The 72,089-nt window shown below is 41.0% G+C and overlaps 2 protein-coding genes and 1 pseudogene across 2 annotated transcripts; 2 read left to right on the forward strand and 1 right to left on the reverse strand.

Annotated features, from left to right (window-relative positions):
* The first annotated feature begins 9,281 nt into the window (after positions 1-9,281).
* LOC102275665 (olfactory receptor 1165) lies at positions 9,282-10,226 on the forward strand. The gene has a single exon (XM_005888144.2). It carries the CDS (start codon positions 9,282-9,284, stop codon positions 10,224-10,226), a length of 945 nt encoding a protein of 314 aa, XP_005888206.1.
* Positions 10,227-27,122: 16,896 nt separating this feature from the next.
* Positions 27,123-34,066, forward strand: LOC102284865 (olfactory receptor 5D13-like; the record flags this gene model as incomplete). Its single annotated transcript, XM_070377098.1, has 2 exons — positions 27,123-28,042; positions 34,051-34,066. Coding segments are annotated over exons 1-2 (936 nt in total), but the record flags the coding sequence as incomplete, so codon positions are not given.
* Positions 34,067-40,141: 6,075 nt separating this feature from the next.
* On the reverse strand, positions 40,142-41,075 carry LOC102276227 (olfactory receptor 10AG1-like; annotated as a pseudogene).
* Positions 41,076-72,089: the final 31,014 nt, after the last annotated feature.

Below are 72,089 nucleotides of genomic sequence, written 5' to 3' on the forward strand. Positions count from 1 at the left end.
TGTACCCCAGGGAAATCCCACCATTGTTTTTACTAATCTGGCTTTGCCATTTTATTTATTTCTCATTATCATTACTATGATTGATTTGGTTTCTGAGGGAAGAGAGAGACAACAAAGGCATGTTATGTATTGAGTTTGACATATTCTGTTAAAAATAATCCAAATTTTATCTCTTTCTTTACTGATTAGTGGAAAAAATTGGCATTGATAAAATTTTACAGGCATGGCAAATAATAAGATATTGTGAAGAATCTATACTAAGAAATTACAAATCTTAATGAAATAAACACATTCCTTGAAAAAGCAGCATTCAATCTTATACAATAAAAATAGAAAATATAAGTAAAATCTGATCTATTAGTGTAATGGATGTCTGTGTGTGCTCAGCCATGTCTGACTCTTTGTGACCCCATGGACCTTAGCCTGCCAGGCTTCTCTGTCCATGGGATTTTCCTGACAAGAATACTAGAGTGGGTGGTCATGCCCTTCTCCAGAAAATTTCCCTGACCTGGGATTAAACTCCCATCTCCTACATCTTCTGTATTGCAGGTGGATTCTTTACCACTGAGTCACTGGGGAAGCCCAAAGTAATGGAATTTGTTTTAAAAAATTTCCGCACAAAGAAATCCTATGCCCTGTTTATTATGTTGGTGAATTTCTCCAAACACTTAAGAAATATTGTCAATCATGCACAAATCTTTCTAGTGAATAGACTGAGAGAATATTAATAGGGCATTGTATTCACTTAGTCAGATTTTAACAATCAGTTCAAAGAAAGCTATTATGAGAAATAAATTTATAGATCAATTTGTCTCATGAGGTTAGTTAATGAATATTCAAGACAAAATATTAACACATTGGATTTTATTCCAGAAACTGAAAAGTGGTTTAATAGTTATGAATTAATAATCATAAACCAACATATTAAAATAAAAGGGAAGATACATAGTTCATGCAAATTACAGTTCTAGAAAAATAATTTGGTTAAATACAAAACTTATTCCACTCTGAATGGTTGATTTTTCTCAACTCACATTTAATAAAATTGTTTTAGCTACAAGAAACTTTAAGTAATCCTAATATTAACTATTGAAATTACTGTGATTAATTTTAAAATTTTTTGGCTGTAATACTATGCATATATCTAAATTAACATCTCTCAAGAATGTACAAATCCAAAGGAAGTTCCCTAGAGTTTTAATCGAAAAGTTCATACTTCTTAGATGGCTGTGACAAATGTTTCTAGCATCCATGTCTTTAATAGAAATCAACCTCTTCCTGATAAGAGTATGAGTTTCTCTGGGGACTCAGATGGTAAAGAATCCACCTGCAATGCAGGAGACCAGGGTTCTATCCATAGGTTGGGAAGGTTCCCCGGAGAAGGAATGGTCAGCTATTCCAGTAATCTTGCATGGAGAATTCCATGGACAGAGGAGCTTGGCAGAATACAGTCCATGGTGTCTCAAAAAGTCAGATGACTGACTGACTAACATTATCACTTTCTTGTTAGAGTATAGAATGTCAAAAATAGGTTATCATTGTGAAAAATATGACCTGTTGACCAGTATGATGAATACCAGAAATGACTTTCTTTTGGAGTAATGAAGGTATTCAGGGGTTACAACTTAACTATCAATAATTTCGTGATAATCCTTATGCTTGCAGGAGACCTGTATTCAATCCCTGGGTCAGGAAGATCCCCTGGAGAAGGAAATGGTAGCCCACTTCAGTATTTTTGCCTGGAGAACTGCTTGGACAGAGGACCCTGGCAGGCTACAGCCCATGGGGTTGCAAAGAGCGGACACCACTGAGAGAAAACACACACACACATATGTGTTTGCATGAATAAGTCTTGCAAATTACACTTTTAAACAGTCATTTCTATTTGCTCACCATTAGAACACAATGATGCAATTGATATTTTTATATATACTTATTTATGCAACACTACTGTGTTCTGTTATTATTTTCTCATATTTTCATCGTAGATTCCTTAGGACTGTCTATATACAGAATCTAGCTGGCAAATAAAGACAGTTTTACTTTCTACTTTTCAGTAATTATAATTTTCTTTCCTTATTCAACAAAAATTTAAAATAAGATGTTAATTAAAAGTGGTTAAGGACATTATTTTCTTGGCTGTTATACACAGAGTTAGGAGAAAATCGAGTTATTTTACTTTATGTAGGATTTTTTTCCTGTTTTCTGTTTCTATACTAGACATAATATTAGCTAGAGGTATTTTTGTAGATGATCTTTATCAGGTTGAAGGAATTTTCTTATATATCTTCTTTACTGTTATACAGGTAATCATTTTATTTTCTTTCCATCTGAGTCATTGTTTATTTTCCTATTATATACTGTGATATTTTATTTTCTAATATTTCATTCAGTATTTCTGAGATGAAGTACATTAGTTATCTTGATCTATGTTTTTTGTTTGTTTACAACATCTTTGTCTGGTGTTGGTGTTGATGGTTGTTGATTAGTTATTAAGTCATATCTGACTCTTTTGCAACCCCATGGACAGTAGCCTGCCAAGCTCCTCTATCCATAGGATTCTCCAGGCAAGAATACTGGAGTGGATTGCCATTTCCTTCTCCAGGGATCTTCCTGATACAGAGATAGAACACATGTCCTCTGCCTGCAGATAGATTCTTTACCTCCGAAACACCAGGGAAACCCATGAAACACCAGAGATGTCCAAAAACTCAGAAAGTGATCCGAAATATTGGTGGTGGCTCCTCCTCACTGTAGGGGACACCCACACGCTTTCTTTTCTGGCATGCCTTTCTGCCTTGCTTCGATCTTAACAGTTTCTCTGTGTGCTCTCCCACTTGTTTTGCTATGTCTCTAAAAATAAACTTCATACCTTCATTTACAATTTTTGCCTCCTTGATAAATTCATTTTTTACTGGGGGACAAATATATATATATATATACACATATACATACTTATGGCTGCCAGTAACCCGCATCTCAGCTATCAGTTTTTAAACTATGAAGTTATGATTCACACATTCTGAACTAATTAATCATTTTCAAGTTTTGCACATTGCTGATTGAGTTGTCTTTGCCTCTTCAACCAAATCCTGAGCTCCTGAAAGTCAGGAAGCAGGCCAAGGAATTCTATCATTGTACTTGCACAACACTGGATTCTAGATATGTGTAGCTGAAAATCAAATCCAGAAATCTTTGGTTTCTATCATAGAGGTATTTTAGAACCTCTGTCAGAAGCACCTGGGAAATTAGTTGAACTCACGGATATTTGGGAGAGAAACCCAGGAATGGTCATTTTAAACAAGCCTCTTGGAATATTCTTATGTACATGGATGTTTGGGAATTAGAGAGCTGTCACATACAAATAAACACAATCCTAAGTACATGTTTCACACAAGGTATAGGCAAGATAGTAACAACATCAAGTTTAAATAACATTTCCAGTTTTATTTCTTCCTCTAGCCTCTCCTCCCCTTCCTGTCTGAATCATCCTTCTGGAGCAAAATTCTAATCAAGTCCTTCCTTTAACTGACACCTTCCCAGTTGTGAGACTATAAAACCCATGATCATAAACTTATCCTTTAAGAATATTTATGGCCCAGTTGCAATCAAATGACATAACTTTTTAACTAAGAGCATAAACTCTGGGGCCAGACTGACTGAATTCAAATCCCAATGCCTCCAGTTTGAGTATGAGCCATATTAATGGGATGAAGAAAAAGTCTTGCATATATCTCTTATCGCTCTGTTTATTCAAATATCCATGCATTTTTTGTGCTATTTATTATTTAAATGCTTGACAGAGTTTACCATTTAATAGTATGGGCCTGCGGAGAAGGCAATGGCACCCCACTCCAGTACTCTTGCCTGGAAAATCCCATGGATGGAGGAACCTGGAAGGCTGTAGTCCATGGTGTCACTGAGGGTTGGAGAGGACTGAGCGACTTCACTTTCACTTTTCACTTTCATGCATTGGAGAAGGAAATGGCAACACACTCCAGTGTTCTTGCCTGGAGAATCCCAGGGACAGGGGAGCCTGGTGGGCTGCCATCTATGGGGTCACACAGAGTCCGACCGAAGTGACTTAGCAGCAGCAGCAGTATGGGACTGAGGTTCTCCTTGTAGGAAGATTTTTAACTGAAAATGCAATTTCATAAGAAGATAGAGGCTATTCATATTTTGCATTTCATCTATGGTAAGTTTATTTGTATGGTTCAAATGATTTTTCTACATCAACTAGGTAGTCAAATTTTTTTGAAGAAAATTATACATAATACTCCCTAATTCTTTTTTCTACATTGACAGTATCTGTAATGAAGTCCCGTTTTTTTTTCTTGAGTAGCAATTGTGTTATGATCTGTTATTTGTAATCAATTTATCTAACAGATGATTGATTTTATGTATCATTTTAAACATCAGAATTTTAGTTTTGCCCAATCCCTTATTTCTATTTCACTGTCCATTTTCTATTTTGTTGATCACCATTCTCATTTTTCCTCCTATTTATTGTGAGATTAAAAATGATGTTTGCTTTTTTATCTTCTTAAGATGGAATCACAGATCATTAAATTTCTTCACCTAAGTAAAACATTTATGCAAGTAGGTGGTATTTTAAATAGAATGAGGTATTAATAGAGAGAGTACAAAAATGTTGACCTCATGAGTGACAAGTAAAACTGTAAACTAGTCCTTAAGATTCCCTACCATTTGGTGTACACATATCTTCAACTAGCCATTCAATTACACATTAATCTGGGAGCTGCTGGCAAATAATTTTAAATTATAACTAGTTTTAAATCAGTTGATCATAAGAAAAGAAGACTATCCTGATTGGTGGGTCTCATATAATCTGATGATTTGTTAAAAATGCTTGAATCCCTCTTTAAAGAGATGCATGAATTATAAGAGGGTGTTGAAAGAGAGATTTGAAGTGTGAGAGTGACTTGTGTGGAGAAAACAAAGTGGATACCTAGGAGTGGATTCTAGGAACTGTGAATAACCCCAAACAGATGTCAAGGAAACAATACCCTATTTCTACAACTTTAAGGAACTGAATTATTCCAACAACATGAATGAGCTTGCAAGAGAACCAATTTCTAGGTGAGAAACTTAATGACACTTCGATCTCAGCCTTGCGATAACTTGAATAGAGGGACCAGGTGTATTGTGCCTAACTTTGGGCGTACAAAATTGTGAATTCATAAATGAGTGTTTTTCAAGCCACTGATTCTGCAGCAGTTTATTATGATGAAATAGACCATTCATATACCACACAATTGATAGGTTTTATCAATTTAATTATCAAAAAATGTATATTCAACAAGTTTTAATAAAACAGGGAAATATTGGGATATAATAATAACTGCAAATGCCATAATATCATATTTCTATTCAGCGTGATAATGAATGTGATTTTTACAAAATGTAGATGTCTAAATAAGAAAACTTAGAGGAAAGACTGAAATAAACATAACACAGAAACAACACTATGCTTGTTCTATTGAACAGTAATTGTGATTTTCTTTCTGAATTTTGAAATTCACGTCTTCCATGATAAATATAAATATAAACAGGCTGATTGCTAGTGTTATTTTTTCTAAGATGAGAAGATAAACATGCTCAGGCTTCCTATATGGGTTAATGATTTAAAATAAATTATACTCTAAATGTATAATGAGGAGTACGGGATTTTCTTTAAATTGCCTTGTTTGTAGCTCATGGAAAACACCCCAATCACAATTGTCTGGGGTGTGAATCCCCAAAGTCACTCAGGTAGACACAAATATACAGGATGGTCCCTGAGTTGAGTTCACAATATGGCTCACCCTTGGGAGTGTCTCTATTTTTTAATGAGAAAAAAACATAATTTTCTTAATTACTTTACTGAAATATACTTTGGAAGAGGTTACAATACTCTTAGTACAAGCTACAACAATTTTCATTAAATGTAAGTATTTTTGTTAAATACTTTTCAAGATTCTTATTTAAATTAAAGAAGTCTTCAGTAAATCAACCTATAAAGACTACATGGCTTCTAGTAAGTTGTTTAAATTAAGTGATTTACTTTAATTCTGATGTGGGAAACTGAAATTAACAATATTTTTGGCAGAGTAACAACTATGCAACCCTAGTAGCAGTGAAATGGTATTCATTTCATTCATTTCAGGGGAAGAACACAAGATATTGAACTTATTTTTTATATCTTTAAGATTCATGGGACGCATTTGGTTTTGAACTTTGCTTATATAGCTGAATGATGTCCTTGGTGGACATTCAAGTAGTAGTATTTGTTTTCAATAAAAAATAAAAAAATTAGGGAAATATTAAAAAGAAATCTATAAAACTGTAGAGAGATATGCCAGACTTTGCATTAATTTTTTTGAGTTTAAAATCATGCAGGTGAAAGCAATTTGGAGCAGTACAGCAAACTTGAGTTCTGAATTAAACCCCAAAGTAGTCTGAAATATGTTGCCTGATATTTGATATTAAAAAGTAATAATGCTTTTATATACCAAACAGTGTGTATTTTGTGCACAAAAATCAAAATTGCTGCAGTCAGTAAAACAAAAGAAGTAGCTATCAAGCAGTCTAGATAATGCAGTGATACTGTGCCTGCTAAGATGCTTCAGTCCTTTCTGACTCTTTATGAACAACCCTATGGACTGTAGCCCGCCAGGCTCCTCTGTCCATGGGATTCTCCAAGCAAGAATACGAGAGTGGGTTGCCATACACTCCTCCAGGGGATTTTCCCAACCCAGGGATAGAACCCGTGTCTCTTATGTCTGCTGCATTGGTAATTTAGCTCTTTTAGAGATCACAGAAATCCGGACAGAAGAATCCACATTGCAGATGAATTGTATGCAGATGATTTTGAATATGGGCAAGCATTTGAGCATGATTTTAAATTAAGATTGAATGAAAATTAGCCCTGAAGGATGGCTGTAGGTAGGCTAAATAAAGACAGCTGCTAAATAGATGTGTGGTGAAAAGTGAAAGTGAAATCGCTCAGTCGTGTCCGACTCTTTGCGATCCCATGCACTGTAGTCTACCAGGCTCCTCCCTCCATGGGCTTCTCCAGGCAAGAGTACTGGAGTTGGTTGCCATTTCCTTCTCCAGGGGATCTTCCCGAACCGGGGATCGAACCCGGGTCTCCCGAATTCCAGGCAGACGCTTTAATCTCTGAGCCACCAGATGTGTTCAGTTCAGTTCGCTTCAGTTCAGTCACTCAGTCACTCAGTCACTCTTTGGGACCCCATGAATCTCAGCACGCCAGGCCTCCCTGTCCATCACCGACTTCCGGAGTTCACTCAGACTCACATCCATCGAGTCAGTGATGCCATCCAGCCATCTCATCCTCTGTCGTCCCCTTCTCCTCCTGCACCCAATCCCTCCCAGCATCAGAGTCTTATTCAATGAGTCAACTCTTTGCATGAGGTGGCCAAAGTACTGGAGTTTCAGCTTTAGCATCATTCCTTCCAAAGAATTCCCAGGGCTAATCTCCTTCAGAATGGACTGGTTGGATCTCCTTGCAGTCCAAGGGACTCTCAAGAGTCTTCTCCAACACCACAGTTCAAAAGCATAGCAATAAAGATGGGAGTGTATTTTGAAGAATATGTTCATTTTGCCCTGGTTACATTTTTTCACAACCTTAACCTTGGATGGAAAGGAAACCATAGAGATACAGAAAAGGATAGGGGAAAATGGACAAAACAAAGCTTATGCCTTGATGACTTGAGACATTAATGGAAATGCGCAGCTAAGAAGGAAACATTAGAAAAGAATTAAGTAAGAAAAAGATTTCCTCTGTGTACGCATTTTTTCTACTTCTTAGTCACTATTTGCACCATTTCAGACTTCATAAAATTATAGGTGGTGCTACATTGTAGAATATTTTGAGGTTATATATTTCAAATTCAAAGTAAACATGAAAAACAGCATTAGAAAACAAGAGAAGAAACTAAATTTGGTGGGAGCCATTTATTACACATGAAATTTAAGTCTTAAATGTTTTAGAAAATAATTAGTTGGACTTCCCTGATAGCTCAGTTGGTAAAGAATCTGCCTGCAATGCATGGAGACCCCAGTTCATTTCTGGGACGGGAAGATCTGCTGGAGAAGTGATAGGCTATGAACTCCAGTATTTCTGGTCTTCCCTTGTGAGTCAGCTGGTAAAGAATCTACCTGTAATGTGGGAGACCTGGGTTCAATCCCTGGGTTGAGAAGATCCCTTAGAGAAGGGAATGGCTACCCACTCCAGTATTCTAAACTAAATTTACTGGGGGGCAATTATTACATGTGAAATTAAAGTCTTAAACATTTTAGAAAATAATTCACTAATTTAAGTTATATTTTATACATAATTGTGCAGTAAAAACAAATTCTTAGAATTATATTCTAAAGGTAAGATTTCAGAGAGCTTAAGTTGTCAGAGACATATTAATAATGACTGAGGTTAAATTTGAAGGCAAGTTGACCTGACTAAAGAGTATAGATTGTTAACAAGACATCATTCATATTCTCTAGGAGATACAATATGGGACCTTTTACCAAGGGTTGGCTAGTTGGTGAAATCATTAAGGGAAAGTAAACCTGAGGCTTCTCTGATGAGGTGGGTGCTGAAACTCTCAGCTGTGTGACTTGCGACTCCATGGACTGTAGCCCGCCAGGCTCCTCCGTCCATCAGATTTCACCAGCAAGGATACTGGAGTGGGTTGCCAGTTCTTTACCCTGGGGATATTCCTGACCCAGGGATTGAACTCATGTCCCTTGCATCTCCTGCTCGATCAGGAGTATTCTTTACCACCGCACTACCTGGGAAGCCTCTCTCTGATCGGAGAGCACTAAGGAAAAGTGAGAGAAAAACAGAGGACATCCTGAGCAGTTAGAATGGCCTGAACAAACATAAGAATTTGCAAGTGCAATCAACAAGTTCAATTAAATGAAGCTAAAGAAAGGAATTATCCATGTGGAGAAAAAGGAGACAAAGCTGAGAAGGTTGAGAAAATTCAAACAAGAACATTTTCTGAGTCACAGTGACACTCAGTTCTTCCCAGTCCATCCTCTCCTTACCCCTCCATCAGAAGCTGACTTGCATGCTCCACACCTGTAGACACACGGTATACTGTTTGAGCTTCAACCGTGTCTTATTCGCATTCCTGGGAAATCCCAGACTTCACCACTGCAGACCAGTCCCCTGTCCAGGATGGGAAAAAATACCCTCTATTTCTGTCATGTCTGGTTGCTTAGGGTGAACTCTCTGGTTTTCCCTGGCAGGAACCATAATGATGGATGAGAGAAATCTGAGTGCTGGAATCACCTTCGTCCTCTTGGGCTTCTCAGAATACCCGCAGCTCCAGGTGCCCCTCTTCTTGGTTTTCTTGGCTGTCTATACTGTCTCTGTGGTGGGGAACCTGGGTATGATTGTGATCATCAGAATCAATCCCAAACTTCACACCCCCATGTACTTCTTTCTCAGACATCTCTCCTTTCTTGATTTTTGTTACTCTTCTGTAACCACACCCAAACTCTTAGAGATCTTGGTTGTGGACACAAGGACTATCTCCTACGTGGGTTGCATGATGCAATTCTTCTTTGGTTGCACACTTGTGATTACGGAGATGTTCATGTTAGCAGTGATGGCCTATGACCAATTTGCGGCTGTTTGTAACCCCCTTCTCTACAAGGTTGCTATGTCTCCTAAGCTCTGCAGCCTCCTGTTCGCTGGAACCTACACATGGGGTGGAATGTGTTCCTTGACAATCACACGTTCTCTTTTAGAGCTGTCCTTCTGCAATTCTAACATCATACACCACTTTGGCTGTGAGTATTCTGCCATTGTCTCTGCCTCTTGCTCTGACTCTTACAGTCAGATGATATGTTTTATCATTTCTACTCTCAATGAGATGTGTAGTTTCATGATTATCCTCGCCTCCTATATTTTCTTAATTGTCACAATCATCAAGCTGCCTTCAGCTGGTGGACTCCGAAAAGCCTTCTCCACCTGTGCCTCCCACCTGACTGCCATCACCATTTTCCATGGGGTCATCCTTCTTCTCTACTGTGTACCCAACTCCAGAAGCTCATGGCTGTTCATCAAATTCGCCACTGTGCTTTACACAGTAGTGATCCCCATGCTAAACCCCTTTATCTACAGCCTTAGAAATGATGATGTGAAGGAGACCATCAGAAGATTAGTCAACACCAAAATGTTTTCTCACCCAATGTAATTTTGAGTGAGAAGAGAGATAGAGGAAAGCACTTTCTTTTTTTTATTTTTATTTTTTAATATAAATTTGTTTATTTTAATTGGAGGTTAATTACTTTACAATATTGTATTGGTTTTGCCATACATCAACATAAATCCACCACAGGTATACACATGTTCCCCATCCTGAATCCCCCTCCCTCCTACCTCCCCGTAACATTCCTCTGGGTCATTTCAGTGCACCAGCCCCAAGCATCCAGAGTCATGCATGGAACCTAGACTGGAGATTCATTTCATATATGACATTATATATGTTTCCATGCCATTCCCCCCAAGCATCCCACCCTGTCCCTCTCGCAGAATTCAAAAGACTGTTCTATGTGCTTTATACAGTGTGTTGATGGTTATTATCAGATCAGATCAGTCGCTCAGTCATGTCCAACTCTTTGCGACCCCATGAATCGCAGCACGCCAGGCCTCCCTGTCCATCACCAACTCCCAGAGTTCACTGAGACTCATGTCCATTGAGTCAGTGATGCCATCCAGCCATCTCATCCTCTGTCGTCCACTTCTCCTCCTGCCCTCAGTCCCTCTCAGCATCAGAGTCTTTTCCAATGAGTCAACTCTTCACATGAGGTGGCCAAAGTACTGGAGTTTCAGCTTTAGCATCATTCCTTCCAAAGAAATCCCAAGGTTGATCTCCTTCAGAATGGACTGGTTGGATCTCCTTGCAGTCCAAGGGACTCTCAAGAGTCTTCTCCAATGCCACAGTTCAAAAGCATCAATTCTTCGGTGCCCAGCCTTCTTCACAGTCCAACTCTCACATCCATACATGACCACAGGAAAAATCATAGCCTTGACTAGACAAACCTTTGTTGGCAAAGTAATGTCTCTGCTTTTAAATATGCTATCTAGGTTGGTCTTAATTTTCCTTCCAAGGAGTAAGCGTCTTTTAATTTCATGGCTGCAGTCACCATCTGTAGTGATTTTGGAGCCCAGAAAAATAAAGTTTGACACTGTTTCCACTGTTTCTCCATCCATTTCCCATGAAGTGATGGGACCAGATGCCATGATCTTCATTTTCTGAATGTTGAGCTTTAAGCCAACTTTTTCACTCTCCACTTTCACTTTCATCAAGAGGCTTTTTGTTCCTCTTCACTTTCTGCCATAAGGGTGGTGTCATCTGCATATCTGAGTTTATTGATATTTGTCCCAGCAATCTTGATTCCAGTCTGTGTTTCTTCCAGTCCAGCGTTTCTCATGATGTACTCTGCATAGAAGTTAAAAAAGCAGGGTGACAATATACAGCCTTGTCATACTCCTTTTCCTATTTGGAACCAGTCTGTTGTTCCATGTCCAGTTCTAACTGTTTCTTCCTGACCTGCATACAAATTTCTCAAGAGGCAGATCAGGTGGTCTGATATTCCCATCTCTTTCAGAATTTTCCACAGTTTATTGTGATCCACACAGTCAAAGCCTTTGGCATAGTCAATAAAGCAGAAATAGATGGTTTTCTGGAACTCTCTTTCTTTTTCCATGATCCAGCGGATGTTGGTAATTTGATCTCTGGTTCGTCTGCCTTTTCTAAACCAGCTTGAACATCAGGAAGTTCACGGTTCACATATTGCTGAAGCCTAGCTTGGAGAATTTTGAGCATTACTTTACTAGCGTGTGAGATGAGTGCAATTGTGCGGTAGTTTGAGCACTCTTTGGCATTGCCTTTCTTTGGGATTGGAATGAAAACTGACCTTTTCCAGTCCTGTGGCCACTGCTGTCTTTTCCAAATTTGCTGGCATATTGAGTGCAGCACTTTCACAGCATCATCTTTCAGGATTTGGAATAGCTCAACTGGAATTGTATCACCTCCACTAGCTTTGTTCGTACTGATGCTTTCTAAGGCCCACTTGACTTCACATTCCAGGATGTCTGGCTCTAGGTCAGTGATCACACCATCGTGATTATCTGGGTCGTGAAGATCTTTTTTGTATAGTCCTTCTGTGTATTCTTGTCATCTCTTCTTAATCTCTTCTGCTTCTGTTAGGTCCATACCATTTCTGTCCTTTATCGAGCTCATCTTTGCATGACATGTTCCTTTGATATCTCTGATTTTCTTTAAGAGATCCCTAGTCTTTCCCATTCTGTTGTTTTCCTCTATTTGTTTGCATTGATTGCTGAAGAAGGCTTTCTTATCTCTTCTTGCTATTCTTTGGAACTCTGCATTCACATCCTTATATCTTTCCTTTTCTCCTTTGCTTTTCACTTCTCTTCTTTTCACAGCTATTTGTAAGGCATCCCCAGACAGCCATTTTGCTTTTTTGCATTTCTTTTCTATGGGAATGGTCTTGATCCCTGTCTCCTGTACAATGTCACGAACCTCATTCCATAGTTCATCAGGCACTCTATCTATGAGATTTAGGCCCTTTAATCTATTTTTCACTTCCACTGTATAATCATAAGGGATTTGATTTAGGTCATACCTGAATGGTCTAGTGGTTTTCCCTACTTTCTTCAATTTAAGTCTGAATTTGGCAATAATTCTTTCCTTCAAATGTGTGCTTATCTGCTGATTAGTGTCCTACTCTTTGTGACCCCTTCTCTGTCCATGGGGAATCTCCAGGCAAGAATACTGGACTGGGTTGCCTTGCCCTACTCCAGGGGATCATCCCAAGCCAGGAATGGAATTCACATATCCCGAAGAGCAATTTGGTACTTTACTGACTGAGACACAATGGGATACAATCTCTTATTTAAACTGCACTGTGATTTTAAAATATCACCTTCAGCTTAAAAGAAAAAATAAATAAAATTATGGTTATGTCTCACTTTCAGAGTGTTTTAGGCAAATAAATAGTGATTGTCTAATGCTGTCCATGGGCTTCCCTGTGGCTTAGATGGTAAAGAATCTGCCTGCAATGTGGGAGACCTGGGTTCTTTCCTTGGGTAGGGAAGATCCCCTAGAAGAGGGCATGACAACCCACTCCAGTATTCTTGCCTGGAAAATCCCCACGGGCAGAGGAGCCTGGTAGACTACAGTCTATGAGGTCATAAAGAGTCAGATAAGACTGAGCGGCTAAGCACAGCACAGCCAAAGGCTGTCCACATCCTAAAATCCTCAGAATTTGCAAATGATTTGTTCCATGTCTTCTTTCTTTCTTTATTTTCTCTTCCTTTCCTTTCTCTTTTTCTCACTCTCAAATTATGAAATGTGATAAATGGGTAGACAAGTAATTTTGTATAATCACCCTGTATGTTACTTTCTCCAAGAAATTAAAGACATTATCAGCTCTTTACAGCATTTCTGTAAGCACTTTTCTAGTAACTGTGCCTCTCTGATGCCTCCAGGAGCAAACTCCATTGCAGTGTTCAAAGATTTTTCTTCTAAACAGAGAATAGGTTATGAGAGTTAAAACTTAACTTTATCACTTTTGAAATTTGTATTATTAAAATTTTGGCATATATTCCCTTATGTCTGGCTTATTTGGCTCAGCATTTTGTTTCAAAAGAATTTTTAAGTGATTGTAACAGTAGTTACATTTTTGGTGTTGAAGAATGTTCCACAAAGTAAATACATTGATATGATAATATGTTTATTCATACTACTACTACAAATGGAATTTGGCTATTTCCTCTTCTTTATTGAAGTATTATCTATTTACAGTGTTATAATAATTTTAGATACACAACATAGTGATTCATTATGCTTTTAGATTATACACTATTAAAACTTAGTGGCTCAGTGGGTAAAGAACCTGCCTGCAATGCAGGTGATGCCAGAAATATGGGTTTGATTCCTGGGTGGGGAAGATCCCCTGGAGGAGGGCATGGCAACCCAATTCCATGGGCAGAGGAGCCTGCTGGGCTAGAGTCCATGGGGTCGCAAAGAGTTGGACACAACTGAAGTGACTGAGCACAGCACAGCACACAAAGAATAATAGCTAGAACTTATGGCACTAGGCAGCAGTATCCTTGTAGCTTATCTATTTTATACAGAGTATTTTGTAGACTTTATACTCCTAAATTGCCCCTCCTCCTTTCCTCTATAAAGTCTGCAAATAACAATTGTTGGAGAGAATTACAGTAAAGAAAAACCTTGTGTATTGTGGGTGAGAATGTAAATTGGTAGAGCCAATTGCATACTGTATGGAAAACAGTATGGAGTTTTGCACACACACGCACACACACATACACACACACACACAAAAGCTAAAAATACAACTACTATATGAGCCACCAATTTCACTCCTGGTTATTTCACAATTTTTGTCTTTAATGGAAATGCTGCATGAACATTCTTACACAAGTATGTGCTGCATTGCACATGAGCACTCACTGTGTGAGGTATGCCCTATCTCTGAATGTTCTGGATCAAAGGGTGCTTGTTTCTGATCTTTTGCTAAGTGCCATCAAACAATTTTCCAAAATAGATGGATTTGTTTAAATTCCAACTATATTGTATGTGGGTTCTAATTATTGTCCATTCTTGCCAACATTTAATACTGTCATAGAAGACATTTTAATATTTTCAGGTTGGTGGGTGAGTAGGGGTACTTCGTTTTGGTGATGAATTTAATTCCACTTTATTAATGTGGTTGAATTCCTATAATTTAGTTATTAGTCATTTGACTTGTCTTCTTTGTGAAGGGCCTATTCTGGTTTTTTTTAACCTATTTTTCTATTAGGTTATTCATATTTTATTATGAAATATGTATTTCATTATGGATTGTAAATAAAAGTCCTTTGATGTGTGTATCATGAATATTTTCTCCTAGATTGTGGCTTGTCTATTCATTCTGTTGGTGATGTATTTAGAGACACACATTTCCTTATGTTAAATGAATTAATGAATCAATATTTAACAAATGGTTTCTTTACACAGTGAAGTGCTTCTAATGTCTTATTTAAGATCCACTTCTTACCTCCAAAACAATAAAGATATTTGTGTTTTATGTGCTAAATTATCACAAATTTCATACAGTATTGTATTTTATATTCTACTCCCTCTATTTTCAATTCTGGGTTTTATTTTGTCTTTTTACATTGATTTTTTATTTTTTTTTTTTTTCGATAACTTTGTATTTTATTTATTTTTTTAATTTTATTTTATTTTTAAACTTTACAATATTGTATTAGTTTTGCCAAATATCGAAATGAATCCGCCACAGGTATACCTGTGTTCCCCATCCTGAATCCTCCTTCCTCCTCCCTCCCCATACCCTCCCTCTGGGTTGTCCTAGTGCACGAGCCCCAAGCATCCAGTATCGTGCATCGAACCTGGACTGGCGACTCGTTTCATACATGATATTCTACATGTTTCAATGCCATTCTCCCAAATCTTCCCACCCTCTCCCTCTCCCACAGAGACCATAAAACTGATCTATACCTCAGTGTCTCTTTTGCTGTCACGTACACAGGGTTATTGTTACCATCTTTCTAAATTTCATATATATGTGTTAGTATACTGTATTGGTGTTTTTCTTTCTGGCTTACTTCACTCTGAATAATAGGTTCCAGTTTCACCCATCTCATTAGAATTGATTCAAATGTATTATTTTTAATGGCTGAGTAGTACTCCATTGTGTATATGTACCACTGCTTTCTTATCCATTCATCTGCTGATCGGCATCTAGGTTGCTTCCATGTCCTGGCTATTATAAACAGTGCTGTGATGAACATTGGGGTACACGTGTCTCTTTCCCTTCTGGTTTCTTCAGTGTGTATGCCCAGCAGTGGGATTGCTGGATCATAAGGCAGTTCTATTTCCAGTTTTGTAAGGAATCTCCACACTGTTCTCCATAGTGGCTGTACTAGTTTGCATTCCCACCAACAGTGTAAGAGGGTTTCCTTTTCTCCACACCCTCTCCAGCATTTATTGCTTGTAGACTTATGGATTGCAGCCATTCTGACTGGCATGAAATGGTACCTTATAGTGGTTTTGATTTGCATTTCTCTGATAATGAATGATGTTGAGCATCTTTTCATGTGTTTGTTAGCCATCTGTATGTCTTCTTTGGAGAAATGTCTATTTAGTTCTTTGGCCCATTTTTTGATTGAGTCATTTATTTTTCTGAAGTTGAGCTGTAGGAGTTGCTTGTATATTTTTGAGATTAGTTGTTTGTCAGTTGCTTCATTTGCTATTATTTTCTCCCATTCTGAAGGCTGCCTTTTCACCTTGCTAATAGTTTCCTTTGTTGTGCAGAAGCTTTTAAGTTTATTTAGGTCCCATTTGTTTATTTTTGCTTTTATTTCCAATATTCTTGGAGGTGAGTCATAGAGGATTTTTAAATTTATTTCAAACTGAGAGTAAATTTTGATGGGGCATGACTATAGGCTAATTTTATATTTTGACTTATTGGCATATATTTACCCCAGAAATACTTAGTGAAAAATTCACTCATTTTAACACTGCTCTGTGGTGCTAAAGTATTCATAAAGTAAATGTCAGTGTATCTATAGTTCTGTTTCTAGGCTTTCTGTATGCTTCTAGGTGTTTTATAATCAGAACTACCCTTAACTAATAGGCTTTGACATCAAGTTGAGCAACTCTTAAAAGGTTACTCTTTATCTTGCAGAGTGTTTAAGACATTCTTTACCTTTATCTTTTATTTTTATTTATATTTATTTTATTTTTAATTTTACAATATTGTATTGGTTTTACCCTATATCAACATGAATCCGCCACAGGTATACACGTGTTCCCCATCCTGAACCCTCTTCCCTCCTCCCTCCCCATACCATCCCTCTGGGTCATCCCAGTGCAACAGCCCCAAGCATCCAGTATCATGCATTGAACCTGGACTGGTGACTCATTTCATATATGATATTATACATGTTTCAATGCCACTCTCCCAAATAATCCCACCCTCTCCCTCTCCCACAGAATCCAAAAGACTGTTCTATACATCTGTATCTCTTTTGCTGTCTCGCATACAGGGTTGTCATTACTATCTTTCTAAATTCCATATATATGCGTTAATATACTGTATTGGTGTTTTTCTTTCTGGCTTACTTCACTCTGTATTATAGGCTCCAGTTTCATCCACCTCATTAGAACTGATTCAAATGTATTCTTTTTAATGGCTGAGCAATACTCCATTGTGTACATGTACCACAGCTTTCTTATCCATTCATCTGCTGATGGACATCTAGGTTGCTTTCATGTCCTGGCTATTGTAAACAGTGCTGCGATGAACATTGGGGTACACGTGTTTCTTTCAATTCTGGTTTCCTCAGTGTGTATGCCCAGCAGTGGGATTGCTGGATCATAAGGCAGTTCTATTTCTTAATTAAACTTAAAAGCTTCTGCACAACAAAGGAAACTATAAGCAAGGTGAAAAGACAGCCTTCAGAATGGGAGAAAATATTAGCAAATGAAGCAACTGACAAACAACTAATCTCAAAAATATACAAGCAACTCCTACAGCTCAATTCCAGAAAAATAAATGACCCAATCAAAAAATGGGCCAAAGAACTAAATAGACATTTCTCTAAAGAAGACATACAGATGGCTAACAAACACATGAAAAGATGCTCAACATCACTCATTATCAGAGAAATGCAAATCAAAACCACTATGAGGTACCATTTCACGCCAGTCAGAATGGCTGTGATCCAAAAGTCTACAAGCAATAAATGCTGGAGAGGGTGTGGAGAAAAGGGAACCCTCTTACACTGTTGGTGGGAATGCAAACTAGTACAGCCACTATGGAGAACAGTGTGGAGATTCCTTACAAAACTTGAAATAGAACTGCCTTATCTTTACCTTTTAAAACAACCTTTAGAATAATTCTTGTTTAGATTTAGTGTAGAAATACAGTCGAAATGGAGATCGATTTGCAGAAAATGATGTTTGCATCCTCAGATCTTCCAAATCATAAGCATGCTACATTATTATGTTTATTTAGATCTACTTCATGTTTTACAATATAAGATATATCATATTTTTATAAAGTTCTTACATATTTTTAAAATTAATCTCAATTTGTGATGATTTTTCATACTATTTCAAATGTCATTTGTAAAGTGTGTATCGTTTTTCAGCTAGGATTCAATGAATTTTGGAAACTCTGAAAATATCTCTTGATAATTTTATAATTTATTTGTAGATTATTTTGGATTTTCAACATGCATATCATACAATCGCTAATCAAACATTTTCTGGATATGTTGTTTTCAATGTTATTCCCTTTATTTTTTTCTTGTGTTTGGTTAACTAGCTGAAAACATTAGTACAATTTTGAATAAACAGTAAAAGTGTGTATCCTTGACTTCCTCATCTAACAAGGAAAGTATCAATACTTAACATTTCATGCTTAAAATGTTAAACAAAGTTATCTCATGTATTTTTTTATATGTGTCTGTTTGTTATATTTTGTTTTTTAGTGAGTGAATGTTGAATTTATCGAGCTAATTTTCCTCATTTTAGCTCCTTTAATATTTTGATGTGGTGAGTTGTATTTTTAAAAAATTTCTAATCAAAATATGTGTTTTTTCCTGAGAAAATTTCTGTAAGTATTATATATTTACCTTTTTCTTAGTTGATTGGTTTAATGTGTCAATATTTAATGCATAATTTAAAATTCTATGATCATTAGTAAGATTGTTCTATAATTTTCTTTTATTGTATTTTACTTGTTAGTTTTTGCCATCAAGATTATATTTGTCTCTCAAAACAAAAACGGTAAGAGAGTCTTCTTATTCAATTCAGTGAATATTAAGTAGAAATGAAAAACAGAGTGTGATAGGGAAATACACAAGGACAGTATTCATATCAAAAACACCTATAAGTTAATTGCTATTCAGTTCAGTTCATTCACTCAGTTGTGTTCAACTCGGCGACCCGATGGACTGCAGCACACCAGGCCTCCCTGTCCATCACCAACTCCTGGAGCCTACTCAAAGTCATGTCCATCACATCAGTGATGCCATCCAACCATCCCATCCTCTGTGGTCCCCTTCTCTTCCCACCCACAATCTGTCCCAGGATCACGGTCTTTTCCAATGAATCAGCTCTTTGCATCAGGTGGCCAAACTATTGGAGTTTCAGCTTTAACATCAGTCCTTCCAATGAGTATTCAAAACTGATTTCCTTTAGGATGGACTGGTTGAATCTCCTTGCACTCCAAGGGACGCACATGAGTCTTCTCCAGCACCACAGTTCAAAAGCATCAATTCTTTAGTGCTCAGCTTTCTTTATAGTTCAGATCTCACATCCATACATGACTACTGGAAAAACCATAGCTTTGACTAGACCAACCTTTGATGGCAAAGTAATGTCTCTGCTTTTTAATATACTATCTAGGTTGGTCATAACTTTTCTTCCAAGGAGTAAGTGTCTTAATTTTCTAGCTGCAGTCAACATTTGCAGTGACTTTTGAGGGCCCCCCCCGGCCAAAAAATAATAATAATAATAATCTGCCCCTGTTTCCACTGTTTAACCATCTATTTGCAATGAAGTGATGGGACCAGATGCCATGATCTTAGTTTTCTGAATGTTGAGCTTTAAGCCAACTTTCTCACTCTCTTCTTTCAATTTCATCAAGAGGCTCTTTAGTTCTTCTTTACTTTCTGCCATAAGGGTGGTGTCATCTGCATATCTGAGGTTATTGATATTTCTCCCGGCAATCTTGACTCCAGCTTGTGCTTCTTTCAGTCCAGTGTTTCTCATGATGTACTCTGCATATAAGTCAAATAAGCAGGGTGACAATATACAGCCTTGACGTGCTCCTTTTCCTATTTGGAACCAGTCTGTTATTCCATGTCCAGTTCTAACTGTTGCTTCCTGACCTGCATATAGATTTCTCAAAAGGCAGGTCAGGTGATCTTGTATTCCCATCTCTTTCAGAATTATCCACAGTTGTGGTGATCCACACAGTTAAAGGCTTTGGCATAGTCAATAAAGCAGAAATAGATGTTTTTCTGTAACAATCTTGATTTTTTGATGATCCAGCAGATGTTGGAAATTTAATCTCTGGTTCCTCTGCCTTTTATAAAACCAGTTTGAACATCTGGTAATTCACAGTTCACATATTGTTGAAGCCTGGCTTGGAGAATTTTGAGCATTACTTTACTAGCGTGTGAGATGAGTGCAATTGTGCAGTAGTTTGAGCATTCTTTGGCATTGCCTTTCTTTGGGATTGGAATGATAACTGACCTTTTCCAGTCCTGTGGCCACTGCTGAGATTTCCAAATTTGCTGGCATATTGAGTGCAGCACTTTCATAGCATCATCCTTTGGGATTTGAAATAGTTCAACTGGAATTCCATCACCTTCACTAACTTTGTTCATAGTGATGCTTCCTAAGTCTCACTTGACTTCACATTCCAGGATGTTTGGCTCTAGGTGAGTGATCATTCCATCGTGATTCTCTGAGTTGTGAAGATCTTTTTTGTATATTCTTCTGTGCCATATCTTCTTAGTATCTTCAGCTTCTGTTAGGTCCATACAATTTCTGTCCTTTTTTGAGCCTATCTTTGCATGAAATGTTCCCTTGGTACATCTAATTTTCTTGAAGACATCTCTAGTATTTTCCATTCTATTGTTTTTCTCTATTTCTTTACACTGATTAGTGAGGAAGGCTTTCTTATCTCTCCTTGCTATTCTTTGGAACTCTGCATTCAAATGGGTACATCTTTCTTTTTCTCCTTTGCCTTTTGCTTCTCTTCTTTTCATAGGTGTTTTTAAGGCCTCCTCAGACAGGCATTTTGCCTTTTTGCATTTCTTTTTCTTGGGGATGGTCTTGATCCCTGTCTCCTGTGCAGTGTCTTGGACCTCTGTCCATAGATCATCAGGCACTCTGTCTATCAGATCTAACCCCTTGAATTTATTTGTCACTTCCACTGTATAATCACAAGGGATTTGATTTAGATCATACCTGAATGGTCTAGTGGTTTTCCCTACTTTCTTCAATTTAAGTTTGAATTTCAAATTAAGGAGTTTATGATATGAGTCATAGTCAGCTCCCAGTCTTGTTTATGCTGTCTGTATAGAGCTTCTCCATCTTTGGCTACAAAGAATATAATTAATCTGATTTGGGTGTTTACCATCTGGTGATGTCCATGTGTAGAGTCTTCTCTTGTTTTGTTGGAAGAGGGTGTTTGCAATGACTAGTACGTTCTCTTGGCAAAACTCTATTAGCCTTTGTCCTTCTTTATTCTGTACTCCAAGGTCAATTACTGTACTCCAACCAATTACTGTACTCCAAGCAATTACTCCAGTAATGGCAATCACTGGTGTGCTTAGTCGCTCAGTTGTGTCTGAGTCTTTGTGACCCCAGAGACTGTAGCCCACCAGGATCCTTTGTCCATGGTATTCTCCAGGCAAGAATACTCAAGTGAGTTGCAATGCCCTCCTCCAGGGGATCTTCCTCACCCAGGGATTGGACCCATTTCTTCCACATTGCAGGCAGATTCTTTACTGTCTGAGCCACCAGGAAACCTATTAGGGGAGGAGACTCTAAAGCTACTGTGATTTTGTAGTATCTATTTATGTGCAGAAAATAGTGTTCAAACCCTGACTTCACATACCAATTTTCTGGAAATTGGATTTGTTGTGTCTTCCTTACTTCTTTGTGAAATGTGTATTTTGGATTGGCCAAAAAGTTTGTTTTGGTTTTTCTGTAACATATTTTGGAAAAACTGGAATGAACTTTAATGGCCATACATTTTATTCCCAACATTATTAGGAAATTGTAAGTTTGCATTCACTAATTAGTTGTTATTTAGTTAATAATAAGTTTAAAAATATTACTTACTACTCCCCAAAACTAGCCCTCAACCTGGACTCAACACGCTGACAGTCACAGATACTAAAAGCACAGTCTGGCAAATGTTGTAGCAAAATGATGCAAAGTGGGGAAACTGAGAGCTACTTATTATATTTACACTTTTTCACTTCAGAATTGATAGTATGTTGGCATAAAGCAGAGCTGGTTGTAGTATTGGAGATACAATAAAATGGGACTACTAATGTGAATGATAACATTTTAATACAAAAAATTTTTTAAAATAAATTATATATTTTTAATTTAAACAATAAGTTGCAAAGATATTTCAGAGTTTTCAACACACCTCACTGTACATTGTTAGTAAGAATGCAAAATGTTGCAGCTGCTATGGAAAATGGTATAGAGGTTCTATGTTAAGTTGAAAATTGAATTGTACATGATCCAGAAATTCTGTTTATGGGTATTATCCTAAATATTTGAGGTCAAGCTTTCAAAAATATTTTAGCATTCCCACATTCACTGTAGAACCATTCACAATAGCTAAGGTGAGAAACAACTGAAATGTCACTTCCAACAGATAATTGGAAAAAAGAATGCGGTGCATATGTAAACAGTGGAATACAATCTGACCTTAAAAAAGATGGAAATTGTGTAATATGTGACTACATGGATGAAATTTGAGGACATTATGCTAAATGAAAATGTCAGTCATAGAAAGGCAAATACAGCAGGATTCCACCTATATGTATACCAAAATCATGGAGTGGAATGATAGTTACCAGAAGCTAGTGGAGAGGGAAGCAGGAATTTACAAATCATGGTCAAGAAGTTTCAATTTAGCAAGACACACACAGCTGTACTGTACAAAACTATATGTGTAGTCAACAGTACTGTACTGTACACTTAAAAATATCTTAAGAGGGTAGATCTCATATTTTGTTCTTACCACAGTAAAATAAAATTTAAGAAAGAATTAATGGTACAACATCTATTTCTGCTTTATTGACTATGCCAAGGCCTTTGACTGTGTGGATCACAATAAACTGTGGAAAATTCTTCAAGAATGGGAATACCAGACCACCTGACCTGCCTCTTGAGAAGCCTGTATGCAGGTCAGGAAGCAACAGTTAGAACTGGACATAGAACAACAGACTACCCAGGAAATAGGAACGGGAGTACATCAAGGCTGTATATTGTCACCTTGCTTATTTAACTTCTATGCAGAGTACATCATGAGAAACGCTGGGCTGGAGGAAGCACAAGAGATTGCTGGGAGAAATATCAATAACCTCAGATATGCAGGTGACACCATCCTTATGGCAGAAAGTGAAGAAGAACTAAAGAGCCTTTTGATGAAAGTGAAAGAGGAGAGTGAAAAAGTTGGCTTAAAGCTCAACATTCAGAAAACTAAGATCATGGCATCTGGTTCCATCACCTCATGGCAAATAGATGGGGAAACAGTGGAAACAGTTTCTGACTTTAATTTTCTGCACTCCAAAATCACTGCAGATGGTGATTGCAGCCATGAAATTAAAAGACGCTTACTCCTTCGAAGGAAAGATAATGACCAACCTAGACAAAGTTTGGTTTTCCCAGTAGTCATGTATAGATGTGAGAGTTGGACGAAAGAATTGATGCTTTTGAACTGTGGTGCTGGAGAAGACTCTTGAGAGTCCCTTGGACTGCAAGGAGATCCAACCAGTCCATCCTAAAGGAGATCAGTCCTGGGTGTTCATTGGAAGGACTGATGTTGAAGCTGAAATTCCAATACTTTGGCCACCTGATGCGAATAGCTGACTCACTGGAAAAGACCCTGATGCTGGGAAAGATTGAGAGCAGGAGGAGAAGGGGACAACAAAGGATGAGATGGTTGGATGGCATCACCGACTCTATGGACACGGGTTTGGGTAGTCTCTGGGAGTTGGTGAAGGACAGGGAGGCCTGGTGTACTGCAGTCCATGGGGTCACAAAGAGTCGGACACAACTAAGCAACTGAACTGAATTGAACTGATGATGACTAAAATTTAAATTTTATTGGATTCCATCCGGATTGTTTTTTCCCACTAATACACTCTTTTCTTTCTGAGATGTAATCCGGGGTACCATATTGGATTAGTTTTCACATCTACTCAGTATCCTCTGGTCTGAAACAGTGTTTCACTCTTTTCTTTTTTTCTTGACCTTGATAATTCTAAGGAATATTGGTGAGGTATCCTGAAGAATATTCCGGATATGGGTTTACCTAATGATTCTCTCACATTAAGCCGGGATTGTAGATTTTTGGTATAGTTTTATCACAGAAGTGAAGCTTTTCTCATGATATCATATCAGGGGTGAGTGATATCCACATTACATCACTGGAGAAGATCACTTTTTTCTTTTGCTTAAGGCAGAGCTGGCCAAGTTTCTCTACTCTAAACTTGAATGCTGGATTTGAAATGCAGTTAATAACAATTATTTCTATATTTTTCCCATATTTCAAAGCCTACATTTCATGTTTATTTGATGAATACCTATTATTTCAAAAGTTCAATATCAAAAAAGTAGTTAATGGGATAGATGTGGTGGTGTAATTATCTTTAATGATTTAGAAGAAAATACACACACTAAAATGACACAAGAGACAGTGTTTCACCTAGTTAAATGGTTTGTGGTCCACTGAGTAATATTCCAATTACAATTCTGTGTATTTCATATACTCATGGTCATGGGGAAATATAAGACCCAGGGTTTGCCAGAGTTTAGACTATAAATTCAGCCTTTACATTTGTCTTTGTATTTTTTGATATTTCTAATGTCCCTAGAAATAAAATGCCATTTTACTGGCATGCTCATTGAAATATACTACCATTTTTGCAAGCCTAAATTCTTTTAATATTTTAAAGAATGTTTCAATGCTGAGAAGAAATATACCTGAGATTCATTAATCCTAAAAAGAAATTCTCAGTAAATTAATCAAGAACATTTGGTTTAAGGTCAGTTTATGTTTCTTTCTGTATCTTTCAAATTAAGTGGAAAAGATGGAGCTACAGCTCATATAGATTACTCCACAAACTATAGATGATCCCTTTCTATGATCAGAAACATTTTAGTCTGCACTAATATGGCATGAAATGATTTTGACAATTAAGATTTGTATTACTGAAACTGGCAGCAGTGAGCAATAGGGAAATTGCAAAAATACATAGAATTCTGTAATTCATAAACTTAGTTCCAACTTGAGTACAAACCTACCATTAATCCACTGATTTTCTCCAAAATCATTTGAAATTGCTAAGGTTGAAAACCAAATCAAATTTTCAATCTCTTTTGTTATTGATGTGAGTATCTCATCAGTAATCGAAAACAGTGGTTCCAGTCTTCCTAATATACCAGGGTGTTGCTAATATTTTCAAATGTTGAAGGAAAGCTGTGTATTAAAATAGTCTGAATAATAATGGATATTTACAATGTATCTGCCCAGTCCCTCTTGGTACTGGAAAAAATATACTGATGACATATTATTTATGTCTCTGGTTGTTTGCAGTGGATATCAAGTAGGCCTTCATGGAGCTGAGTCTGTAGTCTGACACTTGATCTGGACAAAACTAAGATGAAGCAGACCATCCATCTAATTTTACTAAAGTTTTATATCTGTATCTTGGGGCCATTCATATTAAGGCATGGCAGCTCTTGCTTCCCATCTTCTCCAAGTTTGCCTCATCATAACAGAGGTTTACTCATCAGTAGAGAAAATTTGTAATTTTCACTGAATCTTGAATGCATTTTGTATAAAATCATTGTTGGTAAATATAATAATTAATTATATATAATTATATATAATTTATAAATATAAATTATATCCTTTTGTTTCTCATAAAATTATTTATACTTTATATTATATATTTATTTATATATTGGTGGCTGAGACAGTGAAGAATCTGTCTGCACTAAACCTGGGTTTGATCTCTCAGTTGGGAAGATCCTCTGGAGAAGGGAATGGCAATACACTCCAGTATTCTTACCTGGAGAATCACATGGACAGAGAAAGCCAGTGGGCTACAGCTCATGGTTTTTCAGAGTCAGACACGAGAAAGCAACTAACACTCACTCATAATTTTAGATATATATCAAAAAGGTTTAGCTGCTAAGTCATACTGGAGTGGGTTGCCATCTCCTCCAGGGGATCTTCCCGACCTAGGGATTGAACTCAGGTCTCCAGCATTGCAGGTGGTCTCCTGCATTGCAGGTGGATTATTTGCTGACTCAGGCATCAGGGAGGCCCATAGCAATACTGGGGTGGGTTGCCAGTTTCTTTCCAGGGAATCTTCCCCACCCAGGAATAGAACCTGTGTCTCCTACATTGAAAGTGGATTCTTTACCATTAAGCTACTGTGGAAGCCTTATACATTAAAATAGATGATCTAAAATCACATTTACAAATAATTAATATAAGTTAATTAGATTCAATTAATGAATGAATCAATGTTAAGCAAAATGTCAATATAAAACCCCACAAATTATCCCAGGAGGCAGTATAACCTCAATGGTGGTTTTGATGGAAGGTACAAGATTATTTCTAAATAAAATTCTATAATTAATTTAAGCACAAGATGGAAGGCATAAACTAGTTACAACTTAAGAATTATGCCAATTCACAAACTTTATGGGTGCTTAATTCTTTAATATGACTAGAATATTAAAAAGTTATACTAAGATTTATATGGCACCTTTTACACATCAGTTGATCTCCTTGATCCTTGGTGTAACTGTTAGAACCATAACGCAGTACTCTGCTTCTTTTTGGCATCTCAAAATTTTGTGATTTACAATTTCTCTTGTGTTTCAAATTTATATTTTAGTTGTATATTAAAAATACTAACCAAGGGCTAAATTTTAAATGATAGGATGAACAGTCTGTATTTTAGTGGTTCTCATAATTTATCATGCTTCAGAAATCACCTGGAGGGCTGGATCAATCACATTGTGGGCTCCATTCCAGAGTTTTTGATTCAGGACGTTGTAGACAGGGCTTGAGAATTTGTATCCCCAACACATTCTTGGGTGTCCCTCAAGCTGCTGGTGGCTTGAGGACCATACCTGGAGAATATATACCAACTCCACAGAGACATAGGAAGCTTCTGCCTTCTCTGTTTCTCTTTTCTATTAATTTGTATTTTTCAGGAATAATGTTTGGTCCTTTGTTCAACAGGAATCATGCTGCTATCAGAAGGAAACCAGAGCATCATACTCACACTTATTCTCCTGGGTTTTTCAGAATATCCAGAACTCCAGGTCCCACTTTTCCTTGTTTTCTTGTCTATCTACACAATCACTGTGATGGGGAATTTAGGCATGATCATAATCATCAAGGTCAATTCAAAACTCCACACGATCATGTACTTTTTCCTTAGTCACTTGTCCTTTGTCGATTTCTGTTTTTCTACTGTAGTTACACCCAAACTGTTGGAGAATTTGATTGTGGAGTACAGAACCATCTCTTTCTCTGGTTGCATTGCACAATTTTGTTTTGCTTGCCTGTTTGGTGTAGCAGAAACATTCATGTTAGCAGCAATGGCCTATGACCGCTTTGTGGCAGTCTGCAACCCCTTGCTCTATACCACTGTGATGTCTCCGAAGTGTTGTGCTCTGTTGGTGGCTGGCTCTTACTCATGGGGTGTAGTGTGCTCCGTGACACTCACATATTTTCTTCTTGCATTATCCTATTGCAAGTCTAGCACCATAAATAATTTTATCTGTGACCACTCTGTAATTGTTTCTGTCTCCTGCTCAGATCCCTATATCACTCAGATGTTATGTTCTATTATTGCCATATTCAATGAGGCAAGCAGCCTGGTGATTATTCTGATGTCCTATATATTCATTTTTATCACTGTTATGGGGATGTCTTCTGCAAGTGGGCTCTGGAAAACCTTCTCCACCTGTGCTTCCCACCTGACAGCCATCAGCATCTTCCATGGACCCATCCTTTTTCTTTTTTGCATTCCTAACCCCAAAACTCCTTGGCTCACAGTTAAAGTGACTTCTGTGTTTCACACAGTAATGATTCCTATGTTGAACCCTTTGATATACAGCTTGAGGAATAAAGAAGTAAAAAATACATTCACAAGATTAGTTTCACAAAACTGCTTTGACACTATGCATATTTTTAAATTCATTATTTTATTTCTGAAAAAATAAATGATATCCTATGCTACAGATTGTTCAGTTCTTGTGGTGCAATTGATAATTCAAATCTTTTGATAAATATGCTTTAGGTTAATATATCTATGGTAGGATAACAGTTTATTGATGATTATTGATTTTTGCATACATCAATGTTTAGTAAAATAGTTGTAAACCATATGTAAACCAAAATTTTAAAAAATGACTGCTTTTTGTAGTATTTATAAATCATTTTTGAGTGAATTCAAATGTTAAAAGTTTATGGTTATATAATGAAATAAACTTTTTTTCTGCCTTGGCCTGTTGGCATGTACATCATAAGAAAAATGATTAAGGGAGGAGGAGCCAAGATGGCAGAGGAGTAGGACAGGGAGAACACTTTCTCTCCCACAAATTCATCAAAAGAGCATTTAAACATTGAGTAAATTCCACAAAACAACTTCTGAATGCCGGCAGAGGACATCAGGCACCCAGAAAAGCAATCCAACTCTTAGAAAGGAGGTAGGAAAAAATATAAAAGACAAAAAAAGAGACAAAAGAGGGAGGGACAGAGTTCCCTCCCGGGAAGGGAGTCTTAAAAAGAGAGAAGTTTCCAAACACCAGGAAACCTTCTCACTGCCGAATCTGTGCCAAGCTTTAGAAGCACAGAGGGCAACACAACAGGAAGAAAAAATAAATAAACAATTAAAACTCGAAGATTGCGAGTCCTACGGTAACTCCCCCAGCGGAGAAGCAGCGCAGACGCCTGCACGCGCCATTAGCAAGCGGGGGCTGGGCAGGGAGGCACAGCGCGGGCTGCATCGCTTAGAGTAAGAATCTGGCCTGAATACCCTGACCACTATCTGAGCGAAATAATTTGGGCTAGCAAACCAGACTGTGGGATATCTACCACGCGAAAAGCCAGCCCTAACCTAAGACCGCCAGGCCCATGCACGGAACAAAGAATTAAACAGAGATAGCCGGCTGCAGACCTTCCCCCTCCGGTGACAGGCAGCCAGAGCCGGAAGGGGGCAATCGCAGCCCCAGAGAGACATTATCTATAAAACTGTAAGCAGGCTTCTTTGCTAACTAAAACTTTTTGGGGGTCTGGACGGTTAATATCTGCCTGAGAAGGTGCGCCGGTTTTACACCCAGATAACTGAGTGGCGGGGAGGCAATAAGTCGCAGCATTGGCGATCACCAAACACCTCATCACTTGAGCTGCTCGGACCTGGGAAGAGCACAAAACTCAGGCCCAACTGAGTCTGCGCCTCTGAGGACTATCCGAGTGCCTGAACCTGAGCGGCTTGGACCTGGGAGGTACACGCAACCCAGGCCCAGCCTCAGATTGTTCCCGGCAGAACAACCTAGAGCCCGAGCAGTGTGGGCAGGGAGGCTACACGTGCCGTGAGCGGGGGCAGACCCAGTGTGGCTGAGGCACTGAGAGCGCACGCCAGTGTTATTTGTTTGCAGCATCCCTCCCTCCCTCCCCACAGCGCGACTGAACAAAGAGAAGAAATACAGCTCCACCCATCAGAACACCGACACAAGCTTCCCTAACCAGGAAACCTTGACAAGCCACCTGCACAAACCCACACACAGCGAGGAAAAGCAACAATAAAGAGAACTCCACAAACTGCCAGAATACAGAAAGGACACCCCAAACTCAGCAATTTAAACAAGATGAAGAGACAGAGGAATAACCAGCAGATAAATGAACAGGATAAATGCCCACCAAGCCAAACAAAAGAGGAAGAGATAGGTGATCTACCTGATAAAGAATTCCGAATAATGATAGTGAAATTGATCCAAAATCCTGAAATTAAAATGGAATCACAGATAAATAGCTTGGAGACAAGGATTGAGAAGATGCAAGAAAGGTTTAACAAGGACCTAGAAGAAATAAAAAAAGAGTCAATATATTGAATAATGCAATAAATGAAATTAAAAACACTCTGGAGGCAACAAATAGTAGAATAACAGAGGCAGAAGACAGGATTAGTGAATTAGAAGATAGAATGGTAGAAATAAATGAATCAGAGAGAATAAAAGAAAAACGAATTAAAAGAAATGAGGACAATCTCAGAGACCCCCAGGACAATATTAAACACTACAACATTCGAATCATAGGGGTTCCAGAAGAAGAAGACAAAAAGAAAGACCATGAGAAAATACTTGAGGAGATAATAGTTGAAAACTTCCCTAAACTGGGGAAGGAAATAATCACCCAAGTCCAAGAAACCCAGAGAATCCCAAACAGGATAAACTCAAGGCGAAACACCCCAAGACACATATTAATCAAATTAACAAAGACCAAACACAAAGAACAAATATTAAAAGCAGCAAGGGAAAAACAACAAATAACACACAAGGGAATTCCCATAAGGATAACAGCTGATCTTTCAATAGAAACTCTTCAAGCCAGGAGGGAATGGCAAGACATACTTAAAATGATGAAAGAAAATAACCTACAGCCCAGATTATTGTACCCAGCAAGGATTTCATTCAAGTATGAAGGAGAAATCAAAAGCTTCTCAGACAAGCAAAAGCTGAGAGAATTCTGCACCACCAAACCAGCTCTCCAACAAATACTAAAGGATATTCTCTAGACAGGAAACACAAAAATGGTGTATAAATTCAACCCCAAACAATAAAGTAAATGGCAACGGGATCATACTTATCAGTAATTACCTTAAACGTAAATGGGTTGAATGCCCCAAACAAAAAGACAAAGACTGGCTGAATGGATACAAAAACAAGACCCCTACATATGTTGTCTACAGGAGACCCACCTCAAAACAGGGGACACATACAGACTGAAAGTGAAGGGCTGGAAAAAGATTTTCCATGCAAATAGGGACCAAAAGAAAGAAGGATAGCAATACTAATATCAGATAAAATAGACTTTAAAACAAAGGCTGTGAAAAGAGACAAAGAAGGTCACTACATAATGATCAAAGGATCAATCCAAGAAGAAGATATAACAATTATAAATATATATATGCACCCAACACGGGAGCACCGCAGTATGTAAGACAAATGCTAACAAGTATGAAAGGAGAAATTAACAATAACACAATAATAGTGGGAGACTTTAATACCCCACTCACACCTATGGATAGATCAACTAAACAGAAAATTAACAAGGAAACACAAACTTTAAACGATACAATAGACCAGTTAGACCTAATTGATATCTATAGGACATTCCATCCCAAAACAACGAATTTCACCTTTTTCTCAAGCGCACATGGAACCTTCTCCAGGATAGATCACATCCTGGGCCATAAAGCTAGCCTTGGTAAATTCAAAAAAATAGAAATCATTCCAAGCATCTTTTCTGACCACAATGCAGTAAGATTAGATCTCAATTACAGGAGAAAAACTATTAAAAATTCCAACATATGGAGGATGAACAACATTCTGCTGAATAACCAACAAATCACAGAAGAAATCAAAAAAGAAATCAAAATTTGCATAGAAACGAATGAAAATGAAAACACAACAACCCAAAACCTGTGGGACACAGTAAAAGCAGTCCTAAGGGGAAAGTTCATAGCAATACAGGTACACCTCAAGAAACAAGAAAAAAGTCAAATAAATAACCTAACTCTACACCTAAAGCAACTAGAAAAGGAAGAAATGAAGAACCCCAGGGTTAGTAGAAGGAAAGAAATCTTAAAAATTAGAGCAGAAATAAATGCAAAAGAAACAAAAGAGACCATAGCAAAAATCAACAAAGCCAAAAGCTGGTTCTTTGAAAGGATAAATAAAATTGATAAACCATTAGCCAGACTCATCAAGAAACAAAGGGAGAAAAATCAAATCAATAAAATTAGAAACGAAAATGGAGAGATCACAACAGACAACACAGAAATACAAAGGATCATAAGAGACTATTATCAACAATTATATGCCAATAAAATGGACAACGAGGAAGAAATGGACAAATTCTTAGAAAAGTACAACTTTCCAAAACTCGACCAGGAAGAAAGAGAAAACCTTAACAGACCCATCACAAGCACAGAAATTGAAACTGTAATCAAAAATCTTCCAGCAAACAAAAGCCCAGGTCCAGACGGCTTCACAGCTGAATTCTACCAAAAATTTAGAGAAGAGCTAACACCTATCCTGCTCAAACTTTTCCAGAAAATTGCAGAGGAAGGTAAACTTCCAAACTCATTCTATGAGGCCACCATCACCCTAATGCCAAAACCTGACAAAGATCCCACAAAAAAAGAAAACTACAGGCCAATATCACTGATGAATATAGATGCAAAAATCCTAAACAAAATTCTAGCAATCAGAATCCAACAACACATTAAAAAGATCATACACCATGACCAAGTGGGCTTTATCCCAGGGATGCAAGGATTCTTCAATATCCGCAAATCAATCAATGTAATACACCACATTAACAAATTGAAAAACAAAAACCATATGATTATCTCAATAGATGCAGAGAAAGCCTTTGACAAAATTCAACACCCATTTATGATGAAAACTCTCCAGAAAGCAGGAATAGAAGGAACATACCTCAACATAATAAAAGCTATATATGACAAACCCACAGCAAACATTATCCTCAATGGTGAAAAATTGAAAGCATTTCCTCTAAAGTCAGGAACAAGGCAAGGGTGCCCACCTTCACCATTACTATTCAACATAGTTTTGGAAGTTTTGGCCACAGCAATCAGAGCAGAAAAAGAAATAAAAGGAATCCAAATTGGAAAAGAAGAAGTAAAACTCTCACTATTTGCAGATGACATGATCCTCTACATAGAAAACCCTAAAGACTCCACCAGAAAATTACTAGAACTAATCAATGACTATAGTAAAGTTGCAGGATATAAAATCAACTCACAGAAATCCCTTGCATTCCTATACACTAATAATGAGAAAACAGAAAGAGAATTTAAGGAAACAATTCCATTCACCATTCCAACGGAAAGAATAAAATACTTTGGGATATATCTACCTAAAGAAACTAAAGACCTATATATAGAAAACTATAAAACACTGGTGAAAGAAATCAAAGAGGACACTAATAGATGGAGAAATATACCATGTTCATGGATTGGAAGAATCAATATAGTGAAAATGAGTATACTACCCAAAGCAATTTATAGATTCAATGCAATCCCTATCAAGCTACCAACAGTATTCTTCACAGAGCTAGAAAAAATAATTTCACAATTTGTATGGAAATACAAAAAACCTCGAATAGCCAAAGCGATCTTGAGAAAGAAGAATGGAACTGGAGGAATCAACCTACCTGACTTCAGGCTCTACTACAAAGCCACAGTTATCAAGACAGTATGGTACTGGCACAAAGACAGAAATATAGATCAATGGAATAAAATAGAAAGCCCAGAGATAAATCCACGCACATATGGACACCTTATCTTTGACAAAGGAGGCAAGAATATACAATGGATTAAAGACAATCTCTTTAACAAGTGGTGCTGGGAAATCTGGTCAACCACTTGTAAAAGAATGAAACTAGACCAGTTTCTAACACCGTACACAAAAATAAACTCAAAATGGATTAAAGATCTAAACGTAAGACCAGAAACTATAAAACTCCTAGAGGAGAACATAGGCAAAACACTCTCTGACATACATCACAGCAGGATCCTCTATGACCCACCTCCCAGAATATTGGAAATAAAAGCAAAAATAAACAAATGGGACCTAATTAACCTTAAAAGCTTCTGCTCATCAAAGGAAACTATTAGCAAGGTGAAAAGACAGCCTTCAGAATGGGGGAAAATAATAGCAAATGAAGCAACTGACAAACAACTAATCTCAAAAATATACAAGCAACTCCTATAACTCAACTCCAGAAAAATAAACGACCCAATCAAAAAATGGGCCAAAGAACTAAATAGACATTTCTCCAAAGAAGACATACAGATGGCTAACAAACACATGAAAAGATGCTCAACATCACTCATTATCAGAGAAATGCAAATCAAAACCACTATGAGGTACCATTTCACACCAGTCAGAATGGCTGCAATCCAAAAGTCTACAAATAATAAATGCTGGAGAGGGTGTCGAGAAAAGGGAACCCTCTTACACTTTTAGTGGGAATGCAAACTAGTACAGCCACTATGGAGAACAGTGTGGAGATTCCTTAAAAAACTGGAAATAGAACTGCCTTATGATTCAGCAATCCCACTGCTGGACATACACACTGAGGAAACCAGAAGGGAAAGAGACACGTGTACCCCAATGTTCATCGAAGCACTGTTTATAATAGCCAGGACATGGAAGCAACCTAGATGTCCATCAGCAGATGAATGGATAAGAAAGCTGTGGTACATATACACAATGGAGTATTACTCAGCCATTAAAAAGAATACATTTGAATCAATTCTAATGAAATGGATGAAACTGGAGCCTATTATACAGAGTGAAGTAAGCCAGAAGGAAAAACATAAATACAGTATACTAACGCATATATATGGAATTTAGAAAGATGGTAACAATAACCCGGTGTATGAGACAGCAAAAGAGACACTGATGCATAGAACAGTCTTATGGACTCTGTGGGAGACAGAGAGGGTGGGAAGATTTGGGAGAATGACATTGAAACATGTAAAATATCATGTAAGAAATGAGTTGCCAGTCCAGGTTTGATACACGATACTGGATGCTTGGGGCTGGTGCACTGGGACGACCCAGAGGGATGGTATTGGGAGGGAGGAGGGAGGAGGGTTCAGGATGGGGAACACATGTATACCTGTGGCGGATTCATTTTGATATTTGGCAAAACTAATACAATTATGTAAAGTTTAAAAATAAAATAAAATTTAAAAAAAAGTATAAAAAAAAAGAAATAGAAGGAATTATGTATATACATATGATAAATGGTGTTCTAAATACTGCTTTTTACCTTAACAAAAAGGATATGTACAATATGATTATGATTTGGTTTGCTGAAAAATATGCTTAATCCATGCTGTATGTAATTGCATTTTATTCATTTCTATAACTCCTTGGTTTTCCTCTGTGTGAAATTATCACAGTTACAGTCAATTCTAGTTTGATAAAGATTTGATATTATCAATGGTGTGAAATGAGCATTCTCAGATGTGTCCCTTGACACCCATGTGCACACACTTCTTCTGGTACATGGCTAAGGGTAAGCTTTTCTTGATGAAGGCAGGCTGTGTGCTAATATGCTGTACAATTCACTCACCAGCATCAGGCGAGAGCTTTCATTACTCCACATCCTTTATGTATGTGATAGGGTGAGTCTTTTTGTTTATTTCATCCTTGTAATGAATGTGTCATAGATTTCATTTGGTTTAAATCTGCTTTTAATTTGCATTTACTGGTTGCTAGTGAGTTATTTTCTTTTTTCTGGGCATTTAGATTATTCTGTCTTATGAAATGCACCTTTAAGTCTGTTGTCAATTTTTCTCCTGAATTTTTGATGCTTTTGATTTAGAGCACTCCTTTAACTATAGTGTATTTAAACATTTTATGTTGAAATTTTTCACTCTGAATATCCAGGAAGTGTAACAGATTAATATTTACATTATGACTAATAATTTTATCAAAAACACTTTTTTCACACCAACGTTATGAAGTTAATAAACATTATCTTATAAAAGACTCGTTATGCATTTTACTTAAGTTTACAAGTTATCTGAGATTACATTTTAAAATAAATTTTGTGAAGTGAGGGTCAAGCTCTCTTTTTTTGCAACATTATATATAATTAAATTAATATACTCTATTAAAAGGCCATTTTTTTCTACATTTTCTGTAGTATGAACTTTTGCTTATTCAAGTCATTCTATGACTTGTTCTATAGTCATTCAACAAGTATTCTCTAAAGCTTTCCATATGCAGTAATCTTTGCTAGCTGAAATCTTTTGTTTTTAAGTAAGTTATAACAATACAGAGGGAGACAAAATAGAATATACATTATGAATTTTGGGTAAAAATATTAGGAGGCCAGTTGATAGATAAAATATACTATATTGTTTTAGTACTTTGGCCACCTGATGCAGAGAGCCAACTCAATGTAAAAGACCCTGATGCTAGTAAAGATGAAGGCAAAAAGGAGGAGACAGCAGAGGATGAGATGGTTGGATATTAATAGTGTCACTGACTCAATGGACATGAATCTGAGCAAATTTCGAGAGACAGTGGAGGACTGAGGAGCCTGGCATGCTATGGTCCATGAAGACACAAAGAGTCAGACATGACTTACCAACTGAACAACAACAACAAATCAAATAAGCAGTGAATTTTTGCTGACAGAGACTAGTCCATTAAATATGAGATCAGCAAAAAAATTAATTTTTTATAAATGCAAACACTAGGGAGATAATCCTGATATCAGAAAGTCAAGCATAAAATGGCAAGTTCATGAGGATAATCAATTTTTATTAACACAGGAAGCAAAATTTCAAATAATATCTGATTAAGACAAGAGCAGAACTTAGCGGGGAAAAAGATCACTAGCTCAAAGCAGTGGATAAGATGTTCAACGTTAAGGCAGTCATTTTCTCAAGGCTGTCATGACATCCTTATTCCTCAGAGTATATATCATGGGATTAAACATCAGGGTAACACGGTATAGAAAGGAGAGGGAAAAAATCTTTCCTGTAAAAATGTTTGGAATCACATCATAAATATGTAATGGTTCTGGGTCCACAAAATAAAGGCTCAACTATGGGGCTTCCCAGGTGGCACTAATGGTAAAGAACCTACCTGTCAATGCAGGAGACTTAAGGGAAGCAGGTTCGATCCCTGTGTAGGGAAGATCCCCTGGAGAAGGGCACAGCAGCCCATTCCAGTGTTCTTGCTGGAGAACCCTGTGGACAGAGGAGCCAATTGGGCTACGGTCCACAGGGTTGCAGAGAGTTGGACGCTACTGAAACAACTTAGTGCACACGCATGATGTGAGGTGAGCAGGTGGAGAAAACTTTGGCTCATCCCGTTGCTGATGGCAACACAGGATGGAGAAGAGATTTTACTGTAGGAGCCAAGTGTCAACTGAAAAGGGGTCATGACAAATGATTCACTAATAGTACAGCTATAGAGACTGACATCTCATTCAGAAAAACATTGCCACAGCCCAGCTTGTAGTTAGATCCAAAAATGACAGAGGGGAAATTTGGCATGTTTGCCTTATCCTGGCTGTAACACCCCTGATCCAAGAGCCAAGCATCATCAGCTGAATACAGAGCTCCTGGTTTAGAAGTAGGGAAAGTTGCGAAAGTTACAGTTGGCCACATAGCAGTCATGGGCCATAACTGTCAAGACCAAGTATTCTGTGTCTCCAAGAATACAAATAAAATATATCTTTGTAGTGCATATTCTGACCAAAGGTTTATGCATATTCTAGAAAGAGTGACAGATACATAACAGATTTCCAGGAAGGAAAAGTTACTGATGAAAAAATACGTGGGAATTTGAGAGCCTTGTCAACTCTGATTATAAGAGTATTGTTGTTGCTTCTCACCAGGATAATCACATAAAAAAGGAAAATATTACAAAGAGAAACACTCAGACATTGTGAATACAGAAAAATCAAAAAGAACCAGTGTTATCACTGAAGTGAGATGTGCTTCTTGGTTGTGTGTGTGTGTGTGTGTTTGATGTTCTCTCTGTGAAAAGAGTGAAATAAGTAATTTTTATTTTTATTTTATATAGTAACTATTTTATATAGTATAGCTATATATAAATGTATATTTGTTGTTGTTCAGTCCTCCAGCCATGTCCAACTCTTTGCATCCCAATGGACTGCAGCACTGGAGGCCACCCTGTCCCTCACCATCTTCTGGAGTTTGCCCAAGTTCATGTCCATTGCATCCATGATGTCATTCAACCATCTCACCCTCTGACGCCCTCTTCTCCTTCTGCCCTCAATCTTTCCCAGCATCAGAGTCTTTTCAAATGGGTTGGCTGTTTGCATCAGGTGGCCAAATTATTAGAGCTTCAGCTTCAGTATCAGTCCTTCCAATGAATATTGAAATATATATGTTATATTATATAAAATATATATTATAAATATGTAAAAGTACCTATGTACATAAATATCCACTTCATAATCTTAAATTTATCTCTGTTTGTAACTATTATTAAAGCCAATTTAGTCCTTTTTTAAAGACATGACCAAACATTATATATTCTGGCTCTGTTTAGTTCATAAAAAATGTGCTGTTTCTTTCAAACATCAAATATCATTTGGCTGATATTGAAATTTCTGTTAGCTACTAAATATTCTGTAAAATGTTGGGAGGCAATAAGAAAAGGAGAAATGCAGTAATTTTCTTCCATATTTAGTTTTTTTCTGAATAAAATTTATTATTTTTGTGATGGGCCTATTATTATCTTTATAATAAATCCATACCACAAAAAAGTATAAATAAATAAATAAGTCAGATATTATCTGAACTCCTGTCACTGTAAAGAAGCCCATTCTCTCTTCTAATACATATCCAGATATTGCTGACATATATACACACCAAGTAGAAAGATGCACATGTGAGATGTTGTATGAATACATGGAAGCTATATCCCTTTCTTTTGCAAAAATAGAGTTATGTTTTATACATGTATTTATGTACTTACATGTCTGAAAAGCTTGGGATTTCCTCACTGGCTTGGCTCTAAAACATTGTCTTGAGAGACTGTGCAGCATCACATGGTAAACGGGCGCCCGTGAGTAGTATGTTCCAAATGAGAACAGCTTACCTTTGCTTTGCTAGTGTTGTCTTTTGCAGTAAAAAAAAAAGCTTTTAATAAACATCCTTGAACAAACACAACTAACCATCATTCTGGAGCAAATATTTTTTATAAGGCTTCATTGATATAGTTTTTAAAGTAAAAAAAAAAAAAAATCTACATATTTTTTTAAATCACTGTTCTCAAAAGATACAGAATTTATTCCAGATGATTAGAATAAAAACACCTTAATAAAATGACTGCTTACACAGTGTATTACATTCCTAGATCTATTGTAACAAATTATCACAAATTGAGTGGTTTAAAGAACAAAAGTTGACTTTCTCACATCTTTAAAAGCCCAAATCACAGTGCTGGTAGGGTTTTCCTCTACAGACTCCAAAGGGATAGTAACTCCTGGCCTCTTTCAGCTTTTGGTTGTCCCTGACCTGCTTTGCTTCATGGCTGTGTCATTCCTGGTTGCTTCCTCCATCTTCACGTGGTGTTCTTCTGTGTCACTGTGTCTCTATTTTTAACTTAATCTCTCTTCCTCCCTTATAAGAACTAAAACACTGATCATAGGACATAGTGCCCTTCCCTTAAATTGAGATAATCTTATTTCAAAGTCCTTAAGTGAATTACATCTGCAAAGGCTATTATTTTCCTAACAAGTTCAGGTTTGCAGGTTATAACCTGATATATATTTAGAGGGATCAACATTCAACCCAATGCAGTTTATAGTTTAAATTCCTAATAGTCCTAATACTAAGGAGACACTACAAAAGCAAAACATGAAAGCTATAAGCCAGAGGAAATGACGTCACTAGAGAACAGTCAGCATTGAGGTAACAAAGGATCCTTTCAGGGTTTATACTCTGAAAGGGTTATGGACAGTTGCAAAACAGAGAAAGAAGGAAAAACTGCAAGAAAGCACTCAGATTCCCCTACTCCCACCAACTTGGATGTGGTTGTTGTTTTCTCATCATCTAAATCCAATCATAAGTATGGAAAAGGACAGTGAATATGCCTGAAGGAATGGGAAGTTTCAAGCAAATTTCTTACAGAGCATGACCATGATCATTAGTTATATAGCATTTAACTATCATTTTATTGATCAGGAAATCTCTTAACTCACTCTTTCCTAGTGAGAGGGAAGATAGGTCTTCAGAATAGATCATTGCCATGGAGGTAATGTGTGCTTTGATAACCCAGAAACCCTTAGCTCTTTGAAACTAAGGTCCTTTCACATAATGTGAGATGGCAGTGATGATATTAACTATCATTTTATAGGAACATAGAAACAAATTAGATGATATTTTCTGATGTATTTACGTGAGAAACATAGAAACAAATTGCTTCTGTAATTTCAAGCCTTTGAGTCAGGTTGATAATTTATTTAGTAGTTTTCTCAGTGCTATGGTGATATCTTTGTTTCTCAGAGTATATATAATGGGATTGAACGTTGGGATCAAAACTGTGTAGAAAAGAGAGATCAGCTTCCCAGTTTCTTCAGATTGATTTGGTTTGGGTTGTAAATAAGTGGTAGAGGCTGTGCCATAGAATAAGACCACCACTGTGAGGTGAGACAAGCAAGTAGAGAAGGCTTTAGGCTAAAGCCCTCGCTCTGGCGAATGTTGGAGATTATTTTATCATAGTCAGCAGAAATGGAACCATAATGAACACCACTGCAACTGCATAGACTGCTATCTCATTCACAAATGCATCCTCATAGGCAAGCTTGAATATGGGGGGGAGGTCTCAGAAAAAATGATTAATTGTGGTAGACCCACAAAAGGGCAGAGAGAAAATCTGCCATGTTTGCCCAATTACAACAGGAACTCCACTGACCCAGGAGGCAGTGACCAGCTGGACGCAGACCTGGGGGCTCATGATCAGACCATACGGAAGAGGTTTACAAACGGCCACGTAGCAGTCATAGGCCATCACGGCCAGGAGGAGACACTCTAAACCTCCAAACAGAAGGACCAAACACATTTGTGTAGCACAGGCAATGAAAGAAACATGCCCTTTCTGGTTCAGGAGGTCCGTGAGAATTCTTGGGATAGTGACAGTTACATAACAGATTTCTAAAATGGAAAAGTGGTTGAGGAAAAAGTACACGGGGGTCTGGAGAATAGGGTCAATTCTTGTTATCAATACAATGACACTGTTGCACATCAGGATGGTCAAATAGAGGACTAAAAATATCCCCAAAAGAATCCATTGGAAATTGGGAATATCAGAAAACCCCAAGAGGATAAATTCCATCATCGTGGTGATATTTGATTTTTCTGTTCTTAATTTGTACTTCATCTGTAGATATGGTAAATTCAAGATGGTTAATTCATTAATGCTTTTGAGCAACATTTCCCTTATGTTAACTGGATTAGATGCATGAACCTATTTACATAATCCCTTCAATTATTTCTGCCTTTGCCTTGCTCAGTTTCTAAGAAATGAGATTTGAAACTTCAGCAATGAACTGATGTGCAGTTAAAATCAATTAGAGAAATAAAATCCTCATTTTTTACACTTGTATGTGCTGATACCAGAGGGCTTCTCTGTATCTCAGCAGTAAAAGAGTTTGCCTGAAATGCAGGAAATACAGGAGATGTAGGTTTGATCCATGGGTAAGGAAGATCCCTTGGAGGAGGGGATGGCAACCCACTCCAATATTCTCACCTAGAGAATTCCATGGACAAGGAGCCCGGCAGGCTATGGTCCATGGGATCACAAAGAGACAGACATGACAGAAGTAACTGAGCAGCAGCAGTAATGATACCAGGAACAATACGATGTATGCATTTTTATTTAGTGCTTATTGTACAAGAATAGTATTAAATTATTTCACCCCTTTTAAAAGTGAAATTATATATGATACAGGCTTGCTATTGTTTTTCTTTGGGTTCATCAATTTCTTTTTCTGTACCTATTGACTTATTCCATTTCCTTTCAATTCAAAGCTTTTCACTTAAAACTTTTGCCTAATTCTTATTCAAAACATTTTAAGCCCTCCCATTTCTACTCCAATGAGAACTGACTTTCTTAAACTCATTTCTTGTTACTGGGGGAACAGATACATGTAATAATATTGTTCTCTACTGTGTACCTCACCCATCAGTTATGCTATACATGGAAAGCATTAGTTACATCTTGGGGTCCAATAACATTCCCTATTAATACCCATGATACACTGCATTACAAATACCAATTAACCTTTAACTCAGTCCATAAATATGACCCATTCTTCATGATATTTTGGGTTCCCTGATAGCTCAGTTGGTAAAGAATCTACCTGCAATGCAGGAGACCCTGGTTTGATTCCAAGGTCAGGAAGATTCACTGGAGAAGGGATAGGCTACCCACTCCAGTATTCTCAGGCTTCCCTTGTGACTCAGCTGGTAAAGAATCTGCCTGCAAGGCGGGAGATCTGGGTTCGATCCCTGGGTTGGAAAGATCCCCTGGAGAAGGGAAAGGCTACCCACTCTAGTATTCTGGCCTGGAGAATTCTATGGACTGTTCACACGGTCACAAAGAGTCAGACATGACTGAGTGATTTTCACTTTCATGATACTTTAATATAGTCTGTTCTTAACTTATGTGATTCTCTGATCCATTGTCATCTATTTCTCTTACAACCAAATAAAATACTTCCTATGTAATCCCTTTGTAATTTTATCTAATAAGTGTAACTTTATTTAAACCCCATGATTATTTATTTTAGGAATGCAAATGGCAAAAGCAAATGAGTGGGACTAACACACACACACACAGAGGCCTGTTATCTTGCTTTACTTCAAGTTCATGTAATCAGATATCAGGCAGTCAACACTGTGCAACAATTTTCATAACACTTTATTAGTGTTCTAACTGTGTTTTCATATTTCATTAAATCTACTATGTTTGTTCCCATCTTCCATCTCCACAAACTATTGTTTTTGCATTAATACTTTGATAAAAAGAAATATTGAGTCAACAAATGTTCTCTCATATTTCTCTATTTGCACTAGAATTAGTTTTCAAAATTACCTTAAGAGAAAGTTTTATTGTAACTATTATTATTTCTATTTCATTTATTTCTAATTTTATTTTATCATTAAAAAAGTTAAGAAATATATTGGTTAGTTTAAGTTGTTAACTAATTTTCAGACAAAGATCTCAGAATTTCATATTTTTCTGTTTTATCCTTTTTATCTTAAACCTCAAATTCAGAACTACTTTTAAATAAAACCATCTAACATCTTACCTTCATGGATTTACATGAAGTTATTTATAAGAATATAGATGTTTTGACCCTGTAAATTTTTACAATTCTTTTGAATCAGAAAGTCACTGTCATTCTGGAGTATTCTTCAAAGATCAGCTGCTCCTATGTAGGAAGTAATCATGCTCACCCTGGGGGACATTTTCTCTTGAGTATCAGTTTAATTTCTAGAAGATTGCTTCTGTTCAGTGATCATCTGGGTTTATGTTTTAAGACTACTTTTTCTGTAGATGATTTTTCCTCTGAAGCTCCTTCTTGGCACAAAGGTTCCCCTCTGTGGTGATGGAAAAATGACACTTAATTATCTAGTACCAATAGTGGAAAAATGACACTTAATTATCTAATATCAATTATACTTTCTGGAAAAAAAAATAAAACTTTCAACTTATTGCATTTCAGACCATTAGTAATTTCTGTAAGTTTGCCTTCCTTAATTTTATTCCCATATCTCAATTTTCACATCTTTAGAAAAGTGTGTTACTTACTAATACACAAACGTGGTTTGGTTGTTCTTTCCAATACACTGTGGGGAGGATTAGATCCCTTCTCAGAAGTGGAACACTGTTCCTAGATTAACTTTTGTGGAAATTAAAGCATGTTGTATCTGCTGACAAAAATCTGGGTAGTTTTATTCATGTTAGGATATCTAGTTGGTCATCAGCGTAGGTATCTAGCAGATTCAAAATGAAAGGCACCTTAAAAACAGCCTAGAGCCTGTTATGCAGAGTGAAGTAAGTCAGAAAGAAAAAGACAGATATCCTCTATTAACACACACACGCATGCGTGTGTGTGCTTGAGAAAAATGATACTGATAAACCTATTTGCAAGGCAGGAATATAGATGCAGACATAGGGAACAGACTTGTGGACTCAGTGAGCGAAGGAGAGGATGAGACAAATTGAAAGATTAACATTGAGACATACACACCACCACATGTAAAGCAGATGGCTAGTGGGAAGTTTCTAAACATATAAAACAGGGAGCTCAACCTGATGCTCTGTGACAACCTGGGGGCGGGGGGTGGGGTAGAGTGTGGAAGGGAGGTTAAAGACAGAGAAATATATGTACACCTATGACTGGTTTACTTTGTTGTACAGCAGAACCAACACAACATTGTAAAGCAATTATCCTCCAATTAATACATTTTCTTTTTTAAATAAACATTTAAACACAATTATTTAAGACAGGAAAGAAAAACAAAATTTCCTCTGTCAAAATGCTTTTTCTATTTCAGCTACTTCCAGGCAGGTATGTAGATAAAATTATCAGGAATGAGGTTACAAGGCCAATATCCACTTCTGCTCATAAGTACAATTTTTTCTTTCTGTTTAGAGATTCTTTGACAACTTGAAACACTATTTGTGTTTCTAAAATTGAGTTTCTTTTTTGTATTTTAAATTTGCTTCTCTTTCTTACAGCATGTTCCTCATAAATTGGACTTACGTACCTTTTTTTAGGATTGGTGTTGTATCCATGTCATTTAGTGTCATGTTTACTTACAAATGAGAATTGCACTGATTATTTGTTTCAACTAGGTTTTACTTACAGGATGGAACAAACTGAATGTCCGTCACCCATCACCCATGTGAGTAAACTGATCTAATCCTTAAATCTATCATTGGGATAGTGAATTGAATGCTTCTCAATTCAATTCAATATCATCATTACCTGAAAACAAATGGAGAGGGAGGTGGGAGGGGGGTTCTGGATGGGGAACATGTGCACATCCATGGCAGATTCATGTTGATGTATGGCAAAATCAATACAATATTGTAAAGTAATTAGCCTCCAATTAAAATAAATAAATTTATATTTTAAAAAATCTACACTCCGTGAAAATACCTCAAATATATCAGTGTAACAAAATAAAGAAACATATTGCAAACATATTACAGCACATGTTTACAGTCAGTGATGAAGAAACTCTGGTTGTTTCCATCCAAGAGTCCCACTGTTCCTACTTCTTCTTTGTAGTTTCCTACTGGATCTTCAGCATGCAGAAAGCTAAGATGCCAAGACAGACAGAACATAAGGAAACAAATATACTATTCAGAGCCTCTATATGTAATAAACACATCACTTCTACCCATATGTCATTGTAGAAACTAATCACCTGGTCCAATATAGTTCTGAGAAGGTTAGGGAATGATGTTCATTGTATGTCAATAAAACAGATGTATTTGAAGAGCATAAAGCCAGATTCTGCCGCAGTCCTCACTTTTGGTCACTAAAAAAGGGTGTTATAGCATGCTGCAACATGTATACCTTTAGACTGATGACTTAGCATGAAACATAACAGAGTAAGTATTCATGGTACATATTTATACAACACAACGTCATTATTATTTTTATTAGGCTTTGATGCTTAAATTAGCAATAGTGGTGAGGCATAATTTACACAACATAAAGCATGACCTTTAAAATTCAGTGATACATTGAGATATACTTGGCTTATAGCATTATATTAACTTCTGCTGAACAACAAATATATTTTAAATGATCATCACAATGTCTAATGTTAATATCTTCAATGTTAATATCCATCACCACCCAAAGTTAAACACTTTTTTCTTGTGATGTGAATTTTTAAAAATTTCTCTTAGCAACTTTCAAATATGCAAAATTATTTAACTATAGTCACCATGCTCTATATTATTTTCTTGGGCACAAAAATCAGTGTGGACAGTGAGCAGCCATGAAATCAAAAGGCGTTTGTTTCTTGGAAGAAAAGGTATGACAAACCTAGAGTGAGTATTAAAAAGCAAAGACATCACTTTGCTGACAAAGCTCCGTATAGTTAAAGCTATAGTAGCTTTTTTCCCAGTAGTCACGTATGGATATGAGTTAGAACATAAAGAAGGCTGAGTGCCAAAGAATTGCTGCTTTCAAACTATGGTGTTGGAGAAGACTTTTGAATATCCCTTGAACAGGAAGGAAATCAAATTGATTAATCCTAAAGGAAATCAACCCTGAATATTCACTGGGAGGATTGGTGCTGAAGCTGAAACTTCAATACCTTGGGCACGTCATGTGAACAGCCAGCTTACTGAAAAAAGGGGAAGATGGAGGATGAGATGGCATCACTGACTCAATGGACATGAGTTTAAACAAACTCCAGGAGATAGTGAAGGACAAGGAAGCCTGACGTGCTGCATTTCATGGGGTTGCAGAGTCAGAAAAGACTTAGCCACTGAACAACATCAGCATCATGCTGTACATTGATTGGATTGCTATACATTTCAATAGTGGTTTTATAAATATGACTAAATTTAAATTTACTGCCTTACTGTTTGTGTTTTGTTTCTCTTATACATGTATTTTCTCATATACATATATATTTTCACTTTTTTCTTATTATATTTTTGTGATTTTAATATACTTTTAGTGTTTATGTATCACTTAGACACCATATCGGAGAAGGCAATGGCACCCGACTCCAGTACTCTTGCCTGGAAAATCCCATGGATGGAGGAGCCTGGAAGGCTGTAGTCCATGGGATTGCTGAGGGTCGGACACGACTGAGCGACTTCCCTTTCACTTTTCACTTTCATGCATTGGAGAAGGAAATGGCAACCCACTCCAGTGTTCTTGCCTGGAGAATCCCAAGGACAGGGGAGCCTGGTGGGCTGCCGTCTATGGGGTCACACAGAGTTGGACATGACTGAAATGACTTAGCTTACCTTAGACACCATATTAAAAAAGAGAGACATTACTTTGCCAACAAAGGTCCGTCTAGTCAAAGCTATCGTTTTTCCTGTCGTCATGTATGGGTGTGAGAGATGGACTATAAAGAAAGCTGAGCACCAAAGAATTGATGTTTTTGAACTGTAGTGTTGGAGAAGACTCTTGAGAGTCCCTCGGACTACAAGGAGATCCAACTAATCCGTCCTAGGACTGATGCTGAAGTTGAAACTAATATTTTGGCCACCTGATACAAAGAACTGACTCATTTGAAAAGACCCTGATACTGTGAAAGATTGAAGGCGGGAGGAGAAGGGGACCACAGAGGATGAGCTGGTTGGACGGCATCACTGACTCAATGGACATTAGTTTCAGGAAACTCTGGGAGTTGGTGATGGACAGAGAGGCCTGGCATGCTTCAGTCCATGGGGTCTTAAAGAGTTGGATATGACTGAGCAACTGAACTGAACCATTTTTTTATCCAATTTTCCTTATTAATTTTTAGCTGTAACTGTAGAGTTTGTAAAATAAATATTTGCCTAATACAATCTATCATTAAATAAATTATATACTTTAATATGAATGTTGATATCCTGAAAAGAAAATACTCCTATTTGGACAATCTTATCTTTTGTTTTGTATTATTGCTTTACACTTACTCTTTTTAAATTAATTTTTATGAGAATACAGTTGATTTCCAATGTTACATAGCTTCTACTATACAGCAGAGTGAATCAGTGATACATAAGCATACTTTGACTATTTTTAAGATTCTATTCCCATATAGATTATTGCAGAGTATTGAGTACAGTTCCTGCTATACAGTAGGTTCTTAGTTAGTGAAGTCGCTCAGTTGTGTCAAACACAAATCTTTGTGACCCCAGGTATTGTAGCCTACAAGGCTCCTCTGTCCATGGGGTTTTCCAGGCAAGAATATTGGAGTGGGTTGCCATTTCCTTCTCCACACAGTAGATTCTTACTAGCTATCTATTTAGACAGAGTAGTTTGTATATTTCAACCCCAATCTCTCAGTTTACCTCTCCCCTTCCACCTTTCCCTCTTAGTAATTTTAAGTTTGTTTGCAAAGTGTGTGATTCTATTTTTGCTTTGTTTCAGTTCCAGTTCAGCGGCTCAGTCATGTCTGACTCTTTACGACCCCATGAATCTCAGCACTCCAGGCCTCCCTGTCCATCACCAATTCCCGGAATTCACCGAAACCCATGTCCATTCAGTCGGTGGTGCCATACAACCATCTCATCCTCTGTCGTCCCCTTCTGCTCATGCCCTCAATCTTTCCCAGCATCAGGGTCTTTTCAAATGAGTCAGCTCTTCGCATCAGGTGGCCAAAGTACTGGAGTTTCAGCTTCAGCATCAGTCCTTCCCATGAAAATTCAGAAACTGATTTCCTTTAGGATGGACTGGTTGGATCTCCTTGCAGTCCAAGGGACTCTCAAGAGTCTTCTCCAACACCACAGTTCAAAAGCATCAATTCTTTGGCACTCTTTATAGTCCAACTCTCACATCCATACATGACTACTGGAAAAACCATAGCTTTGACTAGATGGACCTTTGTTGGCAAAGTAATGTCTCCGCTTTTTAATATCCTGTCTAAGTTGGTCATGCTTTTCTTCCAAGAGTAACTCTCTTTTAATTTCATGGCTGCAGTCACCATCTGCAGTGACCTTGGAGCCAAAAAAAAAAAAAAAGTCTGCTACTATTTCCATTGTTTCCTCATCTATTTGCCATGAAGTGATGGAACCAGAAGCCATGATCTTAGCTTTCTGAATGTTGAGCTTTAAGCCAACTTTCTCACTCTCCTCTTTCACTTCCATCAAGAGGCTCTTTAGTTTTTATTCACTTTCTGCCATAAGGGTGGTGTCATCTGCATATCTGAGGTTATTGATATTTCTCCCAGCAATCTTGATTCCAGCTTATGCTTCTTCCAGCCCAGCATTTCTCTTGATGTACTCTGCATATAAGTTAAATAAGCAGGGTGACAATATACAGCCTTGATGTACTCCTTTTCCTATTTGGAACCAGTCTGTTGTTCCATGTCCCGTTCTAATTGTTGCTTCCTGACCTGCATACAGGTTTCTCAAGAGGCAGGTCAGGTGGTCTGGTATACCCACTCTTTCAGAATATTCCAGTTTGTTGTGATCCACACAGTCAAAGGCTTTGGCATAGTCGATAAATCAGAAATAGATGTTTTTCTGGAACTCTCTTGCTTTCTCGGTGATCCAATGGATATTGGCATTTTTATTTCGGGTTCTTCTGGCTTTTCTAAAACCAGCTTGAATATCTGGAAGTTCATGGTTCACATATTATTGAAGCCTGGCGTGGAGAATTTTGATTACTAGTGCATGAGACGTGTGAGATGAGTGCAATTGTGCGGTAGTTTGAGCATTCTTTGGCATTGCCTTTCTTTGGGATTGGAATGAAAACTGACCTTTCCAGTCCTGTGGCCATTGAGGAGTTTTCCATATATATTGGCATATTGAGTGAAGCACTTTCACAGCATCATCTTTCAGGATTTGAAATAGCTCCACTGGGATTCCATCACCTCCACTAGCTTTATTCATAGTGATGCTTCCTAAGGCCCACTTGACTTCACATTCCAGGATGTCTGGCTCTAGGTGAGTGATCAGACCATCATGATTATCTGGGTGATGAAGATCTTTTTTATATAGTTCTTCTATGTATTCTTGCCACCTTTTCTTAATATCTTCTGCTTCTGATAGGTCCATACCATTTCTGTCCCTTATTGTGCCCATTTTTGCATGAAATGTTCCCTTGGTATCTCTAATTTTCTTGAAGAGATTTCTATTTTTTCCCATTCTACTCTTTTCCTCTATTTCTTTGCACTGATCCCTGAGGAAGGCTTTCATAAATCTCCTTGCTCTTCTTTGGAACTATGCATTCAAATGGGTATATCTTTCCTTTTCTCCTTTGCTTTTGGCTTCTCTTATTTTCACAGCTATTTTTAAGAGCTCTTCAGACAGCCATTTTCCTTTTTTTTGCATTTCTTTTTCTTGAGGATGGTCTTGATTCCTGTCTCCTGTACAATGTCATGAACCTTTGTCCATAGTTCATCAGGTACTCTGTCTATCAGATCTAGTCCCTTAAATCTATTTCTTACTTCCACTGTATAGTCATAAGGGATTTGATTTAGGTTACCGTGAAACCACTGGCTTCTCTGCCTCTCTGTGTAGGCCTTGGTCCGTAGGTGTGGGAACTAACACGACCCGTCCCCTCCTCCTAGATCCAGGATACAGTGGCCATCAGGCACATGGCCTGCAACGAGCAGCAGTGGATGATGATGATCCTGCTGTGTGAGGATGGCAGCCTGGGCATCTACATGGCCAACGTGGAGAACACCTCCTACTGGCTGCAGCCCTCCCTGCAGCCCAGCAGCATCATCAGCATCATGAAGCCTGTCCACAAGCACAAGACAGCCACCATCAGTAAGGCCCCACTGCTATTGTCACCCTGCTTATTTAACTTATATGCAGAGTACATCATGAGAAATGCTGGGCTGGAAGAAACACAAGCTGGAATCAAGATTTCTGGGAGAAATATCAATAACCTCAGATATGCAGATGACAACACCCTTATGGCAGAAAGTGAAGAGGAACTAAAAAGCCTCTTGATGAAAGTGAAAGAGGAGAGTGAAAAAGTTGGCTTGAAGCTCAATATTCAGAAAACGAAGATCATGGCATCTGGTCCCATCACTTCATGGGAAATAGATGGGGAAACAGTGGAGACAGTAACAGACTTTATTTTGGGGGGCTCCAAAATCACTGCAGACTGTGATTGCAGCCATGAAATTAAAAAACACTTACTCCTTGGAAGGAAAGACCCTGATGCTGGGAGGGATTGGGGGCAGGAGGAGAAGGGGATGACAGAGGATGGGATGGCTGGATGGCATCACTGACTCAATGTACATGAGGTTGAGTGAACTCTGGGAGTTGGTGATGAACAGGGAGGCCTGGTGTCCTGTGATTCATGGGGTTGCAAAGAGTCGGACACGACTGAGCAACTGAACTGAACTGAACTGATTGAATGGTCTAGTGGTTTTCTCCACTTTCTTCAGTTTCAATCTGAATTTGGCAATAAGGTGTTCATGATGTGAGCCACAGTCAGCTCCCAGTCCTGTTTTGCTGACTGTATAGAGCTTCTCCATCTTTCACTGCAAAGAATATAATCAATCTGATTTCAGTGTCGACCATCTGGTGGTGTCCATGTGTAGAGTGTTCTTTTATGTTTTTGGAAGAGGGTGTTTGCTATGACCAGTGCATTCTCTTGGCAGAACTCTATTAGCCTTTACCCTGCTACATTATGTACTCCAAGGCCAAATTTGCCTGTTACTTCCAGGTGTTTCTTGACTTCCTACTTTTGCATTCCAGTCCCCTATAATGAAAAGAACATCTTTTTGGGGTGTTAGTTCTAACAGGTCGTGTAGGTCTTCATAGAACCATTCGACTTCAGCTTCTTCAGCATTACTGGTCAGGGCATAGACTTGGATTACCATGATACTGAAATGAACATAGATCATTCTGTCTTTTTTGAAATTGCATCCAAGTACTGCATTTTTGACTCTTTTGTTGACTATGATGGCTACTCAATTTCTTCTAAGGGAATCTTGCCCATGATAGTAGATATAATGGTCATCTCAGTTAAGTTCACCCATTCCAGCCCATTTTAGTTCAGTGATTTCTAAAATGTTGACATTCACTCTTGCCATCTGCTGTTTAACCACTTCCAATTTGCCTTGATTCAAGGAACTAACATTTCAGGTTCCTATGCAATATTGCTCTTTACAGCTTCTGACCTTACTGCCATCACCAGTCACTTCCATAACTGAGTGTTGATAACAACAACAACAAGATGCTTTGGCTCCATCTCTTCATTCTTTCTGGAGTTATATCTCCACTGATCTCCAGTAGCATATTGGGCACCTACTGATCTAAATCAACTTAAGTCAACCAAAATCGAGCTAAAATTATTAAAATAGATAGTCTTGGCTCCTCATTACTTCCTGGAATTGAGCCACTTTACAGACCCAGAAACCTTTCAATGAAGGGTAGTTTTGGTCCTCTAAAGAAGGACTTTCAACAATAGCCAGAATTTTTATTTGTAATATTTGTCCCACCCTCCCAAGAGGGACACAAAGATTTTATCAAAGTAAATGCACTTGGGAAAAGGAAATAATCGTAATTTTCTAAAACTACGATTTAGAAGCTTTGAAATTAAAAGATGCTTGCTCCTTGGAAGGAAAGCTGTGACCAACCTAGACAGCATTCTAAAAAGCAAAGACATTATTTTGCCAACTAAGATCCATCTTGTCAAATTATGGTTTTTCCTGTAGTCATGTATGGATATGAGAGTTGGACTATAAAAAAACTTGAACACTGAAGAATTGATGCTTTTGAACTGTGGTGTTGGAGAAGACTCTTGAGAGTCCCTTGGACTGCAAGGAAATCCCACCAGTCCATCCTAAAGGAAATCAGTCCTGAACATTCGTTGGAAGGACTGATGCTGAAGCTGAAACTCCAATATTTTGGCTACCTGCTGTGAAGAACTGACTCATTAGAAAAGACCCTGATGCTGGGAAAGATTGAAGGCAGGAGATTGGGACAACAGAGGATGCAATGGGTGGATGGCATCACTGACTTAATGGACAGGAGTGTAAGTTCTGGGAGTTGGTGATGGACAGGGAAGGCTGGCAAGACAAGGCCTGACTCCCCTGTTGAAATTTGATAGGAACCCCACGATGCCAGTCACAACTGGAGAGGAACCCTGAGTTTCCCGCGTCAACTCGACATGAGGCCGTATTTCCCTGCAGCACCTGGACAGAAATCCTGAGGTGCCCATCACAACTGGAAAGGAGGCCTGACTTTCCTGAGGCACCATGAGAGGTTCCCTGAGTGCTAGCTGCAACTCAGGATGAACCCCAATATTCCCGCCACAACTTGAGAAACACCACGAGATTCCCCCCACAATACGAGATGAGGCCTGAGTCCCCTGCAGTGACTCGAGAGCAATCCCACGCTCCCCCTGGTAACTCAAAAGGAGACTTGACTTCCCTGAGGCAACACGAGAGGTTCCCTGAGGTCCCCATCACAACTCGAGAGGAACCACAAGCTTCCTGCCGTAACTCCAGAAAAACCATGATATTCCCCCCTCAACACGAGATGAGGTCGTTTTCCCCTGCAGTGCCTTGAGAGAAATCCAGAGTTCCCTCTCAAAACTCAAAAGGAGGCTTGATTCCCTTTATGGAACTCAAGAGCTTCCCCAAGATACCCATTGCAACTCAAGAGAAAGCCGAGTTTCCCGCCAAAACTCGAGAAGAGCCCTGTGTTCCCCACCTCATCTCAAGATGAAGGCCAATTCCCCTGCTTCAATTCAAGAGGAATCCCAACTTTCCTCTTGCATATGAAGAGGAAGCCCCTCTCACCTATTGAAAAATTGAGAAGAACCCCGAGTTTCCTGCCGCAAGTTGAAAGGACACTGTGTACCCACTCAACTTGCGATAAGGCCTGATTCCCCTGCACCGACTCAATGGAACCCAGAGTATCCCCTCACACACAAACGGAGGTCTGACTCACCTGTTGCACCTCTCAAAAAAGTCCAACTCCCCCTGCCCCGAAACTCCACAGGAGGCCTGACACCCCTTTCACAACTCGAGAGGAAAGCAGAGTTCCATGCCTCAACTCAAGAGGACGCCTAACCCCCCGTTGAAATTCGGTAGGAACCCTGAGGTCCCTGCCACAACTGGAAAGGAACCCTGAGTTTCCCGCCTCAACTCGAGATGAGACCCCACTGTACTGCAGTGACTCAAGAGAAATTCCGAGGTGCCTCTTGCAACTTGAAACAAGGCCTGACTTCCGTGAGGCAACATGAGAGGTTCCCTGAGGTCCCCATTTCAACTCGAGAAGAACACAAAGCTTACTGCTACAACTCAAGAAACACCACTAGATTCCCTCATCAACGCAAGGCCCATTTCCCCTGAAGCAACTCGAGAGTAATCCTGAGTTCCGATTCAAAACTTGAAAGCAAGCTTGGCTCCCTTTATGCATCTCCAGAGGTTCCCCGAGATACCATCACAACTCGAGAGGAACCTCGAGTTTCCCACCGCAACTCAAAAAGAGCCCCGTGTTCCCCACTTCATCTTCAGATAAGGGCTGATTACCCTCCTTCAACTCAAGAGGAATCCCAACTTTCCCCTCCCACTTCAAGAGGAGGCCTGTCTCACCCATTGCAACCTGAGTGGAACTCCGAGGTTCCTGTCACAAGTTGAAAGGACACTGAGTTCACCCTTAAGTCAAGATAAGGCCTGATTCCCCTGCAGAGACTCAAACAGAATGCCGAGATTCCCCCCACAACGGGAAGGGAGGTCTGACTCCCCTGCACACCTCTAGAAAAAGCCCGAGTTCCCCATGTCAACTTGACAGGAGGCCTGACACCCCTTTTACAACATGAAAGGAAAGTGGAGTTCCATGCCTCAACATGAGATGAGAACTGACTGCCCTGTTGAAACTCGATAGGAACCCCTATATCCCTGTTGCAACTGGAGAGGAACCCCGAGTTTCCTACTTCAACTCGAGATGAGTCCCAATTCCCCAGCAGTGACTGGAGAGCAATCCTGCGTTCACACTGGCACCTCGAAATAAGGCTTGACTCCCTTTATACAAATCCAGAGGATCCCTGAGATACCTGTCACAACTCGAGAAGAACTCTGAGTTTCCTGCCTCAATTCAAGATGAGGCCCTATTCCCCTGCAGTGACTCGAGAAGAATCCGATTTGTCCCTTGCAAATCGAAAGGAGGCTTGAATTCCCTGAGGCAATATGAGTGGTTCCCTGAGATCCCCGTGTGAACTCGAGAGGAACCCCAAGCTTCCAGCCGCAACTCAAGAAAAACCACAAGATTTCCCCCTCAATGTGAGATGAGGCCTGATTCCCCTGTAGTGACTTTAAAGCAGTCCTGTGTTCCCCCTCACAACTAGAAAGGAGGCTTGCCTCCCTCTATGCAACTCCAGAGGTTCCCTGAGTAACCCATCACAACTCGAAAGGAACCCTGGGTTTCCTGCCTCAATTCAAGAAGAGACCTGTGTTCCCCACCTCATCTTGAGATGAGGGCCGATTCCCCTGCTTCAACTCAAGAGGAATCTCAACTTTCCCTTCATACCTGAAGAGGAGGCCTGTCTCACCTATGGCAACTTAAGAGGAACCCCGAGGTTCCTGCCGCAAGTCTAAAGGAAACTGAGTTCCCCCTCAACTAGACATAAGGCCTGATTCCCTGGCACCAACTCGAATGGAACCCTAAGTATCCCCTCACAACACGAAGGGAGGTCTGAGTCCCCAGTTGCACCTCTAGAAAAAGCCCGAGTTCCCCACCTCATCTCAACAGGAGGCCTGACACCCCTTTAACAACTCGAAAGGAAAGCATAGTTCCATGCCTCAACAGGACAGGAGGCCTGACTTCCCTTTGAGACTCAATAGGAACTTTGAGATCCCTGTCGCAAGTAGAGAGGAACACCGAGTTTCCTGCCTCAAATCGAGATGAGGTCCTATTCCCATGCAGCGACTCGGGAGGAATCCCGAGGTGGCCCTTGCAACTCGAAAGGAGTCCTGACTTCCCTGAGATTACATGAGAGGTTCCTTGATGTTCCTATAGCAACTCAAGAGGAACCCCAAGCTTCCTTCCACAACTCGAGAAAAACCACAAGATTCCCTCCTCAATGCGAGATGATGCCCAATTCCCCTGCAGTGACTCGAGAGCAATTTCGTGTTTCCCCTTGAAACTCAAAAGGAGGCTTGAATCCTTTTATGTAACTCTAGAGGTTCCCCGAGACACTGACACAACTCTAGACAAACCCCCGGTTTCCCACCGCAACTCGAGAAGAACCCTGTGTACCCCAGGTCATCTCTAGATGAGAGCCAATTCCCCTGCTTCAATTTGCGAGAAATCGCGATTTTTCCCCTTGACCTCAAGAGGAGGCCTGTCTCACCTATTGCAACTCGAGAGGAACCCCGAGGTTCCTGCTACAAGTCGAAAGGACATCGAGTTCCCCCTCAACTCGAGATAAGACCTGATTCCCCTGCAGAGACTCGAATATAAGCCCAAGTTTCCCATGACAACATGAAGTGAGGTCTGACTCCCCAGTTGCATCTCTAGAGAAAGCCTGAGTACCCCGGGTCAACTCGACAGGAGGCCTGATACCCCTTTTACAACTCAAGAGGAAAGCAGAGTTCCATGCCTCAACAAAAGACGAGGCCTGACTCCCCTGTTGAAACTTGATAGGAACCCTGAGAACCCTGTCACAACTGGAGAGCAACCCTGAGTTTCCCACCTTAACTTGAGATAAGGCCTGATTCCACTGCAGCAACTCGAATGGCACCCCGAGTTTCTCCTCACAACATGAAGGGAGGTCTGAATCCACTTTGCATCACTAGAAAAAGTCCGAGTTCCCCACCCCAATTTGAAAGGAGGCCTGACAACATTTTACAACTCAAGAGGAAAGCTGAGTTCCATGCTGGAACACAAGACATGGCCTGACTCCCCTGTTGAAACTCGATAGAAACCCTGAGATCCCTGTTACAACTAGAGAGGAGCCCTGAGTTTCCCGTCTCAAGTCTAGATGAGGCCCAATTCCCCTGCAGCAATACAACTAGAATCCCAAGGTGACACTCACAACTCGAAAGGAGATCTGACTTCCCTGAGGCAACACAAGAGGTTCCCTGAGGTCCCTGTAGCAACTCGAGAGGAACCCTGCTCTTCCCACACTAAATCGTGAAATCCACCAGATTCCTCCCTCAACCTGAGATGAGGCCCGATTCCCCTGCCATGATTGAAGATAAAGCCCGCATTCCCCTCTCAATTTGAAAGGAAGCTTGACTCCCTTTATGCAATTCTAGAGGTCCAGCAAAATACCCATCGCAATTCGAGAGAAACCCCGAATTTCCCACCACAACTCGAGAGGAGGGCTGATTCCCCTGCTTCGACTCGAGAGGAATCCCGACTTTCCCCTCCCAACTCAAGAGGAGGCCTGTCTCACCTATTGCAACTCCAGAGTACTCTCAAGTCACCTGCCACAAGAAAAAAGGACTCAGAGTTCCCCCTCAACTTGAGATAAGGCCTGATTCCCCTGCAGTGACTCAAATGGAACCCCTACGTTCCCCCTCACAACTCGAAGGGAGGTCTGACTACCTTGTTGCACCTCTAGAAAAAGCACAAGTTCCATGCCTCAACTCGACAGGAGGCCTGACACCCCTTTTACACTTTGAGAGGAAAGCAGAGTTCCATGCCTCAACACAAGACAAGGCCTGACTCCCCTGTTGAAACTCGATAGGAACCCCAGTATCCTTGTTGCAACTGGAGAGGAACCCTGAGTTTCCTGCCTCAACTCTAGATGAGGCCCAATTCCTTTGCAGCAACTCGAAAGGAAACCCAAGGTACAACTCGAAAGGAGGCCTGACTTTCCTGAGGCAACACAAGAGTTTCCCCGAGGTCCCTGTCGCAACTCGAGAGGAACCCTGAGCTTCCAGCCACAACTAGAAATAAACGAGATTCCCCCCTCAATGCGAGATGAGGCCCTTTTTCCCTGCAGTGCCTCGAGAGCAATCCCGAGTTTCCTCTTGCAACTTGAAAGGAGTCTTGACTCCATTTATGCAACTCCAGAGATTCCCTGTGATACCCATCACAACACGAGAAGAACCCCGAGTTTCCCACAACTAGAGAAGAGCCCCGTGTTCCCCACCTCATCTCGAGATGAAGGCCAATTCCCCTGCTTCAACTTGAAATGAATCCCGACTATCTCTTTGCACCTCAAGAGGAGGCCTGTCTCAGATATTGCAGCGCAATAGGAACCCCGAGGTTCCTGCCACAAGTTGAAAGAACCCTGAGTTCCTGCTCAACTCGTAATAAGGCCTGGTTGCCCTGCAGTGACTTGAATGGAACCCCGAGTTTTTCCTCACAACATGAACAGGTGCAACACCCCTGTTGCACCTCTAGAAAAAGCCCGAGTTCCCCGCCTCAATTCTATAGGAAACCTGACACATCTTTCACAACTCGAGGGGAAAGCAGAGTTCTATGCCTCAACATGAGATGAGGCCTGACCTGACTGTTGCAACTTGAGAGGAACCCCAAGATCCCTGTCACAATTGGAGAGGAACCTCAAGCTTCCTGCATCAACTAGATATGAGGCCCCATTCCCCATGCAGCAACTTGAGAGGAATCCTGAGGTTCCCCTTGAAACTCCAAAGGAGGCCTGACTCCCCTGAGGCAACACAAGTGGTTCACTGATGTTCCCATCACAACTCGAGAGGAACCCCGAGATACCTGTTGCAATTTGAGAGGAATCCTGAGTTTCCCACCTCAACTCAAGATGAGGCCGTATTCCCCTGCAGCAATTTGAGATCAATCCCAACTTCTCCCTCGCAACTCGAAAGAAGGCCTGACTCCCCTTAGGCAACACGAGAGGTTCCCTGAGGTCCCCGTCGCAATTCAAGAGGTACCCTGGCTTCCTGCCGCAACTCGAGAAAAAACACGACATCCCCCCCTCAATGCGAGATGACGCCAGATTCCCCTGCAGTGACTCAAGAGTGATTGCCGAGTTCCCCCTCGATACTCGAAAGGAGGCTTGACTCCCTTTTGGCAACTCAGGAGGTTCTCTGAGATTCCTGTCACAACTGGAGAGGAACCCCAAGTTTCCTGCCGCAACTCTAGAAGAATCTTGTGGTCCACACCTCATCTTGATATGAGGGCCGATACCCCTGCTTCACCTCTAGAGGAATCCTAACTTCCAATTGCACCACAAGAGGAGGCCTGTCTCACCTATGGCAACTCGAGGATCCCTGAGTTCCCCATCACAACACAAGTAAAGCTCCAAGTTTCCCACCACAACTCGAGAAGAACCCCAAGATCCCCGCCTCAAATTGAGATGTGGCCCAATTCTCGAGTCTTCAGCTACTCAACAGGAATCCCTAGTTCCCCCTCACAGCTCGAAATGAGGCCTGACTCCCCTCAGATCAGATCAGTCGCTCAGTCATGTCCAACTCTTTGTGACCCCATGAATCGCAGCACGCCAGGCCTCCCTGTCCATCACCAACTCCCGGAGTTCACTGAGACTCATGTCCATTGAGTCGGTGATGCCATCCAGCCATCTCATCCTCTGTTGTCCCCTTCTCCTCTTGCCCCCAATCCCTCCCAGCATCAGAGTCTTTTCCATTGAGTCAACTCTTTGCATGATGTGGCCAAGGTATTGGAGTTTCAGCTTTAGCATCATTCTTTCCAAAGAAATCCCAGGGCTGATCTCCTTCAGAATGAACTGGTTGGATCTCCTTGCAGTCCAAGGGACTCTCAAGAGTCTTCTCCAACACCACAGTTCAAAAACATCAGTTCTTCAGTGCTCAGCCTTCTTCACAGTCCAACTCTCACATCCATACATGACCACAGGAAAAACCATAGCCTTGACTAGATGAACCTTTGTTGGCAAAGTAATGTCTCTGCTTTTCAATATGCTATCTAGGTTGGTCATAACTTTCCTTCCAAGGAGTAAGCGTATTTTAATTTCATGGCTGCAGTCACCATCCTCAGTGATTTTGGAGCCCAGAAAAATAAAGTCTGACACTGTTTCCCCATCTATTTCCCATGAAGTGATGGGACCAGATGCCATGATCTTCGTTTTATGAATGTTTTCTGACTCCCCTAAGGCAACACAAAAGATTCCTGAGGCAACATAAAGGCTTCCCACCATATCTCAAGAAAAACCACAAGATTCCCCCCTCAATGTGAGATGAGTCTCAATTCCCCTGCAGTGATTCGAGAGCAATCATGAGTTCCCCCTCCCAACTTGGAAGGATGCTTGACTTCCTTTTGGCAACTCGAGAGGTTCCCCGAGATTCCCGTTGCAACTCGAGAGGAAGCCCGAGTTTCCAGCCACAAGTCTAGAAGAACCCCATGTTCCCCACCTCATCTTGACATGAGGGCCGATTCCCCTGCTTCAACTCGAGAGGAACCCTGACTTCCCCCTTGCACCTCAAGAGGAAGCCTGTCTCATCTATTGCAACTCCAGAGGATCCCTGAGTTCCCCATCACAACTCGAGAGAAACCCCAAGTTTCCCGCCAGAACTCGAGACTAACCCCGAGTGCCTGGCCTCAATTCGAGATGCGGCCTGATTCCCCTGCACTGACTCGAGAGTAACCCAAAGTTCCCCATCTCAATTCAACACGAGCCCCAAGACCCTGATGCAACTGCAGAGGATTCCCAAGAGGAGCCTACCCCACCCCAATTGGAGAAGAGCCTTCTACCACAACCAAAGAGGAAGCCTCATACCACAACTAAGCAGGAGGCCCAGCCTGCCACAAATAGCCGGGAGCTTCCTGCCCTTTGCAACTAGAAAAAGTGCCCTTTCTCATTACAACCGTAAAGGAGTCACCCAACTCCCAATTTGAGAAGAGCACTCTATGGCATCTAGAGAGGATCCCAACTAGCACAGTTAAAGAGCAGTTCTCAGCCACAGCATGAGAAGTGGCTGCAAACAACAACTAGAGATGAGCTGATCTACAAATAAAGTGTAAATAAAAAGCAAATAAAGAGTGTACACTCACTACAAAGAGAGTGGACCCCAAGCCACATATAGAGAGTCACCTCCTGCACATTGCATTTAGATAGGAAACAGTTTGCACATTGCTACTAGACAGGATCTGCCCCACTGTAGCTCAAGAGGAGTCTCCATCACACCTTTAAAGGAACCCCATGACATGTGCTGCAACTCAAGAGGCACCCTGAGTTCCCCACTTCAGTTTCACAGGATCCCTAGTCTGGCACAAGAAAATGGGCCACTGCACCAAATGATGGAGGGGCTCTCTGGCCAAAAGTGAAGTGAATTCCCCAGGCACAACTCAAGAGGTCTCCCCCAGGATATCACACCTAGAAAGAAGACCTTCTGCCTCCAATGAGGACAAGCTCCCTGAAGGAAGTGGAGTGGAGGCCCTCACAACTAGAGAGCAGTAATCCCATGAATAGAAGTGAGGAACCCATATCGCCAAAAGCAGAGAGGACCTCTCACGTGGAGACACACACATCCCACCGCAGAGGACACAGCCACACCCCTCAAGAGGAGCCCTCCACCACAACTTGAGAGAAGCCAGCTGGACATCACACACAAAGAGGAGCCCCTCTTCTGCTAATACAGATGAACCTCACACCACAAGGAGAGAGGAGCTTTCACACCACCACTAGAGATAATCAAAGCCCCCACAACTACAGAGTGGACCCCGACCACAAGGATAGAGTAGTCCCTTGCTAAAACTACTGAGCAGCCACCCGTCATTGCAACAAGACAGGAGCCACCATGCACATTACTGCTAGAGACAAGTTGCCTCAAGAAAACTTGACAGGTGGCCCCACCCCAAGTTGCCAAGAACCCTGAGTACCAACCAAGCTCGAGGAGAACACCAACTTCCCTGCCACGACTCCACTGCAATCCTACACCCCGTGCTGCAAATCCAGAGGAACACTGATTTCTCACTGCACTTCGAGAGCAGCTCTCAGTCCCCTGTGGCAACTCTCAAGGAACCCCAAGTTTCCAGGAATAACTAGAGAAGAACCCCGAGTTTCTCCTGCAATTCAACAGGAGGCCTGATTCCCAGTCTAGGCTGCAACTCTAGAGGAAACACGACTTCCCAACCTCAACTCGAGAGGAGTCCTGACTCTCCTCTTGCCCCTCAAGAGGAATCCCCAGATCCCACCACAATTCGAGAGGAAACCCGAGTTTCCTGCCACAAGTCAAAAGAACACTGAATTCCACCTCAGCTCGAAATAAGGCCTGATTCCTCTGCAGTGACTCGAGAGCAATCCTGAATTCCCCCTCACAACTCAAAAGGAGGCTTGACTCCCTTTGCAACTTGAGATATTCCCCGAGATACCCATCGCATCATGAAAGAAACCTCGAGTTTCACACCACAACTGCAGAAGTACACCTTGTTCCCTACCTCATCTCAAGATGAGGGCCTAATCCCCTGCTTTGACTCAAAAGGAATTCTGACTTCTCCCTCGCACCTCGACAGTAGGCCTGTCTCACCTATTGCAACTCCAGAGGATCCCCAAGTTTCCCGTCGCAACTCGAGAGAGACTCCGAGTTTCCCACCACAACTCGAGAAGAACCACGTGTTCTCTACGTCAATTCGAGATGTGGCCTGATTCCCCTGCAGCAATTCGAATGGAACCCGAGTTTCTCCTCACAGCATGAAGTGAAGTCTGACTTCCCTGTTGCAACTCGAGAAAAATCCTGAGTTCCCCACCTCAACTTGATAGGAGGCCTGACACCCCTTTCACCACTCGAGAGGAAAGCGGAGTTCCATGCCTCAACAGGAGACAAGGACTGACTTCCCTGTTACAACTCAAGAGGAACCCACGATCCCTGTCACAACTGGAGAGGATCCCAGAGTTTCCTGCCTCAACTCGAGATGAGGCCGCATTCCACAGCATCGACTCAAGAAGAATCCCGCAGTTCCCCTCGCAACTCGAAAGGATGCCTGACTCCCCTGAGGCAACCCGAGTGGTTCCCTGAGATCCTCGTCACAACTCGAGAGGAATCCTGAGTTTCCCACAACAAGTGGAAAGGACACCGAGTTCCCCCTCAACTCGAGATAAGGCCTGTTTACTCTGCCGCAGCTCGAATGGAACCCCGAGTTTCCCCTGACAACACGACAGGCAGTCTGACTCCCCTGTTGCAACTCGAGAAAATCCCGAATTCCTCGCCTCACCTCGACATTAGGACTGACACCCTTCTTACCACTCGAGAGGAAAGCGGAGTCTCATGCCTCAACATGAGATGAGGCCTAACTTCCCTCTTACCACTTGAGAGGAACCCCGAGTTTCCTGCTTCAACTCGAGATGAGGCCCTATTCCCATGCAGCGACTCGAGAGGAATCCCGAGGTGCCCCTCTCAACTAGAAAGGAGCCCTGACTCCCCTGAGGCAATCCAAATGGTTCCCTGAGATCCTCATCACAACTCAAGAGGAACCCTGAGATACCTGTTGCAACTGGAGAGGAACCATGAGTTTCCCACCTCAACTCAAGATGAGGTGAACTCAAGAGGATTGCCTCAAAATTGGAGTGGAGCAATCCTGAGAAAAACTAGTGAGGAGATCCCAGTGCCAAAAGTAAAGAGGATGCCCCACCTCACGGAAACAACCCACCAGTATTGAAAAGGAGGCATCACCACAATTCAAGAGGAGCTCTGAGTCCACTGCCTCAACTTAAAAAGAGGCTTCCACAGCAACTTGAGAGGAACTCAGAGTTGTGTGCTATACTCAAGAGGAACACCGAGTTCCTGCCGCAAATTGAAAGGAGCCCTGAGTCCTCTGTTGCAGCTTGAGAGGGACCCTGAGTTCCTCGCCACAACTTGAAAGGATCCCAAGACACCTGCTGCAACTTGAGAGGAGGCATCACCAGAACTCAAGAGGAGCTCTGAGTCCCCTGCCTTAACTCAAGAGGAGCTTGCTTGGCAAATCAAGATAAAACCTCAGGACAACTAGAGAGGAGCACCATGCCACCATAAGAGAGGAGCCCAGGAACACATCACTATGAGAAAGGAGACACCAATAGAATAATTAGTGCAGTGCAGCTCGCCACAACTAGAGAGGAGCCCACACACCACATCTGGAGACAAGCTCCACAGCACATTTCAGCTATTGAGGAAAAGCCCTGCCCAATGCACCTAGAGAGGAGACCCGCACCACAGTTAGAAAGTTGACTACCTACCACAACTCGAGAGTTGAACCCCACTGCAACTAGAGAGGAGTCTTTTGGATAAAACTAGTTTGGAAACCCCACCACAACTAGAGATCTGCCCCTTGCACACAGCAACCAAAGTAATGACTGCAACAACTTGAAGGAGCCATCAAATCACAACTAAAAGGAAACCCCCAGTACAGTGCAACTAGAGAGAGCCCCTGGCCACAACTTGTGTGTTGACCATGCATCATTACTAGAGGGGAGAATGCAAACTGCATCTGGAGATGATTTACCCACATACTGTAATGATTGAGGAACACCACTGCCCAACGCAACTAAAGAAGACACGCTGAGTCCTTTGCTGCAACACAAGAGGAGCCACTAGCCCCAGTGACAGAGGAAGGAACCCCTACCAAAACTGGAGAGGTTTCCCTTGCCACACTTAGAGAGGTGACCAGCAAGATATCACACATAGAGTGGAGATCCCTCTGCTGCACATAGAGATGAGCCCCATGAAGTAACTCGAGAGGAGGCCCTCACAAGCAGAGAGGAGCATCCATGCAAAAATTTGTGAGGAACACCGAGTGCCAAAAGAGAGGAACCCCCTTCATAGCCACCCATCACCACCTAAGAGCAGGGACTACTGCAACTCTAGAGGAGCCCCAAGTCCACAACCACAACTGAAGAGAAGGACTCCACTGCTATTTGAGAGAAGCCATAGGCCACAAGGTGAGACCATGCCTCCAGACACCATACCTAAAGATGAGTCATTCTGAGGAAAATATAGATGAGTCCCCCAACCACAATAAGGAGGCCCTGCACATTGCAATGAGAGTGGACTACCCTCAGATATTTCAGCTGAAGAGCCCTGCACCATAACTAGAAAGGAGCCTGCACACTACAACTAGAGAATAGGCCACTAGCACACCACAACTAGAAAAGAGTAGCCCCACCACAGCTAGAGATAATCCCTAACCCCAACTAGAGAGGAGCTTGCACAACACAATTAAAGAGAATCAAACCCACCACAACTACAGAGTTGACCCCAACCACAACTAGAGTAAGGACCCATGCCAAAACAAGTGAGTAGCCACAGGAAAATTGCAACAAGAGAGGAGCTATACTGCACATCCCTGCTAGAGAAGAGTCGACCCAAGACAACTTGTGAGGAGGCTCCCCTGCAACTCGAGAGGAACCCTGAGTAACCTCCAACTAGAGAGGAACTCTGAGTTCCCCACCACGGCTAGAGTGGAACCCTGAGACCTGTACTGCAACTCGAGAGGAACCCTGAGTTTCCACCACAACTCAAGAGGAGTTGTGAGTACTCTGCTTCAACTGGAGAAGGACCCCAAGTTTCTCTCTGCAACTTGAGAAGAAACCCCTGTTCCTAGCTGCAACTCACCTGGAGCCCCAGGTCCCCTGTTGCCACTTGGGAGGAACCCCAAGTTCCCCACTGCAACTTGAGAGGAACCCCGAGTTGCCTGCCTCAACTCAAGAGAATGCCTGATTCCCCAGGTGCAACTGGAGAGGAACCCAGAGTTAACCCACCCTAACTCAAAAGGACCCCAAGCGCCCTGCTGCATTTCAACAGGAGACACGATGAGAACACAAGAAGAGCTGAGTCCCCTGCCTCAACTCAAGAGGAGCTCCCATGGCAAACTGAGACAAGACATCAGCAAAACTAGAGGAGCACCATGCCACTGCAAGAGAGGGACTCAGGCACACATAACTACAAGAAAGGGGCACCCACGGCACAATTAGAGAAGTGCATCTCACCACAACTTGAGAGGAGCCCACATACCACACTTGGAGAACAGGCCCACCTCACATTGCAAATGTTAAGGAAAACCCCTGCCCAATGCAACTAGAGAGGAGACTCACAACCACAACCAGACAGTGGACCCCCACTTGAATTAGAGAGGAACCTTCTGGATAAAACTAGATTGGAACCCCACCACAACTAGAGAGTATCCCTTTGCCCACAGCAAACAGAGTAACAACTACAACAACTCAAAGGAGCCACCACACCACAGACAGAGAGAAACCCCTAGTACAATGCAACTAGAGAGAGCCCCAGGCCACAACTAGTGTGTTGAACATGCTCCACAATGAGAGAGGAGCTGGAACCCCAAATCTGGACAAGATTCCCCTGCATACCACAAAGACTGAAGAACACCACTCCCCAATGCTACTAGAGAGGAACAACTGAGTCCTTTGTTGCAACACGAGAGGAACTACTGGCCACAATGACAGAGGAGACGCCCACCAAAACTAGCAAGATTTCCCCCACCACAAGTAGAGAGGTGTCCACCGAGACATCATACAGAGAATCCCCTCTGTAGCAAATAGAGAGAAGCACCCTGAATTAACTCGAGAGGGGGCCCTCATAAGTTGAAAGGAGCAACCACAATAAAAATTGTGAGGAATACCTAGTGCCAAAAGAAGAGAGAAACCCTCCTCAGAGCCCCTCATCACAACCTAAGAGGAGGGACCACTGAAAACGGAGAGGAGCCCTGAGTCCACAACCACAACTCAGGAGGAGGACTCCACCGCTTAAGAGAAGCCACCGGCAACAATGTGAAGGTATGCGCACAGACATCATACCTAGAGAGGAGTCACTATGTGGTAAATATAGATGAGCAACCTCCAACTCAAGAGGAAACACGAGTTCCTTGCCACAGTGCAAGGGGCACCCTGAGTCCCGTGCTGCATCTCGAGAGGAACCTCAAATTCTTCGGTGCAACCCGAGAGGAACCCCGAGTTCCCTGTTTCTACTCGAGAGGAGGCCTGACTCCCCTGCCGCTACTCAAGAGGAACCCCGTGTTCCCCATTGGAACTCAAGATGAGCACCAAGCCCCATTATGCACCTTGATAAGATTCCCAAGACCATCATTGCAACTCAAGAGCAACCATGAGAATCCAGCTCAACAGAAGAGGAGCCCTATTCCCCCAGAAACAAAGACAGAGGAACTCCCCCACCAGATGGAGAGGATCCCCTCACCACAACAAGATCGGGGTCCCCAGGACTTTGCACCTAAAAAGGAATTTCTCAGCCACAAATAGAGATGGTCTCACTGAAGTATCTCTAGAGGAGCTCCGCAAAATCAGAGTGGAGCAATCCCATGAAAAACTAATGAGGAGACTCAATGCCAGAAGTAGAGAGGACGCCCCACCCCATGGAGACAACCCACCACAACTTGGGAGGAGCTCTGAGTCCTGTGACTCATCTAAAGAGGGGATTTCCATGGCAATTGGAGAGGAACTCCTAGTTCCTCTGTACTGGAGCAGAACACCAAGTACCCTCCACAACTCAAGTGGAGCCCGGAGTCCACTGCTGCAACTCTTGAAGAACCCCGAGTTCCCTGCCACAATTCGAAAGGACCCCAAGATGGCTTCTGCAACTCAAGAGGAGGCAGCACCAGAACTCAAGAGGATCTCTGAGCCCCCTTCCTCAACTCAACAGGAGGTCTCAGGGAAAATCGAGATAAGACCTCAGCACAACTAGAGAGGAGCACCATGCCATCACAAGAGAGGGGCCCAGGTCATATCGCTACATATCACTACAAGAGAGGAGCACCCACAGCACAATTAGAGAAGTGAAGCTCGACACATCTAGTGTACAGCCCACACACCACAGCTGGAGAAGAACCCCACTGCACATTGCAAATATTGAGGAAAACCCCTGCCCATTGCCAATAGAGAGGAGACCCCCATCACAACTAGAGACTTGACCACCCACCACAACTAGAGTGTTGAACCCCACTGCAAATACAGAGGAGCTTTCTAGATAAAACTAGATTGGAAAACCAACCACAACTAGAGAGGAGCCCCTCACCGAAACTTGAGAGGTGTTCCCTGATTCATCTTGACAGGATCTACTGCCCCCTTTTAGAGGATTCCCAAGCTCCTACAGCATATTGATATGTGCTTCCTGAGACAAATAAAGAGGAGCCCACAACCTCAAGTACAGAGATGCCCTTACCACAACTCGAGAACCCCATGAACATCACAATTAGCTTGGAGTCCCGTGCCACAATTAGAGAAGAGTGTGCATATCACAACTAGAGAGAAGTTGCCCACAACTGGCCAAGAGCCCCTGGAAATCAACTTAGAGAGGAGCCCGCCGGCACAACAATAGACAAGCACCCTGCCACAACTCCAGATGAGCCTACATTCCTCATGTGGAGAAGAGCCACATAGACATTCCGCCTATGGAGGAAAAGCCCCTTCCAAGGCACCAAGAGGAGTGCCCTCAACACAACTACAGAGTTGACTATCTGTCGCAATGAAAAAGGGTCAACCCCAACAAAATTATGGTGCTAGAGGAACCCCTAGTGCCAAAGGTGGAGAGGACCTCCCCTGTGGAGACATCCACACTCCAACCAGAGAGGACACATCTACGCAACTCAACAGGAAGCCTTCACCACAACTCGAGAGGAGCCTGCTGGACATTACATATAGAGAGGAGCCACTCTGCTGCTAATAAAGACAAACCTCACACCACAAGTTAAGAGAAGCTTGCACACTAAAGAGATCGAACCCACCACAACTACAGAGTTGACCCCGATCACAATGATGGAGAAGTTCTATGCCAAAACTAGTGAGTAGCCACCCGACCTTGCAACAAGACAGGAGCCACCCTGCACATCCCTGCTTGAGATGAGTTGCCCCAAGACAACTCGAGAGGAGGCCCCACTGCTAGTCAAGAGGGACTCTGAGTACCCCCCCAAACTCGAGAGAAACCCCAGTTTCCCCACCACAGCTCAAGTGGAACCCTGAGACCAATGCTGCAACTCTAGAGGAACCCCAAGTCACTGCAACTCAAGATAAACCCTGAGATCCCCACTACAACTCCAGAGGAGGCCCTTCTCCTCTTCTGCAAATCGAGAGAAATCCTGAGTTACCCAGAGCAACTCAAGAAGAGCCCCAAGCCCCCTGATGCAAATTGAAAGGCTTTTCAAGAGGAGCCAAACCCACCACAATATGAGAGGAGCACTCTACCACAACAGGAGAGGAAGCCCCATACCACTTCTAAAGAGTAGACCCCTGCCCCTGCCACAACTAGAGAGGAGTCTGCAAACCACAACTAGAGAGGAGCTGAAACAAAAATGTAAGTTGACCCCACTGCAACTAGAGTGGAGCCCAATGTGTAACTATACAGTTACATACCACACATAACAATGAGACAGGAGCCAGCTGCTAATCGCTACTAGAGAGGAGTTGCCCCATGCAGCTCAGCCCAATCACAACTATAAAGGAACCCCAAGTCACCTGTCCCAACTCGAGAGGAACCCTGAGTCCTCCACCATAACTATAGGAGCCCTATATCATCACAAAGGAGCCCCTGGCGACAAATAGAGGAGCCCCCCGTCAAAACTGGAAATGATTCCCCTGCCAAAATTAGAGAGGAGCCCTTTGGCACATTGCACCTAGAGAGGTGGCCTCCGCCACAAATAAAGACACGGACCCTGACATAACTCGAGATGAACCTCTAACCATTAGAGTGGAGCAACCATGTGAAAACTAGAAAGAAGTCCCCAATGCCACAAGTGGAGAGAACACTCTCCCCACAGAGAACCCCCAGAGGTTGCACCACTGCAATTAGAGAGAAGCCCTGAGTCCCCACCTGAACTTGAGGGAAGACCTATGCCAAAGCTCAAGAGAAATCTATGGCCACAATGACAGAGGAACCCACCCGCCCAAATTGGAGATTGTCCCACCACCACAACTGGAGAGAAGACCCAGGATATCACACCTAGAGAGGTCCCCCTCCACCACAAATAGAGATGAGCCTCTGCTGCAAGTCGAGTAGAATCCCCTACCACCGACAGAGAGGAATAACCTCGACACAACTAGAGAGTAGATGTCATGTGCAACTAGAGAGCAGCCCCTTGAACATCTGCAATTGAGAGGAGCATCCCTGCACATCGCAATTAGACAGAAGCCTCCTTTCAAAACTAGAGAGGAGGCTCCCATGCCAAAACTAAAGAGGAGGGGCCATGTGATAATTATAGAGTAGGTTTACGGATATTGCACCTGGAAAGAGTGCCTGTGCGCATTGCTACCAGAGAGAAAATCCCCTCCATATTTCGAAAGGAAAATTTGACCCCAACTCTAGAGGTGACCTCTGCACACCATAACTAGAGAAGAGCCCCACTAATACAACTTGAGAGAAGACTGCACAACACAACTAGAGAGGAGCCCACCAACACAACTAAGAGTTGACCCCCCAACACCAGTACCTCATGCTGCAGGTAGTTTATCCACCAACACATTGCAACTAAACAGAAGCCACCCTGCACATTGCTACCAGAGAGGAGCCACCCCACAACAACTCGAGTGGAGGTTCCACCTCAACTCGAGGGGAACAACAAGTCCCATGACAAAACTCGAAGGGAGTCCCTCACCACAATTAGAGAGGAGCCCATGCACTGCAACTAGAGAGGAGCCCACCTGGACACCACATGTAGAAAGGAGGCCCCACACCCCACCTCTAGAGAGGAGCAATCTCATACACCACATCTAGAGAAGAGACTTCCCGACACTACTAAAGAGTTGCCCCTCAAGCCACAAATAGAAATGAGCAAGCAAACTGCACCGAGAGAAGAGCCTCACAGCATTATGCAACAAGACAGGAGTTCCCACTCCACAACTATAGAGGACTTCCCTAGGCACAGCACAACTAGGGATGTGCATCCAGACACATCACAATTTTGAGCCCAACCACCAAAACTAGAGAGCCGAATACACACTGCAGCTAGATAATTGATCCTAAAGGTGCAATTAGTGAAGAGCACACCACTGAAACTAGAGAAGAGCCCCCATCCCATATATTGCAACAAGAGTGTAGAATCCCTGTCACAATTATAGTGGACACCCCTGCCACTGGTAGATAGGAGCCCACCCCCACACATCACAATTAGAGGAAAGTGCCCATGCACACCAAAACTAGAGTGGAACACCCAGGTTGATCATAATGAAAGAGGAAGCCCGCACTGCAACTAGAGAGGAGACCCAAGCCATAATTAGAGATAAGATCCCGTGAACATTGCCATTAGAGAGGAGCATACCCAGTCAGTTCAGTTCAGTCTCTCAGTCGTGTCCAACTGTTTGCCACCCCTTGAATTGCAACACACCAGGCCTCCCAGTCCATCACCAATTCCCAGAGTTCACCCAAACTCATGTCCATTGAGTTGGTGATGCCAACCAACCATCTCATCCACTGTTGCCCCCTTCTCCTCCTGCCCCCAATTCCTCCCAGCATCAGAGTCTTTTCCAATGAGTCAACTCTTCGCATGAGGTGGCCAAAGTACTGGAGTTTCAGCTTCAGCATCAATCCTTCCAATGAACACCCAGGGCTGATTTCCTTTAGGATGAACTGGTTGGATTTCCTTGCAGTCCAAGGGACTGTCAAGAGTCTTCTCCAACACGACAGTCCAAAAGCATCAATTTTTTGGTGCTCAGCTTTCTTCACAGTCCAACTCTCACATTCATACCTGACTACTGGAAAAACCATAGCTTTGACTAGACGGACCTTTGTTGGCAAAGTAATATCTCTACTTTTCAATATACTATATAGGTTGGTTCATAAGTTTCCTTCCAAGGAGTAAGCGTCTTTTAATATCATGGTTGCAATCACCATCTTCAGTGATTTTGGAGCCCCCCAAAATAAAGTTTGACACTGTTTCCACTGTTTCCCCATCTATTTCCCATGAAGTGATGGGACCAGATGCCACGATCTTCATTTTCTGAATGTTGAGTTTTAAGCCAACTTTTTCACTCTCCTCTTTCACTGTCATCAAGAGCCTTTTTAGTTCCTCTTCACTTTCAGCCATAAGGGTGGTGTCATCTGCATATCTGAGGTTATTGATATTTCTCCCGGGAATCTTGACTCCAACTTGTGCTTCTTCCACCCAGCGTTTCTCATGATGTATTCTGCATATAAGTTACATAAGCAGGGTGACAGTATGCAGCCTTGATGTACTCCTTTTCCTATTTGGAACCAGTCTGTTGTTCCATGTCCAGTTCTAACTGTTGCTTCCTGACCTGCATATAGGTTTCTCAAGAGGCAGGTCAGGTGGTCTGGTATGCCCATCTCTCAGAATTTTCCACAGTTTATTGTGATCCAAACAGTCAAAGGCTTTGGCATAGTCAATAAAGCAGAAATAGATGTTTTTCTGGAACTCTCTTGCTTTTTCCATGATCCAGCAGATGTTGGTAATTTTACCTCTGGTTCCTCTGCCTTTTCTAAAACCAGCTTAAACATCAGGAAGTTCACGGTTCACATACTCTTGAAGCCTGGCTTGGAGAATTTTGTGCATTACTTTACTAGCATGTGACATGAGTGCAATTGTGTGGTAGTTTGAGCATTCTTTGGCATTGCCTTTCTTTGGGATCGGAATGAAAACTGACTTTTTCCAGTCCTGTGGCCACTGCTGACTTTTCCAAATTTGCTGGCATATTGAGTGCAGCACTTTCACAGCATCATCTTTCAGGATTTGAAATAACTGAACTGGAATTCCATCACCTCCACTAGCTTTGTTTGTAATGATGCTTTCTAAGGCCCATTTGACTCCACATTCCAAGATCTCTGGCTCTAGGTGAGTGATCACACCATTGTGATTATCTGGGTCATGAAG

This window comes from Bos mutus, chromosome 9, assembly GCF_027580195.1.
Source record: "Bos mutus isolate GX-2022 chromosome 9, NWIPB_WYAK_1.1, whole genome shotgun sequence".
Classification (NCBI taxonomy): Eukaryota; Metazoa; Chordata; class Mammalia; order Artiodactyla; family Bovidae; genus Bos; species Bos mutus.

Bases quoted from the DNA above. Each gene is read 5' to 3' on its own strand.
- LOC102275665 (XM_005888144.2), top strand. From the start codon at position 9,282: ATGATGGATGAGAGAAATCTGAGTGCTGGAATCACCTTCGTCCTCTTG.